Source organism: Nicotiana sylvestris, chromosome 12 (assembly GCF_000393655.2).
Source record: "Nicotiana sylvestris chromosome 12, ASM39365v2, whole genome shotgun sequence".
Classification (NCBI taxonomy): Eukaryota; Viridiplantae; Streptophyta; class Magnoliopsida; order Solanales; family Solanaceae; genus Nicotiana; species Nicotiana sylvestris.
In genome coordinates this window covers 6371198-6443286 of record NC_091068.1, presented here as the reverse complement: position 1 = coordinate 6443286, position 72089 = coordinate 6371198, and the positions used below count along the sequence as shown (strand labels likewise).

Below are 72089 nucleotides of genomic sequence, written 5' to 3'. Positions count from 1 at the left end.
CTGGCGAGATCGTCCCAAATGTGCCATCGAGATATGTCTTGATCCATATACCATTCTGAGGCTATTCCTACCAAGCTTTCTCTGAAGTATGCCATCAACAATTCTTCTTTGCCGCCAGCCCCACGCAATTGGTTGCAATATTTTTTGAGGTGAGCAATGGGATCGCCATGCCCATCATATTTCTCAAACTTCGGTGTTTTGAACCCTACGGCCAGGTGAACGTGAGGGAACATGCACAGATCAGTATAGGATACACTCTTCTGCCCGCTTAAACCTTGCATATTTTTTAAACTCTGCTCGAGGCTCCTCATTCTTTTTGCCATTTCATCTTGTTCAAAAGTTTTGGGATTTTGGTCTTGCCCAAGTGTAAGCTCGTATTGAGGCTGTTGAGGGTGAGTGCTGGTGGTAAACCGAGTTGGTTCCAGTGAGAAGGATGGTGCTTGAAATGTGAATGAGGAAGAGTCAAAATTAGGCCTGTGTGTAGCGGGTTATGCCACGGTTGGACAGGGCAGTGCGGTGAATATGTTTGTAGCCACATCTGTCGTTGACATCCGGGGATAAGAATTAGAGGGTGATCCAGCGGAGTGGGCTGAAACGGTCGGGTACCCGAATGAGATAGTTGGATAACTTATGGGGATGTTTGAAGTCCCACTTGTCCTAGAAAACAACTCAGGGAATCCAGGGATTACACTCGGCGGCTCTTTTCCATTGTTCCAGTCATCCAACATTTCCAACATGCGAAGCCGCAAGATTCTGTTTTCTTCAGCAGTTGCTGATTCGGAAGTTGGGATGGCCGAGATTGAACTCTCCTCGGAGACAGGAATTGTCGGCAAAGGAATTTCTGAAGACATCTCTACACTTCCCTTTGATCTCGTAAAGTAAGTGTGAATACTTCCTCTCGACTTAGTGACGGGCAACTGAACACTTCCTTTCGACCTCGTAAAGTATAAATGTGAGGCCAGACCTCCACCAAACCAAACCACCTTTCTAAAAACCTGGACTTAGCAGCAAGCAAACGGTTAGTTTGAAACAAATAACAGACAGGTAATCTCACGTTGGGGTGTGATGCACCTATACATTTAAGTGAATTTCTACATGTTTGCATCGATGACATGCGTCATTCCGGCTTCTCTTTATGCTCCCCTTTATTTATTATTATTATTATATTTTTTTTATTTTTTTTTATTATATTTTTTTTATTATTATTATTTGAAGTTTCAAATGTGACTGGATCCGATGAGGATTGCCTACGTATCATGATGTCACGTGAATCAGATCATTACGTAGTTCAAGACAAACAAGTGTAAAAAGAAGCATTTTTTTATTACTGAAACAATCTATTACAAACTAACATTTTTTAAAAAGGGAAAATAACAGACTTGAAATAAATACAAACTCAACAACTACTGATACGCCCTGATGCGGAAAGACAAACAGAAGATGCCAAGACGAAAAATACAGATTCGACCTATAAATACATTAAAGTTTCAAGAATTGGCGCCCGCGGGGCATCGTTCGGCCTTGCCGCGGGCTTAGGTGTGAGGTCCCTTTCAAGTTGTTCCAGCTCATACATGGTCTGCTTGACATAAATCATCACTGCCGAGAAAAAGGTAATGTTGGTCATATCTTCGCATCGTAGACACCTCATGATGATGGCATGGGCAATGGTCTTAATCTTATCCCTGGTTTGCCTCTTTTCTATGAGTAGGCGCTCTATTTGATCATTACAGACCTTCAAAACCCGAGAATCCTGGAGATGTTGATTTTGCCACTACTGAATTTCTACTTCCATCTGGGCCAGTAAATCGTAGCAACGTCTATTTTCAACTTCAAAGGTTCGGGCTTGCTCGGTTGCTCTGTCCTCAAGAGTGACCACCTTCCTCTTCAAATTGGCAATGGTTTGCTTGTGATCCCTTTTCAACTGTTGCAGGTACCAGTTACGCTCTTCTGTTCTTTTTGCCCAGTGTGCCTCGAGTCCTGCTATGGTATTCTCAAGATTTTCCGACTCACTCCAACACTCACCAATTTCCATTTTTAAACCTTTTATCAATCGCTCATCTGACCGGCTCCTTTGTTGGTTATCAGCGGCTATCCTTATCTGATGGATCTGGGCCCTGAGCGTCTCGTTTTCCTGGGTCAACCTGTTCTTTTCTCCCAGATCAGTAGCAACTTGCACGTTGTGCTCATATTTTAGACCTTCGATTTGTCATTTTAATTTGCTAATTTCAACACGATAGCCTTTTTCTTTTGCTAACCAATCCCATTGCTTTTGTGATGACTCGGCAAAATTCAGGATATGGGGTCTTTTAGCCGGCCTTTCGTGCTCAAGTTCTCTTCTGTACCACGCAAGGTAACCTGGCGCCACTTCACTTTTGGCCCGATCCTGCACCCAAGTATCTGCTTTCAAACATTGGCATTCATTCCAGATCTGGCGGACTTTTGTTTCAGGAAATTGTCCGTCAGGGCTAATCTCAATTGCTTGAGCACTAAGATCTTCCTCGTGTGGCACTATCTGGCATCTCCCGAGTTGTCTCAAAACTCGGTAGGGCACATAAGGCTGAATGCTCTTAAGTCCCATCAATAGAAAATGGGTTCTAGCCGCCGGTATATACATGACCTCATCAACAGGCAACCATCCCAGTGTCCACTGTATTTGGCTGGCGATGAGAGTCTGAAAGAATGACGTCCATGTCGTAACTCCTTCGGGTAGACTGACCTCCTTGGTTCTCGTGCAAAACTCTTCTATGCAAGTTTTCTTCGAGGAACCATGACTCAAAAGCTCGGAACGATTGCAGAGATGTTCAGTCATCCATATTTGTAGCAGTAAATTACACCCTTCGAAGAAATTCACCCCTAGCTTTGCAGGCTGTGAGAGCTCGAAAAATATCAGATACCACCATAGGCGCGAGAGTGCTTTCATTCTGAGTGAGCAAAGTACTGACGACCCCGGATATTTTCAGATCAATGTTTTCGTCTTTCCTCGGAACACCAAAAGGCCCAAAAATGTTATCATGAAAGCCACTCGTCTATGCTCATCCCACTTCTGACGGTTACCTTTGCTGCATAGCTTGTTAACCGAATTGTTGAATCCTCCTACATGACCATATATGTCGTATATGAAGCGCGAATTACAGAAACCTGCGGCCAAATCTGGGTTATGGACCGTCCTGGGTATCTTTAATGAATCTAGAAACCGATGCACAGTGACAGCTCTTGGGACAACCAGGTATTTTTGCCTTAATGGAACTTCAGCATTTCCGATGTACCCGGCTATTTCCTCCAGAGTCGGGGTGAGTTCAAAATCGGAGAAATGGAAGACATTGTGTGCCGGGTCCCAGTAGGTGACCAAAGCTCTTATGATATCTCCCCGAGGCTGGATTTTCAATAAACCCGTGAGACCTTTCAGATATTTCTTGACCTCATCTTGCCCTTCACTACCTAGATCAGTCCACCATAGCCGCAACTTGACAGAGATTTTAGTCATTATCGAAAAGCGTTCATTTTGCATTGTGCTCATCCTGCACATTTATTTAGGTGATTTAAGCAAAAATGATTTGACTCGAAAAATGATTTGACTATTTTTAGAAAAGAGGGATCCGATTTTCGAACACGGCCTTCCAGCACTTCGGGGATGAAGATTTTAAGGCTGTGCAGGTTAATCGACTCCAACTCTAAAGGATGATCGAAAGTGGCCATTTATGCAAAGTCAGCCTCCTGCCATCCCTTTCGGGAACATTTGGCTATTTTTGATGAAAACAACATCACTTGATTTATTTATGACTTTTTTTTAGAATAGTGGCCCGACATTGGGAACATGGCCTCGCAGAGCCTCGGGACGAGGATCCTAAGGTTATTGGGCAAGTTAGTCAAAATTAAAACAATGACCAAAAATGGTTGTTTATGCAAAGTCAGCCTTCCGGCGTCCCTTTCGGGAACATTCGGCTATTCTTGACAAACGGCATCACCTGACTCATTTATGATGAAATTAAAATTCTGACATTTTGGCTATTTCTGGAAAAAAAAAAAGGGAGGTTGGACCCGATGAGGGTTGCCTACGTATCCCACACCATGTGAGAATCAAACCGGCATAGTTCGGGCCGATCAGGAATAGAGAAAATAAACTAAACCCTTTTTTTTTTAATAAAACACTTATAAAGAAAAGGAGAAAATATTTTTGGATTTCGATTTTTTTTATTATTATTTTTGAAAAGAAACGACGACTAAAGAAATATTTTCCTTTGAATTTTAACTCCCTTTCAATTTTTTTTTTTGAAATTTCGAAAAATCTTCTAAGGAAGTATTTGGACTATTAGTCTGAATTTGTGAAAGAGATACTACAAAAGAAAGAATATTTTTTTTTGAATAATTTTCTTCTTTTTTGTTTTAATTTTTAAACAAAATTTTTTTTTTTTGGTTTTGAGAGCGATTAAAAAGAAATATTTTTTTTGTATTATATATATTTGTTTTTTGTTCTTTTTATAAATCAAACTAAAAGACAAATTTTGTTTTCATTTTTTTTTAAAGAAGAATTTCGGCGGGGTTTTGACACTACTTGGACATTGATTTTATTTTTTTCTAAAAATAAGTAGTTATCTCCCTACACTGCTATTTTTCTTCTCTTTTCAAAATATTCCTCGATTTCAGAAACCGGTCAGCATGCGGAACTGAAGCAAATAAATGCGCAAAACAAACGGGATGCAGCAGGATGACCTTTTCATTTCGGGTTGCTTGTCCTAGACGGACCCAACCCCTGTGTTGAGTCCCCAAAGTCAAATGCACATGATGAAAACAAGCGTTCCTACTAGGGATCCGGCATGAAGCTGAGTTATTCTAGGTTCGTAACCTGGGTATTTGTTCTAGACTGTGTACCCGAGCGGACGACTCGAGTCGAGGAGGGGGCTACGTACCAGGGACCCGCGAGATCGTCCGGCTTTGTAACTTGTCCGGCCTCTTTCTTATTTCAGGGTATGACACTAACAGAATAGGGAGTCTTGACCGGCAAGCTCCTCCCCGGAGGTAAGAAGAGAAGGGTTTCAGCACAGTTTATATACAGTTCAGATAATATCAAAGCGGTAAAAGGCAACATTTAGCACGTTATGCCCAAACATGTAATAAAAATCAGATAATAAAGCCAAATATAACAATTATTCTAAGCTCGAATTCTTGAACCCTGAACCAGAGATTCTGGGTTCGTTTCCCCAGCGGAGTCGCCAGAGCTGTCACACCTCCTTTTTGCTCGCCTACCCAGAAGGGTAAATGCGCGAGGGAGTTTTTCCAATTTAAGTGACAATATTCGAAATGAGATTATTTATTTAATTCAGAGTCGCCACTTGGGAAAGGTTTGGCTTTTGGTGTCCCAAGTCACCGGTTTATCTTGAATCCCAATTCGAGGAAAATATTCGACTTTCCAAATGAAGTCTGCGAACCAGAAATTCTAAGTAAGGAATTCTGTTGACCCGAGGGAAGGTGTTAGGCACCCCCGAATCCCGTGGTTCTAGCACGGTCGCTTAAATTGTTATAATGGCTAAATATCTGATTTAAATACATGTTGTGACTTATGTGCTTTTATTAAGTTTAAACCGCTTTTATTATTATCATTTATTTTTTATAGAATTGCAACGTCGTGAAAATGCATCTCGAACCACGTCACAATCAATGCACCCGTAGTTGTTAACACATTTCGACTCCGTTGAGATTTGAATTTGGGTCACATAAATGCGCACCCGAATTTAAGAATGTAATTTAATTAAGTCGCGCCTAAAAAGTCTAACGCGTTATTATCTTTGGGGAAGGCAGTGGAATTCACTAAACAGTCCATCCCAAATTCTAAGTATTTATTATGACCAATTATTGAGGGCCCCGCAATTTGCCTTTTTATTCGGCGAGGCTCGTCTCATTATTTTAGAAGGGTACCCTACAATGACTACGTCTTTACTACATTTATCTTTAAAGAAAAGGATGATGCCGAATTTTGCTGGTTTGGACAAATACGGACTGAATCCTTATTATGTTTGCCGAACCTAAACTTGTTTGATTACCTGATTGATTGTTCATGAGGTGAGGGTTACCGCATGCTTTGTCTTCAACAAGTGAATATGCTTATTAATTCGCTAAGTGAGATTGCAAACAAACTAACAACATATATTGAGTTATGTTTAACGACCTCCAAGTTCTATTCTTAACACTCTAAACTATTTGAAATTGATAAAAGAAATCGGCTGTTTTATTATGAAAATTACTACTAATTGAACTCAAAAAGGATTATTAGTTTTTCTCAACAATCATCAAAAGAATCTATTTATCGATGTACTAACTACTGGTGCATTCCACAAACTACATAATCATATCATATATACAACTAAACAACTATAGATCACAGTATTAAATAAACTAAGTTTCAGTTAAGTACAATCTACCTAATGTATTTTTCTATTGAATTATAACCCCAAAAAAAAAAACTACACAATCCACTAACACTTTATAAAACTACAAGTACAACACCAAATGATTAGAATCCTTCGTATCTTTCATTTCATGCTCAATTTTACTGTTACATCAGTGTGAAATTCAAGTGTGTACCTGGATATTGTACATAAAAAGGAAAAGAGGAGTGATCAGTGCAGCAACAGTGATAAAACAGCAAACAACAACAGCAGCAGTAACAAACGAATAGAATATACCCCAGTGGACAGAACCAGAATTAACTCAATGAAACAGTACTCAAATAACCAAACAAAACAGACTCCGGAGACTCAGTGGAGACCGGGCAGAAAATAAGTGGATCCGCAATAATAGTGGAACAAAAGTTTCTGATCTTCGGACACTCAAGGAATGAAAACAAAGTTTCGAATATAACAAAGCAGTTAATGCTGGTTTCAAACACAAAAAAAAAAGTGAAGGAAAGCAGAATTTTCAACTTCTTCTTTGTTCTCAACTCTCTTTTGGTTCTAACCCCCTTTTTCTATTCAGTCCACCCTCTACTCCCCTGCAGTCTACTCAGTCTCCTTCAATCTTTCCCGTCTCTTGCCTTTTTAATTTTTTGGTTCTCTTTTTATATCTATTAGAAGAGAAGAAACCCCCCCTCAAAGACAGGCTGCCCATGGCTTAAAGTAACTCCTAATGGTTGTCATTTCCACTTAGGATTGTCTAGGCATCGAGTTTTTTTTCTATTTTTAATCTTCTGAAGTTCAAAATGTAGTGCATAACCTACTGTACAGCAGGTTCCACTACCATTCTCATGTGCATTTTCAGCTTTTTATTATTAAACTCATCCTACATCTGACTTCTCATCTTTAAAGATGTTAGCCAGGGTATATTTGCACTATAGATTACTCTAATGGTTCAACCCATACTCAACTGGCAGTCTACTTAAACTTAAACTCTGAAATCTTCATTAAAAATTGCAGCTATAACCAATCTTTAAATGATTCTTGGTTCAACTAACAAACAACAAATAGCTATAATCAATTCACAGCTGATTCAAACAATGCCTTAGTAAAAAAAATTAAACAGCTTGAGTCAGATTATTACCATTCAAAACTGAAACTAATCGACGACATATATCGAATCGACTACACGAATTACAACACATACAATCAATAGCAAATGATTAGAATCGAACAGTATTAACAGGTGATTCAAGTTGTACTGACAAAAACAAAGAATTGCCCTGGAAACTAATTAATCGATGAAACTCATTCCAATCGATTATATAGTTTAAACACATACACTCATCAATGAACAGACGAAAATCTCGACCAAATAAAAGGTCCGGGCGAGGTGGACAGAATAATCGACACAAATGAAACAAACTCAAGCTGACATTTAAACACATAAACAGACATAGACAAGACATGGGACTGACAAGGAAAAGAAAAAATACCTTAAGAAATTGAAGGTTAGACGAACCCGTCTTGGATTCTGACTCGGACCTCTTTTGGGGTTGAACGGACTTTAATCGAAGTGTTCTCAACTGAGAACACCTCGATTAAGGTCTATTAGACCCCAACCCTTCGTTTAATTGGACAAACCCCCAGGTTTTGGATTTCTAGGGTTCTTGGGCCTCAGATTAGGGGTTCGAGCTTTTCTGGTTAGATTCGAACCAAACCAGGCTTGGTTTGGTCACGAGGGAGGTCAGGGGAGTAACTGGTGCAGTTGGGTGGATCAGCATAGGCTGAGGTTTGGCTCGAATCTTCAAATGAAGATTCGAGACGATGGGGGAAGATTTGAAACCAACGGTTTGCAGATTCGTGTCCAGGATCTGGTGGTCACCGGCATCGTTGTCGCCGGGTTTATGGTGAGGGGGTGGAGAGGCGGCGCTAGGGTTTTGAGGGGTGATTGGGTTCAGTCTCTGAAAGAGACGAGGATGAGGGAGGGGGGTCTGGCTTAGGGGGCGTGGGGGTAAGAGAGGAAAGTTTATATACGGGACGGGGAGTTGAATTTCGGCCGTTGGATCATTGATGATCAACGGCCTTGATCTTTTCTCTTAAAGGAACGACGTCGTTTGGTTTAGTGTTGGGAATGGGTCAATCCGGGTACCAGTGGGTCGGGTATCTGGGGAAAGCCTGGAGCTGTTGGATTGGATGGGATGAACGGCTCCGATTGGTCATGCTTAAACGACGTCGTTTGGATTAATGAGAGACCTGAACTGGACCGTTGGATCTGTTTGACCAACGGTTCAGATGGAAGGTGCCAAAATGACGTTGTTTCTTGTATCTGGGGGACGGATTGGATCAATGTGTTTGGGCATGATTTCTTTGGGTTAAAAAATGAGCCCAGGTCCGAATCTTTTCTCAATTTTTGCACTCTTTTCTTTTCCTTCTTTAATTTCTAATTAAAAATCCGAATTTACAAAAATCCTAAAAATAAATTATAAAATTAAAATTATATCACACAGACATTAATAGATTTTTTAGTAATAATTAACACACAATATCATATATTAATTAAACAAAATCAACCATTAAATGCTAAAAATGACAAAATTACCAAAAATAATATTTTTTGTGATTTTCATTCATTTAAAAACCCAATATGATTTAGTTAATTCCTAATAGTAGAATAGGATCCTAAATTTACACGCAACACATTTTTTTGTATTTTTAATTAATAAAACAAACAATCAAAAACAAAACTACAAATAGCTATCAAAAATGCCACGCAAATTCACAAAATTATACACAAAGACAATTTGTTTTATTTCTTCGATTTCTTTTGGAGTAATTGTCGTGGAAACAAAAATCACGTGCTCACAATGATGACACGTTCATACCAATTACATCGACTGATAAATCACGTTTGTATGAACCCTAGAAATATTCTGTGATAGTTAAGCTATTTGGTAGACGGATTACTCATCAAATCCTGCGCCATAACCTTCAGACTCTATGGACACCAACATAGGACCTACCTATCATTGATTTGGGCTCTGATTTCTTTCACATTAAGTTTCAAAGAGAAGAAAATATGATCAAGGCTCTACACGGAGGTCCATGGTTTATCCTTAACCATTTTCTAACTGTATGAAGGTGGGAGCCAAAATTTAAAGCCTCCTCTACACAACTCACATACTCAGCTCTTTGGGTCAGGCTACCTGAACTGTCTACAGAGTTCTATGACTTGGAAATACTAAGTAGGGTTGGTTCAAAATTAGGACGACTATTAAAGATAGATACATGTACCTCAACTGCTACACGAGGAAGGTACGCACGTATATGTATTGAAGTACCTTTGGAAAAGCTTTTAAAAACACATCTCTATATAGGGAACCGCATGCAATCACTTCTCTACGAAGGAATAAATCTTCTATGCACATACTGTGGACGATTTGGGCACCCTACTATCAGTTGCTCTGAAGTTATCCATACACCCAACGAACAAACCAAAAAGAGTCAATAGTTGGCATCTAGTCTAACCCATGATCCTAGACCATCACAGGAAAATGAATGGAAAATAGTAACATTTAACAAGAAAAATACATACCCACCCAAACATCCCAACTTCGACAAAGGGAAGGCGGCTACAATAGCGGCGCCACTAGTAGCACAATCCCTAACAGGCCAGTTCTCTAACCCTACTTCAGCTATATCGGCCCAAGTAAATTCTACAAAGCACCTTACGCTACAAAGGCCCATTATAGAGGTCAATAACAAGTTCCGTTCACTTTCTTCTATTGGGACTTCTAAATAAAGACTGACCATTTTAACTCAAGCCCAATAGCAAAAATTCCAAGTGCTGAAGCAATACACGACTTAGAGATGCTAACTCAGCAACACTCAAAAGCCCAGTCTCAAATTCCTATTAATTCACCTACCTCCTTGCCCAATACAATCTTTAATGACCCTATTCCTAGATTAACTAAACCAAAATCACAACCTTTAGTTGGCTATCACACGTTTCCTCAAGACTACAAGCCACATCATGAGTCTTTTCCATGTAACCATCAACTTATACCCTCAACCCAATCCTTTTTTGACAACTTAGTAAGGCACTCTCACATTATAGACATGTTGGTTCAAACTCAAACCACTACAATACCAACTTTGCATGCTACAGTAACCTCTACTACTCCTGAAACCAGGCTTCCTTAAATATCATGCAAACAACATGATGAATTTCTATGTAAAGATCAATCATGAATCACCCACTACCTCGTTTTCTTTAATGCTTAATATCTCCCATCACTCTATCAAAACAACCAACACCAATACTAATCTTTCATCTACTGAACCACAAAAATTACCAAGACATATACACAATGCAGACCAACCTTCTTAAGCAGCAACCAGAGTCAGTTTTTGAGGGAGAACATACAAACCAACAACCAGTTCTTCCATCTCCCTTGTTTAACTATGGTGGGTCCTCAGCTACCTCATTTCTCATCGACCCTAATCTACACATCTCGTTTGATGTCCACGGACCTCCCACTCCAATCTTGGTTGGAAATGAGATTACAGGGGTATGATCTAATATTCACTCTACAACTAACAACTAAGAGGTGGACTTGCTAGTCCAAAATCCAACTCACTTAGCAGAAATAGTGACAGAAGAAATGAGACTGGGAATGGAAGCTTACATTCAACAACAATGGTACACGTCTCAAACACCCCTTCCCCTGGAGCAACATGCATCTAGTTCCACTCATCAGTAGTGGCCCTATCCAATGACTCAGATGAGCCTGATTTGGGACCAAATAGTCAATCTCCTCCCCTTCTACACACCTCATCACATGGGTCAGGTTTATGCATATTGGTTCCAACCACTAGATACGTTCAATCCACTCTCCCCCTAATCAAGTCCACTGAGTCCTCTAGAGAGTCTCACCCCACAAGACAGTCCACCACAATCACTTCCTCAATCTTCACACGAACTAGACAGGGACACAAAAGAATAGCTAGCAGCAATACTTGCAGAGATGAGGGAGACAAGAATGGAATTTTGGTGGTTAAAGGGCATTCAATTCTACAACCTCAAAGAACAATTTGAAAAAAGTTTATTCTAAGGTGTCCATCGAAAATGGTAACATGCAGTCTCAACTTTCACCAAAACACCAATCCAGAGGTAGGGAAATATGCTACGGTGATCATTCCGACGCTTCTTCAACTTCCAATGAGTCTGGATCAGACGACATCTCAAACTGTCCATCCAATGACTCGAGTTCCTATAGTGCAGCCCAAAAACCCTAATTCATACATGAATTTCTTGGTCTGGAACTGTAAAGGCTCTCATAATCCAGAATTTAGGAGGCACTTTAGGTCTTTATTGGATAATCACAGGCCAACTCTAGCTATCTTACTTGAAACATACATACAAGATCATACAAGCTTGCGTGAAGACTTTAATTTTGGTAATATGGCACAAACCCTTGCAAATGGTCTAATAAGTAGTTTAGTAGTGTTGTGGAATGCAGATCGTATTAACGTGACGGAAATAAGGGTCTCTAATCAAGAAATACACTGCATGGTCCAGGTTTGTCCTACTAAACCTCCTTGGATATTATCTGCAGTATATGCTAGTCGTCATTATCAGTTACATGATGTTCTTTGGCAAAACTTAACTAATTTGCATGAAAATACTCCCATGCCCTGGTTAATATGGGAAAATTTTAATGAAATTTTAGAATCTAGGGAAAAATTTGGGGGACTACCTATAAACAATAATAGAGCTGATAAATTTATAAATTGCATGCATTACTGTAGACTTATTGATTTAGGTTATCAAGGTAGTTGTTTTACTTGGACTAATAAACAAAGGCATGGTCATACAATATTAGAAAGGCTTGATCGTTTTTTAGCTAATTATGACTCGTTAGCCTATATCCAGATACAACTGTAACGCATCTTCCTCGTACTCATTCAGATCATTGTCCGATCTTAATCAACTTAGAACCTCCTCAAGTTATACGACATATGATATTTAGATTTGAAACTATATGGGCATCTCACCCACAGTTTCAACAACTTGTCCATGATACTTGGTCGGATGAGCTGCCTTTTCTACCTACTATAAATAAATTTAAAGCAGTAGCCATAAGATGGAACCAAAATACTTTTGGAAATATATTCCAACAAAAAAAAAGATTTTGGCTAGACTAGCAGGGATACAATCCTCTACCCATTATCCTACTAGTATGTTTTAACAAAATTTAGAAACACAATGGACCTTGGAATACAGTCACATACTGTGTCTAGAAGAAGAATTTTGGCAACTAAAATCTCGAATAAATTGGTTAAATGACGGGGACACTAATACTAAATTCTATCACTTGTCTACACTTCACAGATGTCGAAGAAATAGAATAAATGCCTTACAAGATAATGTAGGCAACTGGATTCCAAGCCCTACTAAAATACAAAACCTAATTCTTAATTACTACAATAAGCTTTTTGGAACTGACCAGTTAATTTCGGCCAAAACTAGCAAGGATGCATATAGTTGTCAGCTCTCTTCCAATGATATACTTAGGATTGATTCACCTCTACATCAAGATGAAATTATTTCTGCATTACACATTTTTAAACCATATAAGGCTCCAGGCCCAGATGGGTTACACCCATTCTTCTACCAAAAATATTGGTCGGATGTAGGCAATAAAGTCACTTCCTTCTGTGAAGATATCTTTAACTCAAAGATCATTCCTCCGGAACTAAATAAAACTCTTATATGCCTTGTTCCTAAGGTGAAGCATCCTACTAAAATTCAATAATTTAGACCTATTAGTCTTAGTAATACAGTCTGCAAGCTTATTACAAAGATAATTGTTAATAGGCTCAAGCCAATCATTAGTAAAATTATAGGTCCTACACAAACTAGTTTCCAACAAGGCAAAAGAGCTTGCGATAATTCTATAATAGTGCAAGAAATTTTAAATTACTTTGCTAAAATGAAAGGCAAATGTCCATCAATGTTATTAAAACTTGATTTAGAAAAAGCCTTCGATAGATTGGAATGGTTTTTCATAAGACAAACCTTGTATTATTTTTATATACCTCCCTCTATGATTTCCTTAATAATGTCATGCGTTACAACTGCTTCCATTTCTATATTAATTAACGGTTCAAAAATACAGTACTTTGCACTAACATGATGTATTCGTCAAGGAGATCCACTATCATCCTACTTGTTTATAATGTGCATGGAATTTATTTTCACGGAGTATATCCCTCTCAGTAGACTATCTAAGATGGAATTCAATTCGACTGTCTAACAAAGGTCCAGATCTTTCACGCCTCTTCTTCGCACATGATATTATCCTTTTCTCCAAGATTACTATCAAAAGTTGTCATGCTATTATTGATATTTTGAATAATTTTTCACAACATTCGGGGCAAAAAATCAATTTTGAAAAGTCAAAAAAAAATTCTCTAAAAACTGTAGCTCTTCAGACAAAGCTTTCGTAATTACCTCTTTCAATATTAAAGAAGGACCCTCTTTTGGTAAATACTTGGGATTTCCTATGTTCCAAGCAAAAACCAAAAATGCTGACTTTCAATTTCTCCTTGACAATTTCAAAAATAAACTTGCGGGATGGAAATCTAAATTTTTAACATTAGCAGGAAGAGCTACACTGATAAAATCTACTCTAAACCAGTTACCAAACCATATTATGTAGTACATTCATATTCCTGCCTACATAGTTAATAAAATGGATCAATATCAACGGAATTTTTTATGGGGTACAACTTCAGAAAGGAAGAAACTACACCTTGTTAGATGGAATAAAATAACAATTTCAAAGAAAGCAGGAGGATTAGGAATTCCAAAACTACGTCAAAAGAATTTAGCTTTACTAGCAAGTCTAGCTTAGAGGATCTTTAAATCACCAAAAGCAATGTGGGCTCACATCCTTCTTAATAAATATCTTAATATATCCCCCCAATATTCTCACTCACAAATATGGACTAATATTATCAATGGATGGCATCATTCTCAACTAGGAATAAAAAGGAATATAGGAAAAGGCTCACATATTAAATTTTGGGAAGACTCATGGATTAGGCCTAGCACAACGATTAGATCACAAATTCAAGGTACACTGCATTAGGCCATCATAATATGACAATCTCTTCTTTAATAACTGATACAGGATGGGACTGTAATAGTTTCCCATTTAAATTACCCATCAATATTACTCACACAATTCTAGCTACATATATCTCCAAATATAGTAATAAGGAAGATAATATTTACTAAGGTCTAACTCCAATGGGCAACTTTACAACTAAATCTATGTATAGAGTTTTTAAAGCTCAGTTAGCTGAACCTACTAATAGCTCTACAAAATACAATTGGATTTGGAAGCTTCCTATGCAACCCAAAATCAAAGCGTTCATTTGGCTTCTATATAGGAAAAGACTACCTACCAAAGAATTCCTTAGGCAAATTAATTTAATTCAGGATTCCACTTGTCAATATTGCCACCAAGAGGATGAAACTATTAGACACTTGTTCCTTAATTGTACAAACGCTAAAGCATATTGGCAGGAATTAGGAATTCTACAATTATTAACCAAAAAATACCCTACAGAAACACAAGCAATTGGGTACATGACCTAATCTGGGAAGGATCTTCACTTTCCTTATCATATGAATCCTGCTACATACCTACCTCTAAGTCTATGGAATATATGGGTAGCTCGCAATAATAATATTTATAAGCATACTACGAAGATTGCTTCAGTTAAGCATTCCACTCAACAAGCGGCAGAATACACCTACCTAGTAGCTAATAAACACACTTGCGTTAAAAAAAGGCAACAAAATCTAAAATGGAAACCTCCAAAAGAAAATTTCTATAAACTAAATACTGATGGAGTTCATATAGCAACCAAGGCTGGCATTGGTGGAATAATTCAAAATTCAAAGGTTGACTGGATGTTGGGCTTTGCAGCAGCAGTCCCAAGAGATTCATCTACTTCAGCAGAATTGCACGCTTTGTTACAGGGTCTTAAGATGGCATACGACCACAATTTCATTCCACTGAAAGTGGAAGTGGATGCACAAGACATTATCAAACTGCTCCTCTCTAACAATGTCTCATTTGATAATTTGTTAACTGATTGCAGGTACTTCCTCGACAGGTTAGGTAAGCCAGTAGTACAACATGCATATAGAGAGCAGAATAGGGTTGCGAATCAACTAGTAAAGGTAGGCTGTAATTTTGGACATAACTCGACGGTGCGTATTTGTAACACTCCTCAAATTTATATAAATTTCAAGACTCGCTAAATATAGAATTTAATTTTTTTTATCTTTCCTTGAGTGCACAACCAAAAAAATTAATTTTTTTTGTCTTCTTTATGGAATTAAACCCTTGTGATTAATTTTTGAGTTACTTCCCTATTTATATAAATAGTTGGATATATAATTATGGGAATATTAATAGTTTAATATTTTTAATTATTAAAAGTGGGTATCATTAATTATTAATTAAGTAAAGAAAAAAATAAATAACAAAAGAAAATGGGAGGGACATTACTAAGCCCATAAAGGGTTGTTGGAATAAAAAAGGCGTAAGGCCTTAAAAGTCTAACCTTGGACGTAAAGGAGATCCAAAGAAAGAAAGCAGCATGAGTAAAAATTCGCATAAGGAACAGAACGTTGTTCTGTTACGCAGCAAACACAGGCAACAAAAAAGAAAATGGTAGGGTTATTTACAAACCAATAATTCTTGAATTCAGGTATATAAAATTTCCTATTTTTAATTATCCTACAGTGGTAATAAGTAAGAATTGAATAGTTAGTTCCCTTCTTTCTCTGTATCAATAGTAAATTTCATGTTTAGGTGAGAAATTATAAAATTGATTAAAATGCACTGGTTGTTGTAGAATCGATTGTTTGACTGGCCTCAATTGGACTGGGGTCTACGTATTCGCTCGAGTCGTTTTGAGGTGAGTTGATACAACCCTTTACTAAAGTGGTTTAACTCACAAAAGCACGCATACAAGGTGTTTGATGAATTGCTTAAAAGAGTTTATATTTACTTAATTGGAGCGAGTGAGTACCTATTAACTTAGAATTGTTCTAGCAAAAGTTTAGATGATTTATTATGATATATGTGCATAAATTTTCAGATTATTGTGTTATTCTTATATGTTATTTTCATGTTGAAAATTTATGAAAAAGCAAGAATCTTTAGAAATACTTTTATATGTTTATTTCATTCTTTTATTATGCTTTACATTTAAGGATACCAGCATGGCCATGTACATGACGTTCTATAAAGAAAAGATTTAGACTTGAAAAATCACAAGAAGAAGTTTTAGAAAGAAAAGATTTTTGGGAGTATCCTTTATTCTGAGAAGGGGTCATCGTCCAGGCCGAGGGTCCTGACCAAGACGTTGACTTCCTGAAACTACTTGTGCCAAAGTAGGGAGAACAAGAGCCGAGGGTCTTGTTGCTGAGAATTTACTTAGCCATGCTAAGGTATGATACAGAAGCGCTGAGAACCATGAAGCGAGTGGCACCTCGTGGATTGGGCCTATTCGATCAGGTTGGGATCGAACCCGTGATGATCACACGGTGAATGAGACAGAATTAAGTTAGGATAGTTGGAACTCCCAAAGTATAAAGTGAAGTATTTTTTTTATAAGAAAGAAAAAGAAAAGAATTTCTTTTAGAATATTCATAAACTGCTATTATGCAATTATTTAGAATTATTCTTATAAGCTTTATGTTTTACATGCATTTAGAACTTTTGCTCATAATGTATATGTTATTAAAGTTTCGCCCCCTGTTGTTGAGACTCACTGAGTACAATGGATGGTTCTGACGTTCTCTTTTGGGAACCTATGTTGGTCTGCGATACAACGTAGGAACCGGATTAGCAGGCGAGCAGGCTACGAGTTAGGACTTCTTTCTCTTCCAGTGCTACTGGTGAGCTCCACTTTTGTTCGTGGAGTATTCCTTAGAGTCATCTTTATTTAGTTATTTCTTTGTTACTTAGAGAACTGGACACGAAATCTCATGTCCTGAGTAGTGCATCAGTTTATCAGTAGAGGCTTCATAGACATAGTCATTGGGTTAAGATTCAGATATTTTTGATAATAACTTAGCAGTATTTTATTGGTTACTATGAATAAAGTTTTGGAGTTGATTTATTTAAATGTTTAAATTAATCAAAAATATTTGGTTAGAATATTGCCTTGTTGCATATAATGTTTGGAGTTATAATAGATTTGATAAGCAGAGATGGTTCGCTCGGTCATGTTTAGTGATTGAGTGTCGGTCCCGGCTTGTTCAGAAAATGGGTCGTGACAAACTTGGTATTAGAGCCTCAGGTTTATGGAGTCCTAAGGGTCTATGAAGCTGTGTTAGTAGAGTCTTGTTTATGTGTATGAAGCACGCCATACTTATAAACAGGAGGCTACAATCATTTAGGAAAAGTCTCATTTTTTCATACTTTAGATCGTGCAGTAGAGCCTACCTCTAAGAAATTATCTAATGTATTCTTTTCTCCAAAACTCGCAGAAATTGCTCGTACTCGCAACTCTGACACCGACACTCAGGATGCTGCTCAAAAAACTATTGCTACTATTGTGGCTCAAGGCAAAATTAATAAGGCTTCAACTCAGAAAATGAAGGGTAAATCCACAAAGGGGGTTCAAGTACCTCGGGTTGAACATGAAGAAGGGGTGGAGCATAATGATCCAGTAACTCAGGATCCAGTACCACCCCCAACAACAACTCCGGCTCAGGAAACTATGTCTCCCGAGGTGGGTCAGATGTTTAATGCTGTCAACAGTGTTATGGAGATGTTTAAAGCCTTTATGGCTAACCAAAACAAGAGAATAGATGAGATTCCACCTCAATCAAATAGACAGAACAATTTTGAGCCCTTAAGAGTGAATGAATTTTTGAAGTTGAGTCCTCCAGTGTTCCATGGTTCTATAGTTGATGAAGATCCAATGTTGTGGCTGGAGGGTGTCAAGAAAGCCCTCCGAGTGATGAAAGCATTTGATGATGAAGCTGTGGAGCTGGCTACTTACCAGCTTAGAGATGTAGTCGGCACTTGGTTTGAGATGTGGGAAAAGGAAAGAGATGAAGACGATGGCCCGCCTACTTGGGAAGAATTTAAAGAGGCCTTCATGGCTAACTTTATCCAAGAAGAGGATAAGGAAGCTAAGGCTATAGAGTTCGAACAGCTCAAGCAAGGGAATAAAATTGTGCAAGAGTACTACATGGAATTCATAGGGTTAGCTAAGCATGCTCCTCACATGGTTAAGACTAAAAAGCAAAGATTCGCAGGTTTGTTGGTAGTTTAGCTTACCACATTAAGGATACGACATCAGTTGCAGCAGTAGGGATGAAAGCCTTCTCCTTTGTTGTGGGATTTGCCAAGCACTTAAAAAAAGACAGACAACTAAGGAGAGAAGAAAAAAAGTATAACAAGAAAGCCCAGACAACAAGCAGGTTTAATGGTACATCCAGCGAAGGTGGAAGGGATTCCTCTAATAAGGAGTCATTAGCACCAGCTCAGTCTAGTCATCAGTCAGGTGGTGGGTCTTCTTTCAGACGTACTCAAAGTTATGGAAATCAGTCTCGCCAGAATTAGAATTTTAGGACATCATCCTCACATAGACAGAGTCAGGTTGAGCATCACTTACACCAACAAAGTCTTTGTGGAACATGTAAGCAACAACATTCAGGTCAGTGCAAGCTCGGGTTTCATGGTTGCTATCATTGTGGAGACATTAGTCATACAAATGCCAACTGCCCAATTTGCAACGTAATTTCAGTGGTGGATCAACTCGTCCTTCTAGTTTCTTAGCTACTGCAGATGCACCATCCCAGGCTCGTGGTTCTCATAATCAGGCCATGCATGGGGCAGGCAAAGGTGCAGATCGAGTTATTCAGGGAGGGGGACAACTCCATTTGTTTGCTACACTTGATCGTCAGAGTGCAGAGGCATCTGTAGAAGTTATTACATGTATACTTTTAGTCTGCTCACATAATGCTTATGCCATAATGGATCCAAGTTCAACGTTTTCATATGTGACTCCAACCTAAACAACTTAGTGATCCATCCCTAGTATCTACTCCAGTTGGCTAGTCAGTAAAAGTCATAAGAGTCTATAGAGGTTGTATAGTTTCAGTTCAAGGTCGCAACACCAAAGTCGATCACATAGAGTTAGAAATGGTGGATTTCGATGTGATCATGGGTATGGATTGGTTATCTTCCTGCTATGCCGTGTTAGATTGTCATGCCAAGATAGTCAAGTTCCAATTTCCAAATGAAGAAGTCTTAGAGTGGAAGGGTAGTTCAGCGTTGCTTGTAGGGAAGTTTATTTCTTACCTTAAGGCACAACGAATGATCGGTAAGGGGTGTCTCGCCTATTTGGCTCACATCATTAATCTAGAATCAGAAACACCATCTCTTTAGTCTGTGCCAGTTGTTAGAGAATTTCCAGAAGTTTTTCCATATTACCTTCTCGGACTTTCTCCCGAAAGTATCATAGATTTTGGCATTGATCTCATGCCAGGCACTCAGCCCATATCTATACCTCCTTATAGGATGGCTCCAACAAAACTTAATGAGTTGAGAGAACAGTTGAAAGACCTTCTTGACAAGGGCTTCATCAGAATGAGTGTTTCACCGTGGGGTGCTCCGGTCATGTTTGTCAAGAAGAAAGATAGGTCTCTCAGAATGTGTGTCGACTATCGGCAGTTGAATAAAGTTACCATTAAGAACAACTACCCACTGCCAAAAATTGATAATTTATTTGATCAACTTCACGTTACAAAGTACTTTTCAAAAATAGACTTGAGGTCGGGGTACCATCAGTTGAGAATCTGAAAAGAGGATATATCCAAAACAGCCTTTAGAACTCGCTACGGGCACTATGAATTTCCAGTGATGTCCTTCGGGTTGACAAATGCTCCAGCTGCATTCATGGACCTCATGAACAGGGTTTTCAAGCCATTCCTTGATACCTTTATTATTTTGTTTATAGGTGATATTTTGGTATACTCTAAGATCAAGGAAGATCATGCAGAACACCTCAGAATAACCTTGCAGACCTTGAAGGAGAATGAGCTTTATTCCAAATTTTCAAAATGTGAGTTTTGGTTGCAGTTAGTGGCATTCTTAGGCCACATGGTATCTATTGAAGGCATAAAAGTAGACCCTCAGAAGACAGAAGCAGTCAAAAACTGGCCAAGGCCGACAACGCCAACTGAAATCAGAAGTTTCTTGGGGTTAGCTAGCTACTATAGAAGGTTTGTAGAGGGGTTTTCTTCACTTGCAGCTCCGTTAACTAAGTTGACCCAGAAAGCAGTTAAGTTCCAGTGGTTAGACGCTTGTGAGCAGAGTTTTCAAGAGTTAAGGAAGAGGTTGACCACTGCACCTGTATTAACCTTGCCGACAGGTTCGGGTTGGTTCAGAGTGTATTGTGATGCTTCCAGAGTTGGTCTCGGTTGTGTTCTTATGCAAAATGGAAAAGTTATTGCTTATGCTTCCAGGCAGTTGAAGAATCATGAAAAGAACTATCCCACACACGACTTGGAACTTGCAGCAGTGGTGTTTGCATTAAAGATATGGCGACACTACCTTTATGGCGAGCATTCTGAAATGTTTACAGATCACAAGAGCCTCCAGTACATTTTCAAGCAAAAAGAATTAAATTTGAGACAGAGAAGGTGGCTCGAGCTATTGAAAGATTATGACATCAATATCCTTTATCACCCGGGCAAAGCTAATGTGGTAGCAGATGCACTTAGTAGGAAGTCAATGGGTGTCTTGGACCATCTTGTAGTACAAAGGCGATCTTTGGGCCGAGAAATTCAAAAACTAGCAAATGATGGAATTAGATTGGATGAGACCAAAGAACGAGGTATAACTGCTTATGCCTTAGCGCAATCCTCCCTTGTTGCACATGTTAAGGCTAAGCAAGACGAAGATCCGTACTTAGTGAAGTTAAAAGAAGGAGTTAGAAACAAAGAAATCACTGCTTTCGTTCTAGGAAGCGACGGAGTTTTGAAGTTGAATGATCGGTTATGTGTGCCTGATGTAGATGGTCTTAGGAAAGCCATAATGGAAGAAGCTCACAGTTCGAGGTACTCTATCCACCCAGGTGCTACCAAAATGTATCTGGACTTGAAAGAGTTGTATTAGTGGAAAGGCATAAAGAAACAAGTAGCAGATCATGTGGCTAAATGTTTGAATTGCCAGCAAGTCTAAGCCGAGCATTAACGGCCTGGTGGCCTAGCTCAAGATATAGAGATACCACATTGGAAGTGAGAGATGATTAATATGGATTTGGTAGTAGGTCTACCTCGCACGTACCGTAAGTATGATTTAATTTGGGTTATTGTAGACCGACTGACAAAGTCCGTGCATTTTCTACCAGTAAAGACGACAGATTCCGCAGAGCAGTATGCACAGTTGTACATCAAAAAAATAGTTCGAGTGCATGGTACTCCAATTTCAATCATATTTGATAGAGGCCCTCAGTTCACAGCGTATTTTTGGCAAGCATTTCAGAAAAGATTAGGTACCAAGGTTGATTTGAGCACCGCTTTCCATCCACAGACCGATGGTCAGGCAGAAAGGACCATTCAGACTCTCAAAGATATGTTGCATGCGTGTGTTATAGATTTTGGAGGTAATTGGGATGATCACTTGCCACTTATAGAATTTGCTTACAATAACAGCTATCAGGCCAACATTAGTATGGCTCCTTATGAAGCGTTGTATGGGCGAAGATGTAGGTCTCTAGTGGGTTGGTTTGAACCAGCAGAGGTGACATTGATTGGTCCAGAGTTTGTTTATGAGGCCTTAGAGAAAGTTCAGTTAATCAGAGAAAGACTGAAAGCGGCTCAGAGTCGTCAAAAGTCCTATTCTTACAAGCGGCATCGTGACTTAGAGTTCATGGTTGGTGACAAGGTGTTTTTTAAAGTTTCACCAATGAAAGGAGTTATGAGGTTTGGTAAGAAAGGGAAACTTAGCCCTAGATTTATCGGACCTTATGAAATTCTAGAAAAGAAAGGAAACGTGGCTTATAAGCTAGCGCTCCCCGTTGAGTTGTCCTTTGTTCATCCTATCTTTCATGTGTCTATGCTTATAAAGTACATTCATGATGAGTCGCATATAATACCTGTCGATACCATAGAAATTATAGAAGGTTTGACTTATGAAGAGGTACCTATAGAAATTCTCTATAGGCAAGTAAGAAAGTTGAGAACAAAAGATTTAGCATCGATAAAGTTTTGTGGAGTAATCATGATTCAAAAGAGGCTACGTGGGAGGTCAAGGAAGATATGAGAAAGAAATATCCATATTTATTTGAGGAAAAAGGTATGTGAACCTTTGTTTGGTTTGACATTTATACTTTATTTATTAAATACAAGTTAGCGAGTGTTTCTATCCTTCCTAGATTATACTTAGTTGTTGTAGTAATTTAATTTATGCCGCAGTATATTTAATTCATTGAAGTAATTTACTTGTGCTAAAGTTGTTGTACTTTAGATTCTTGTTAGTTGTTGTGGTACCTCCTTGTCGGAGTGTGAGTAATTAATTTATGAGTTGCGTATGGTGCCTATGAATGGCATGTTATGGTATATTTGGTTGTTGTTGATGTAGTTGTGGTATTTGTGACAGGGATATTTTTTTTTTTGGATAGTCCAATTTACAAAGAAAACTCTGCCGAAATTTTTGAAAATTTAGGGAATTAGCCAAAATTTTGAGTCCCTTGGAAGAATGAGTAGTGCTAGGAAAACTTAAGAGGTTCAAGGACCTAAGGGATGATTGTTAACTTAAGAATAAGGCCCTAGCAACATTCGAGGACGAATGTTTTTAAGGAGGGAAGATTGTAACACTCCTCAAATTTATATAAATTTTAAGACTCGCTAAATATAGAATTTAATTTTTTTTATCTTGCCTTGAGTGCACAACAAAAAAAATAATTTTTGTTTGTCTTCTTTATGGATTTAAACCCTTGTGATTGATTTTTAAGTTACTTCCCTATTTATATAAACAGTTGGATGTATAATTATGGGAATATTAATAGTTTAATATTTTTAATTATTAAAAGTGGGTATCATTAATTATTAATTAAGTAAAGAAAAAAATAAATAACAAAAGAAAATGGGAGGGACATTACTAAGCCCATAAAGGGCTATTGGAATAAAAAAGGCTTAAGGCCTTAAAAGCCTAACTTTGGACGTAAAGGAGATCCAAAGAAAGAAAGCAGCAGGAGTAAAAATTCGCACAAGGAACAGAACGTTGTTCTGTTACGCAGCAAACACAGGCAAAAAAAAAAAATCGTAGGGTTCTTTACAAAACACTAATTCTTGAATTCAGGTAAATAAAATTTCCTATTGTTAATTATCCTACAGTGGTAATAAGTAAGAATTGAATAGTTAGTTCCCTTCTTTCTCTGTATCAATAGCAAATTTCATGTTTAGGTGAGAAACTATAAAATTGATTAAAATGCACTGGTTGTTGTAGAATCGATTGTTTGACTGGTGTCAATTGGACTGGGGTCTAGTATTGGCTCGAGAAGTTTTGAGGTGAGTTGATACAACCCTTTACTAAAGTGATTTAACTCACAAAAGCACGCATACAAGGTGTTTGATGAATTGCTTAAAAGAGTTTATATTTACTTAATTGGAGCGAGTGAGTACCTATTAACTTAGAATTGTTCTAGCAAAAGTTTAGATGATTTATTATGATATATGTGCATAAATTTTCAGATTATTGTGTTATTCTTATATGCTATTTTCATGTTGAAATTAATGAAGAAGCAAGAATCTTTAGAAATACTTTTATATGTTTATTTCATTCTTATGCTATGCTTTACATTTAAGAATACCAGCATGGGCATGTACATGACGTTCTATAAAGAAAAGATCTAGACTTGAAAAGTCACAAGAAGAAGTTTTAGAAAGAAAAGATTTTTGGGAGTATCCTTTATTCTGAGAAGGGGTCATCGTCTCGGCCGAGGATCCTGACCAAGGCATTGACTTCCTGAAACTACTTGTGCCAAAGTAGGGAGCATACGAGCCGAGGGTCTCGTTGCTGAGAATTTACTTAGCCATGCTAAGGTATGATACAGGAGCGCTGAGAATCATGAAGCAAGTGACACTTTGTGGATTGGGCCTATTCGATCAGGTTGGGATCGAACCCGTGTCGATCACACGGTGAATGAGACAGAATTAAGTCAGCATAGTTGGAACTCCCAAAGTATAAAGTGAAGTATTTTTTTTTTATAAGAAAGAAAAAGAAAAGAATTTCTTTTAGAATCTTCATAAACTGCTATTATGCAATTATTTAGAATTATTCCTATAAGCTTTATGTTTTACATGCATTTAGTACCTTTGCTCATAATGTATATGTTATTAAAGTTTCACCCCTGTTGTTGAGACTCACTGAGTACAATGGATGGTACTGATGCTCTCATTTGGGAACCTACGTTGGTCTGCGGTACAACGTAGGAACCCGATTTGCAGGTGAGCAGGCTACTAGTTAGGACTTCCTTCTCTTCCGGTGCTACTGGTGAGCTCCGCTTTTGTTCGTGGAGTATTCCTTAGAGTCATCTTTATTTAGTTATTTCTTTGTTACTTAGAGAACTGGCCACGAAATCTCATGTCCTGAGCAGTGCGTCAGTTTATCAGTAGAGGCTTCATAGACATAGTCGTTGGGTTAAGATTCAGATATTTTTGATAATAACTTAGCAGTATTTCATTGGTTACTATGAATAAAGTTTTGAAGTTGATTTATTTAAATGTATAAATTAAATAAAAGTATTTGGTTAGAATATTGCCTTGTTGCATATAAAGTTTGAAGTTATAATAGATTTGATAAGCAGAGATGGTTTGCTCGGTCATGTTTAGTGATCGAGTGTCGGTCCCGGCTTGTTCAGAAAATGGATCGTGACAAACTTGGTATCAGAGCCTCAGGTTTATGGAGTCCTAGGGGTCTATGAAGTCGTGTTAGTAGAGTCTTCTTTATGTGTATGAAGCACGCCATACTTATAAACAGGAGGTTACAAGCATTTAGGAAAAGTCTTATTTTTTCATACTTTAGATCGTGCAGTAGAGCCTACCTCTAAGAAATTATCTAATGTATTCTTTTCTCCAAAACTCGCAGAAATGGCTCGTACTCGCAACTCTGACACCGACACTCAGGATGCTGCTCAAAAAACTATTGCTACTATTGTGGCTCAAGGCAAAATTAATAAGGCTTCAACTCAGAAAATGAAGGGTAAATCCACAAAGGGGGTTCAAGTACCTCGGGTTGAACATGAAGAAGGGGTGGAGCATAATGATCCAGTAACTCAGGATCCAGTACCACCCCCAACAACAACTCCGGCTTAGGAAACTATATCTCCCGAGGTGGGTTAGATGTTTAATGTTGCCAACAGTGCTATGGAGATGTTTAAAGCCTTTATGGCTAACCAGAACGAGAGAAAAGATGAGATTCTACCTCAATCAAATAGACAGAACAATTCAGAGTCCTCAAGAGTGAATGAAATTTTGAAGTTGAGTCCTACAGTGTTCCATGGTTCTATAGTTGATGAAGATCCAATGTTGTGGCTGGAAGGTGTCAAGAAAGCCCTCCGAGTGATAAAAGTATTTGATGATGAAGCTGTGGAGCTGGCTGCTTACGAGCTTAGAGATGTGGCCGACGTTTGGTTTGAGATATGGGAAAAGGAAAGAGATGAAGATGATGGTCCGCCTACTTGGGAAGAATTTGAAGAGGCCTTCATGGCTAACTTTATCCCATAAGAGGCTAGGGAAGCTAAGGCTACAGAGTTCGAACAGCTCAAGCAAGGGAATAAAAGTGTGTAAGAGAACTACATAGAATTCATAAGGTTAGCTAAGCATGCTCCTCACATGGTTAAGACTGAAAAAACAAAGATTTGCAGGTTTGTTGGCGGTTTAGCTTACCACATTAAGGATATGACATCAGCTGCAGCAGTAGGGATGAAACCTTCTCCTCTGTTGTGGGATTTGCCAAGCACTTAGAAAAAGATAGACAACTAAGGAGAGAAGAAAAAGAGCATAACATGAAAGTCCGGACAACGGCAGGTTTAATGGTACATCCATCGCAGGTGGAAAGGATTCCTCTAATAAGGAGTCATTAGCACCAGCTCAGTCTAGTTATCAGTCAGGTGGTGGGTCTTCTTTCAGACGTACTCAAAGTTATGGAAATCAGTCTCGCCATAATCAGAATTTTAGGACATCATCCTCACATAGCCAGAGTCAGGCTGAGCAACATTCACACCAACAAGGTCTTTGTGGAACATGTAAGCGGCAACATTCAGGTCAGTGCAAGCTCGAGTTTCATGGTTGCTATCAGTGGTGGATCAACTCGTCCTTCTAGTTCCTCAGCTACTGCAGTTGCACTATCCCAGGCTCGTGGTTCTCATAATCAGGCCAGGCATGGGGCAGGAAAAGGTGCAGATCGAGTTACTCAGGGAGGGGGACAACCCTATTTGTTTGCTACACTTGATCATCAGAGTGTAGAGGCATCTACAGAAGTTATTACAGGTATACTTTTAGTCTGCTCACATAATGCTTATGCCACAATGGATCCAGGTTCAACGTTTTCATATGTGACTCCATACTTTGCAATTAACCTCGGACTAGAACCTGAACAACTTAGTGAGTCATTCCTAGTATCTACTCCAGTTGGCGAGTCAGTGAAAGTCATAAAAGTCTATAGAGTTGTATAGTTTCAGTCCAAGGTCGCAACACCAAAGTTGATCTCGTATAGTTAGAAATGGTGGTTTTCGATGTGATCATGGGTATGGATTGGTTATCTTCTTGCTATGCCATGTTAGATTGTCATGCCAAGATAGTCAAGTTCCAATTTCCAAATGAAGAAGTCTTAGAGTGGAAGGGTAGTTCAGCATCGCTTATATGTAAGTTTATTTCTTACCTTAAGGCACAACGAATGATCGGTAAGGGGTGTCTTGCCTATTTGGCTCACATCATTAATCTAGAATCAGAACCACCAGCTCTTTAGTCTGTGCCAGTTGATAGAGAATTTCCAGAAGTTTTCCTAGATAAGCTTCCCGGACTTCCTCCCGAAAGAATCATAGATTTTGGCATTGACCTCATGCCAGGCACTTAGCCCATATCTATACCCCTTTATAGGATGGCTCTAGCAGAACTTAATGAGTTGACAGAACAGTTGAAAGACCTTCTTGACAAGGGCTTCATCAGACCGAGTGTTTTACCGTGAGGTGCCCCGGTCCTGTTTGTCAAGAAGAAAGATGGGTCTCTGAAAATGTGTGTCAACTATCGGCAATTGAATAAAGTTACCATTAAGAACAAGTACCTACTACCAAGAATTGATGATTTATTTGATCAACATCAGGGTGCAAAGTACTTTTCAAAAATAGACTTGAGGTCGGGGTACCATCAGTTGAGAATCAGAAAAGAGGATATATCCAAAATAGTCTATAGAACTCGCTACGGGCACTATAAATTTCTAGTGATGTCCTTCGGGTTGACAAATGCTCTAGCTACATTTATAGACCTTATGAACAGAGTTTTCAAGCCATTCTTTGATACCTTTATTATTGTGTTTATAGATGATATTTTGGTATACTCTAAGAGCAAGGAAGATCATGCAGAACACATCAGAATAGCCTTGCAGACCTTGAAGGAGAATGAGCTTTATGCCAAGTTTTCAAAATGTGAGTTCTGGTTGCAGTCAGTGGCATTCTAAGGCCACATGGTATCTAGTGAATGCATAAAAGTAGACCATTAGAAGATAGAAGGAGTCAAAAACTGACCAAGGCCGACAACACCAACTGAAATCAGAAGTTTCTTGGGGTAGCTACTATAGAAGGCTTGTAGAGGGGTTTTCTTCACTTGCAGCTCCATTAACTAAGTTGACCCAGAAAGCAGTTAAGTTCTAGTGGTCAGACGCTTGTGAGCAGTGTTTTCAAGAGTTAAAGAAGAGGTTGACCACTGCACCTGTATCAACCTTGCCGACAGGTTCGGGTGGGTTTACAGTGTATTGTGATGCTTCTAGAGTTGGTCTCGGTTGTTATTGCTTATGCTTCCAGGCAGTTGAAGAATCATGAAAAGAATTATCCCACACACGACTTGGAACTTGCAGTAGTGGTGTTTGCATTAAAGATATAGCGACACTACCTTTATGGCGAGCATTCTGAAGTGTTTATAGATCACAAGAGCCTCCAGTACATTTTCAAGCAAAAAGAATTAAATTTGAGACAGAGAAGGTGGCTCAAGATATTGAAAGATTATGACATCAATATCCTTTATCACCCGAGAAAAGCTAATGTTGTAGCATATGCACTTAGTAGGAAGTCAATGGGTGTCTTGGCCCATCTTGCAATACAAAGACGATCTCTGGGCCGAGAAATTCAAAATCTAGCAAATGATGGAATTAGATTGGATGAGACCGAAGAAGGAGGTATAACTGTTTATGCCTTAGCGCAATCCTCCCTAGTTGCGCATGTTAAGGCTAAGCAAGACGAAGATCCGTACTTAGTGAAGTTAAAAGAAGGAGTTAGAAACAAAGAAATCACTGCTTTCATTCTATAAAGTGATGGAGTTTTGAAGTTGAATGACCGGTTATGTGTGCCTGATGTAGATAGTCTTAGGAAAGCCATAATGGAAGAAGCTCACAGTTCGAGGTACTCTATCCACCTAGGTGCTACCAAAATGTATCTGGACTTGAAAGAGTTGTATTGGTGGAAAGGCATGAAGAAACAAGTCGGAGATTATGTGGCCAAATGTTTGAATTGCCAGCAAGTCAAAGCCGAGCATCAGAGGCCTGGTGGCCTAGCTCAAGATATAAAGATACCACAGTGGAAGTGGGAGATGATTTATATGGATTTCGTAGTAGGTCTACCTCGCACGTACCATAAGCATGATTCAATTTGGGTTATTGTAGACCGACTGACAAAGTCCGTGCATTTTCTACCAGTAAAGACGACAGATTCCGCAGAGTAGTATGCGCAGTTGTGCATCAAAGAAATAGTCCGATTGCATAGTACTCCAATTTCAATCATATCTGACAGAGGCCATCAGTTCACAACGTATTTTTGGCAAGCATTTCAGAAAAGATTAGGTACCAAGGTCAATTTGAGCACCGCTTTCCATCCACAGACCGATGGTCAGGCAGAAAGGACCATTCAAACTCTCAAAGATATGTTGCGTGCGTGTGTTACAGATTTTGGAGGTAATTAGGATGATCACTTGCCACTTATAGAATTTGCTTACAATAACAACTATCAGGACAACATTAGTATGGCTCCTTATGAAGCGTTGTATGGGCGAAGATGTAGGTCTCCAGTGGGTTGGTTTGAACCAGCAGAGGTGCCATTGATTGGTCCAGAGTTTGCTTGTGAGGCCTTAGAGAAAGTCCAGCTAATCAAAGAAAGACTGAAATCGGCTCAGAGTCGTCAAAAGTCCTATTCTGACAAGCGGCATCGTGACTTAGAGTTCATGGTTGGTGACAAGGTGTTTTTGAAAGTTTCACCAATGAAAGGAGTTATGAGGTTTGGTAAGAAAGGGAAACTTAGCCCTAGATTTATCGGACCTTATGAAATTCTAGAAAAGAAAGGAAACATGGCTTATAAGCTAGCGCTCCCCGTTGAGTTGTCCTTTGTTCATCCTGTCTTTTATATGTCTATGCTTAGAAAGTACATTCATGATGAGTCACATATAATATCTGCCGATACCATAGAAATTAAAGAAGGCTTGACTTATGAAGAGGTACCTATAAAAATTCTCAATAGGCAAGTAAGAAAGCTGAGAACAAAAGATTTAGCATCGGTAAGAGTTTTGTGGAGTAATCATGATTCAAAAGAGGCTACGTGGGAGGTCGAGGAAGATATGAGAAAGAAATATCCATATTTATTTGAGGAAAAAGGTATGTGAACCTTTGTTTGGTTTGACATTTATACTTCATTTATTAAATACAAGTTAGCAAGTGTTTCTGTTCTTCCTAGATTATACTTAGTTGTTGTAGTAATTTAGTTTATGCCGCAGTATATTTAATTCATTGAAGTAATTTACTTATGCTAAAGTTGTTGTGCTTTAGATTCTTGTTAGTTATTGTGGTACCTCATTGCCGAAGTGTGAGTAATTAATTTATGAGCTGCGTATGGTGCCTATGAATGACCTGTTATGGTATATTTGTTTGTTGTTGATGTAGTTGTGGTATTTGTGACAGGGATAATTTTTTTGGATAGTCCAATTTACTAGGAAAACTTTGCCGAAATTTTTGAAAATTTAGAGAGTTAGCCAAAATTTTGAGTCCCTTCGAAGAATGAGTAGTGCTAGGAAAACTTAAGAGGTTCAAGGACCTAAGAGATGATTGTTAGCTTAAGAATAAGGCCCTAACAACATTCAAGAACGAATGTTTTTAAGGAGGGAAGATTGTAACATTCCTTAAATTTATATAAATTTCAAGACTCGCTAAATATAGAATATAATTTTTTTTTATCTTGCCTTGAGTGCACAACAAAAAAAAAAGATTTTTTTTTGTCTTCTTGATGGATTTAAACCCTTGTGATTGATTTTTGAGTTATTTCCTATTTATATAAATAGCTGGATATATAATTATGGGAATATTAATAGTTTAATATTTCTAATTATTAAAAGTGGGTATCATTAATTATTAATTAAGTAAAGAAAAAAAAACAAATAACAAAAGAAAATGGGAGGGACATTGCTAAGCCCAAAAAAGGGCCGTTGGAATAAAAAAGGCTTAAGACCTTAAAAGCCTAACCTTGGACGTAAAGGAGATCCAAAGAAAGAAAGCAGCAGGAGTAAAAATTCGCACAAGGAACAGAACGTTGTTCTGTTACGCAGCAAACACAGGCAACAAAAAAGAAAATCGTAGGGTTCTTTACAAACCACTAATTCTTGAATTCAGGTATATAGAATTCCCTATTGTAAATTATCCTACAGTGGTAATAAGTAAGAATTGAATAGTTAGTTCCCTTCTTTCTCTGTATCAATAGTAAATTTCATGTTTAGGTGAGAAACTATAAAATTGATTAAAATGCACTGGTTGTTGTAGAATCGATTGTTTGACTTGTGTCAATTGGACTGGGGTCTACGTATTGGCTCGAAAAATTTTGAGGTGAGTTGATACAACTCTTACTAAAGTGGTTTAACTCACAAAAGCACGCATACAAGGTGTTTGATGAATTGCTTAAAGAGTTTATATTTACTTAATTGGAGCGAGTGAGTACCTATTTACTTAGAATTGTTCTAGCAAAAGTTTAGATGATTTATTATGATACATGTGCATAAATTTTCAGATTATTGTGTTATTCTTATATGCCATTTTCATGTTGAAAATTTATGAAGAAGCAAGAATCTTTAGAAATACTTTTATATGTATATTTCATTCTTATGCTATGCTTTACATTTAAGGATACCAGTATGGGCATGTACATGACGTTCTATAAAGAAAAGATTTAGACTTGAAAAGTCACACTTTACATTTAAGGATACCAACATGGGCATGTACATGACGTTCTATAAAGAAAAGATTTAGACTTGAAAAGTCACAAGAAGAAGTTTTAGAAAGAAAAGATTTTTGGGAGTATCCTTTATTCTGAGAAGGAGTCATCGTCCAGGCCGAGGGTCTTGACCAAGGCGTTGACTTCCTAAAACTACTTGTGCCAAAGTAGGGAGCAAACGAGCCGAGGGTCTCGTTGCTCAGAATTTACTTAGCCTTACTAAGGTACGATACAGGAGCGCTGAGAACCATGAAGTGAGTGACACCTCGTCGATTGGGCCTATTCGATCAGGTTGGGATCGAATCCGTGCCGATCAAACGGTGCAAATTCCTTTAATTAAGGAGTAAAAAATGTACAATTAATTATACCCTTAATTAATTATGATATAGAATTAGTAATTTGTTATACTAAGTGTAATTAAGTCAAACCTTAAACATTAAGGGTAATAAGGTTTCCTATGTGGCATAAGAATGTAAAAATTCCTTAAAATGTTAAAAATGAAAAACCCAGGCGGCCCGGCCTGGTGTCAAATTTGGGTCGGACTGAATATCTGTATAAATGGGCCTAACCCAATCCCGGTCCATAATTATCTAAAGGAAAATGATCACTTTTAGGGAGACTATAAAAACCTAAAACGATGGAGCATCTAGGGTTTCGTTTGCTAACGCCCTTCATTGACAGCTGCTCCTGCGCAGGACATCCATCAACGGTCAGCGAAAATGGTATGCGTCGTTTTTCTCTGAATTATGCATGATTTTAATTTAAATGCAATTGTATTTACACATTTCCAGCTCAATTGTTTTGCCTTTTGTTCATTAATTTGTTTAACCGGAGATTGATTTCTATTATTCTATATTAAAATTCGCATATTCAGAAGTTTTTGTATAGTTCTGCTTGCGTTAAATCTAGTCATTTCCTTTTGATGGTGATTACTTTTCAAGTGTTAAAGGATCTATCTTTCTAGTTACTTGGAATTGGAGCTGTTTTTATCTCAGATTTGTGATGTAAAGAGTTCGAAAAAATTAGTCCAAAAGCGTAGGCGGATAATGAGTTTAAGCAGATCTCCCAATGGTCCGTTCCAATATTGATTGCTACACCACACCCTTGGGTGCAACACATTGCTCTTTTCCTAGAACAAATTGCTTTAAAAGGGTGTCTTTACTAAACTAAAACATTAATTTTTGCATGCATCGTGTTCTCTAGGCTCACTTGGAAAACTTTTTTGTGAAAAAGAAAAGTATCGTGTTTGATGGATTTGGAGTGAGTGGTAGAATATTCCTAATCTAGCAATAATGTTACTTCCTTTGTCCCAATATATGTGATAGTGTTTGACTCGGCACGGAGTTTAAAAAAGAAAGAGAGACTTTTGAAACATAAAACAAGCCATTAATATTTGTGTGTGTGACTATAAATCATGTCAGTAAGGGTAGAATTGAAAGTTTATATGTAGTTATATCTTTTCCAGAAAGAGAATGGTGTCGTTCTTTTTGGGATAAACTAAAAGGGAATTTTGTCCCATAAAATGGGATAGAGGGAGTATGAGGTACTGATCCACTAAGAGGATGGTATTCCATTGGACTAGGTTGTGGGCCTAACTTTTGTTTATTTCACAATTGAAGGAATACCTAGGCGTAGATGACTTTACATGGTGGCATGGTGCAGATGCGCTGTTCATTTGATGTTTTTATTACGAGTTATAAAATAATATACTAATTTTTTTCTGCAGACTAAGAGGACCAAGAAGGCTGGAATAGTTGGGAAATATGGTGAGTTAATGGTTTCTTCTTAACACTTTTTTCCATTTTGCTTGGTCCATGTTAGCCTCTTGTAAACAGAAATGCACAGATAGAGCTATGTTTTACTATGCACGAATATGGTTGATCAGCTTGCTTCAGTATATATTTTCAAAATGACTTTTATCTTGGTGAGAATGTGCAAATAATTTCCTCGTACTATTGATTATGCTAGAAGTTGTAGCACACTTTGTGTGCATATTCTCTGTTTGTTGAAGTTGGAACTACTTTTGTGAATTCTTTAAACTTGAGCTTGGTCCACAGAACTGTACTTATTGGTAGGGCTCAGCTTCGTTTTTTTATCTATTTTGATGGAGTACCATTTTCCCCGTGTTCTGTTCCACTTGTTATTTGTTATATGTATAACATAATTCTTATGTTGACTTTGATTTTTGCATTTATATGGCTTTTTCATATTTTGGCATTGCTTAGAATGTGTTCTGTTTTGTGTCTGGCAAAGTTATGTTCCTAAATGTCTTGCTATGTGTTTAGGTACCCGTTATGGTGCCAGTTTGCGAAAGCAGATTAAGAAAATGGAGGTTAGCCAGCATAGCAAGTATTTTTGCGAGTTTTGTGGAAAGGTATGGGTTTCTTGCTGCTCTAATTTAAAGAGTTTGTATGTTAAAAGCTTGGCTCTGAATATATACTTGTTACTATGAACAGTACGCAGTGAAGAGAAAAGCAGTGGGGATTTGGGGCTGCAAAGATTGCGGCAAAGTCAAAGCAGGCGGTGCTTATACATTGAAGTAATTCCCTTCTCTATATTTGTTTTCAATTTTTCCTGTTTTGTGCGAATAACTGATTCATCTTTTTTTGTCAATAGCACTGCAAGTGCTGTGACAGTTAGGAGCACAATCCGAAGACTGAGGGAGCAAACTGAGAGTTAGAGCAATCATCAGCCTTTCCTTCTATCTGCTTATGATTTGTCTATGAAATTTTGAAATCAGATCCATTTTTCAATTTTAAGACCATTTTAATGTTTGTGAACACTTTCAACTTAGTCATTAGCTACTCTTTGGGAAACTGGTCTATTCTGATAGTGTTATTGTTTCAACATGGTCCTTGCTTTTCCAATACTCGGCCTAAATAGTGTACTGTATCTGATTACAATGCTTTGATTTAGCATATGCTTCGTGAAATTTGATGCAAAAAAAGGTAGCTTGGTGCACAAGGCATCCAGCGTTCACGTAAAGTCCCGAGAAGGACCGCACTTTAAGGGACTGATGTAGACAACTTACCTTAATGGTTGCGTTCACGACCAGAACCTATGACCTATATGTACATCTTTACTGATCTTGCGTTGTAGTTTTAAATAATTAGTAAACATCCATTGCTTAAATATATGTGTGGTTAATTGATTGGCAAGTACTTCATTTATATGTAACAAGTGAATTTTATATGTAACAAGTGAATTATCCGCGCTTCGCGCGGCTATAGTATACCCTATTAATTTATTTATTTTTATTCAAATATTTATCTCAACCAAAAATATAATTGAATATTTTTAATGTTTTCGAATATTTGGTCTTAAAACTTCTCTTTTGAGACCTTTAATTTGTCAATCTATTATTGACGTTTTCATTTTGTTTTGGTGAGAGAATTACAAAACCATTTTTTCCTTTTGTTTCTATTTTTACAATTTTGGGAACTCTTATCCTATAAATATTTGGTTACATTTTTATTTCTCACACACTAAAGTCTTTATTTCCCCCCTAATATAAGTGTAATAAGTGTGTACATATATTTATATATACGATATTTTTTTATATTAGTATGTACTAATTTGATTTCATTTCCTTGAAAAGTTAATAATTCGTACCTATATAACTGTATCCTATATAAAACATCATAAAACTCAAAAAATGAAATAAAAACTTTAAACAGATCAAAGGCCGCTAGGACTTATCTCTATACATTGTTCCACCATGTAGGATGCATCGCATTATTGGATCTTTTTGAAGTGATTATTCTCTTTTCCTTTCCTTTTTTGTTTCATTTATTTTTATTCGAAAATATATCTATATGCCGTCAATTTAATTACAAACGTACGGTAACTGCATTTCTATGATATTTCTCAGAAAGAAATATCAAACGTGATTTGGGATTCATATGCAATTTTTAGCATTTGTTGTCATGGAATATTAAATCAAAAGGCTTACTATCAAATTTTATACATACCTCGTCTTTGACATGTTTTCACATCGTTGGAATGATTAAAATTCCCAAGAAGTCTAAATAAATATAATGGATTTTATACAATTGTTGAACACTGTTTTACGACTTCATTATGTCAAATTTTACACATACCTCACGTTTGATAATGCCGGATATAGAATAGAATATCCACACACACACACACACACACACACACACACATATATATATATATATATATATATATATATATATATATATATATATATATATATATATATATATATATATATATATTATATAATTATATGTTCCAATCTAAAAGAATACGGGTGAAAGAATAACTGCAACCCTACAACAACCTAAAAGAATAACATAATGTTCCAATCCATGCCACAAATAACATTATATGCTTTTTTCTTCCCCACTCTTCCACTCTACTCCCTAATCAATAAAAATTATGCACAAATATTAGATATGAAATAATAATTGGAGCAAAATATAGAAGCTGGAAAAGAGGTAAAAAAATATTCTATATAAAGAGTTTGAATGAAAGGAGAGGAAGGATTGTTGAAGAATAATAGGTCAAAGTTATGTGGATCATGAGAAGATTTACTTTAGTATTTATAGTAGCCAATTAAATTAGTAACTTACATTGAGTATAATAGAAATAGATTGTAACGTATAATTGTAATAAAATTAGTATTAGTGTATTAATTAGTAATTAATATACATAAAATTATAATAACCAATTTGAAACGGCACTCTTTATACCTTACATCATGTATTGTTGAGTTCCAATTAAAACATATTTTTTGAATGCAATAATTGGTTATTGTATCAAAATGAGAGGAAAAAAGCCAAAAATTTGAGATAATAGATAAATAGAATCCTTGATCATAGAAATGTGCCATGCCAACATTATTTTTCCCTCCTTTATATAAATATTGATAAATGCACAATCTATTATGATATTATATCCTGAACAAAATGATGGAGCCAAATTTCAGAAATGAAGGAGACCCCCATTTGTTCCCATTATTCAACATGCAAAACTTACACTAAATTGATAAAATAATCATAATACTAATAACTTTCTTATCCAATGTATCATTCATCATCATAAGTACAAATTCTACACATCATTATGGAGATTTCTTGATTCATTCAAAATTCAAACAAAACCATAAAAAAAGTTCATGGCATTTAATTTCTTTCTCTTTTCTCTTTCAAGCGTGAGCATTATTAACAGCATCACATCTCTTCCTCACCTCTCCTTGATTACCAATCTTGACTTGATATACACTTAGTTTCTCCATTGCAACAGCAAAATCAGTAGCAAAAGCATTGCTATCTTTAGCATATAATTCAACAAATGGCCTTGTCCTGGGATCATTATAAAGTAATTGGTCTGAACCTAGGACTCCAATTCCCTTCATTAAATTCTTGAACAACACATTGTCGAAATTTCCAGGAGATATCACATCTAGGAAAGCTGCCATGTCTTTGTTATTTGTATAATTTACACACATTGTTCTTAATCTCTCAACTAATATTGGATTCATTGTTGGGTCAGGGGTGGGAAAAATTCGGTTAGCAAACTCCTTACAATGAACAAATCCAATAGTGTGTCCACCACCAATTAACACAACCATATCTTTAACACCAATGTCCATAAGTTGGAATTTCTTGATCATTAGGTCCACCGTCGCGTTCGCACGTGTCAGGTGCGCTTCGACGTTTGAAACGTTAGAAACTAGACTATCCTTTCGACCTAGTGAAACTTTATAGTGCGGTCCACCAGTCTGAACGATGAGATTTCGCGTAGCGGTCGCTAATACATCGGCACAGGATACGACGCCAGGGCAGGCAAGCTCGAGGGCAGTCTTGATGCGGGTGATGAGGTCGAACGCATCACCGGCTAGGGATTGATTGATGTCGTATTCGAGCTCGGGTTTGTTGAAGGCGGTGGGCTTGATAAGGATGGAGGCATCACAACCATCAACAGCACAGTCGTGGAAAAAGACTCGAAGGGTAGCAGCCGCGGTGGTCGGGAATTGCATTTGCTTTTGTTGGGTGATGTCCCTCACTATAGCATCAAATTGTGGACATGTTTTGGCATAATAGTCTAATGTGAGTTGTGCATGTGAAAAAGCCAGAGATGAAAACAACAGGAGAAGTAATGGCCAAGCCATTTTTTAATGGCTGGTTGAAGAGAAAAAAAAAAGAGAGAGAAGAGAACAGATCAAAAAAGACCTGTTACCTCTCACAAAAGTTGATTATGGAGTCAAATCCCAAAAAGGTTACAAAAAGGTAAACAATTTTGATAATGAAACAAGAAACAATGTAGAGAAGAAGAAAGATGAGAATTAATTTTGTGGTTAAGAGATGTCTCAGGAAAAAGAATGGTTATATTTTTATTCATCAGAATTTTGCATTGGATTCTAATTTTTGTGTGATTGAAGAATTTCAATTGAGCATAACATAAGGTTGATCGACCACTTGTTTGAAAAGAATATTACATCTCTTCTCTTTTTATTTTTGATTGCCTTAAACCATTTCTAGAATTAATCAAGTATACCAAATTGTTATTTGATATCCAAAGGTCACGGTTCGAGCCGTGGAAACAACCATTAATGCTTGTTTTAGGATAAGCTGTCTACATCCAGCAAGGCAGCTCAACGAATTTAGTGGCCTAAAGCCGAATTTTAATAAGAATCTAAATTTTATACGCCTATACAAATATATGCAAAAACTTTGATGTTAGTCTTTTTTACTTCTATACTTATCTATACTATATTAAAAGCACGAAGGCCCTTAGTGAAATGTCGTTCGTCTTTTTACCCTTTTAAAATAAAGTTCATACTAGACAAAATAATCATTTAATTATTTCCCTAATATTTAGTATTTTGAAGTCAACTAAAACTTTACTTATTAAAGTTTTCCTTATTTGAACGACTACACAAAAAAATCTAAGTATATATCAAAATCAATTACATTTACCATATACAATATTATAATATTATAATACTAAAAATATGAATGTTTACGTATTATATTTTCTAAGAGGACGTGCATATAATTAATGGAAGGAAACGGCCAAACTTATAATAGAATAGCCCGACCATAATTTGAAAACTAACAAAGGCTGCAAAATTTTGATATTAAAATAGCTATATAATTAAGTTCTTAATTAACTGATTAAAAATATTCAATTTAATTATTTTTCAACTTCATCATATTATTTTTCAAATTTACAAATAACTTTTGAAAGAAAACTTGACAATTGTTCTTGAGGTTCAAATAATCTAATATAAGAGGAGATAAAGATATATATATATATATATATATATATATATATATATATATACATATACATATACACGATCTTATCATTTCATTTATTTATATTAAGCATATGCTAATTAATTCAAACATTAAGAAGACAATTAAATAACTTCGATGGGTGGGGACAAAACGAGAAATCATAATAAAGTATATGAGAATTTATGTAGGACATGATTTTTCTTAAAACTACTAGTCTTTGGGTACGCGCCTTGCGCGTATATCATGTCTCAATGAGATAGTATTTTTAAAATATGACATAAATATTAAATATTTAATAATTTTGTGTTTACGTTATAAAATAAAAATTCATGTTTCTAAAAATAATGAATGTTCATCTTATATAGCTAAGTCGATAAAAGAAGAAATTGCCTTATATAAGTTCTCACTGATTAGTCAATTGCCTTGTAAGTTATCATTATTCCTTTTCGGTTTCAACGAGAACATATAACTTTTGAAGATTTAAGAGTTTTACTTAAACTTTTTATTAAAAAGCTATTCTCGAGCTCATTCTAAAAAACACAAACAAGATCATCCAACAAAGAAAAGGCAATCTAAGTCTAAATATCATCGAATTTTAGTATCTTTTATGTTGGCTTAGTTCTATCGTTAATCGAATTTTAAATTCTTTAAAGTATAGACCACATTGATAAATTCTAACCAAGTCATTCGTGGAACTTGTTAGTATAATTCTCCTCAACTTAAGAGTACAACTTACCAAAACTAAAGGAATATCAAAGTAAGAAAATTTATATTGAATCTTAAAGTCCTACATTTAGTTCTATCAAAAATAAATTATTAATTATAATTATAATGTACATTGACATAATTAACTATAATAAAAGCTAAATAGAATATAAAAAAGTATAATTTACCTACTTATTATGCTTTGCTCTAAAAGATCCAAAACAAAAATAATGAATGAAAAGTAAAGAAAAAACCTTCAATTTAATTATATGGCCAACAACAATCTTCCCAATAAATCATCAAGGTATTTTCTGTTTGAACTTTAAATGATTATGTTCTGTTCGAATAGTAACACATCTAAGTAATAATTTTAACTTGTAATAGACAACTTAATTCCTAGAAGTTTTAGGAAAGGGCATAATCAATTTGCTAAGTTTACATATTGTATAGGTCTTTTTGTCCAATAATTTTATTTATTAAATTAAATAAAAGAGACAGAAGAATGAATAAGTTTCATAATGTTACTTATAAATAAAAGAGTTCTTCTATTGTAATAAATAATTATGGCACACAAGCAAACGAAGAACTACTGAAAAAATATAACTCACAAGTAATTCATCTAACACATGCAAAAGAATTGTCAAAATATTTAATATATTCATGGTTTCAATTGCTTCGTTCAAAACCAAAAATAAACAGACTGGACAAATTTGTGGAGAAAGCAGACAACTGCTTCCTTCAGCTATCGATTTTTTTTAGCTATTTTATATTTAAAATCTTTCCTTATTTTTAAATTCAAATCTTCTCAGAATCTTTCTTTACGTATTTAATTAACTCATTATGTGTTGTGGTCCTTCTATTCTAAAATTCTTACCCGTATTCTTTGGGTTTTCATATCGTTTCAATATTGAGTTGAATTGATTTCGAATTCCTAAATATTAGGGAGATATAAAATAATTCTAACAATTAGGAAAATAATACAAATGATTATTTTGTCTAATGTAAAACTCATTTTTAAAGGGTAAAAAAGGCAAACGACATTTCGCTAAGGGCCTCCGTGCTTTTAATATAGTATAGATATAGATATAGATAGATATAGAAATGAGAGTACCAATCAAAAAAGCCTGAAAAGGTCAAGATACTAAAAAATATATTATCTCATATTCCTTTTGAAATAAAAACTGTCTCCTCTTCTAACAGAATTAATATCTAATAATTGATTTATTGTTCCATATAACTTTAAACTGGTCTTGGGAAAAAGGATAAATTTGAGGCATTAACAATTGTACTTAAAGCACTACTATTTTCAATTCTTACTCAAAGGAAACCAAGATGGTCATGCGGGGAAGAATGGGGAATAAGTGGCCTGTTGGTCAATGAAGTGGGTTAAAAATCACGAAGTCTTAGGTTCAAATTCAGCGAAGACAGGAATACTAGGTGATTTATTCTCATCTGTACAAGCTTTGATGGACAGTGTTACCTGGAACCTGTTGCTGGTAGAAGGTCATATGTATTTAATGGAATTAATCGAGGTACGCGAAAGCTAGCCCGAAGTCTAAGCGAATGTCTGGATCGGCTTTTAAGCTGGTCAAATTAGCTTTTAAGTTTTTTTAAAGTTTTTTTTTAGTATTTGGCAGAGTTAAAAAGTGCTTAAAATAAGTTAAAAAGCTATTTCTGCTGAAAAACCACTTTTTTTTAAGTCAATAAACATTAATGAACCATCATTCATGAATGCTGCACATTCCACGATCAATTATAGGTAGGCACTAATAGAAGATGGTGGCTGTGTGGCATACTAGGTGAATCTCACATTAACAAAACAAGGGAGAGATGTTACGTATATATGAAAATAATACTTAGAACTTTAGTGATTATTTTAAAGTTGTATGTGCCTAGACTCAAAGCGAACAGGGGTGGGTTGCTAGATACGGGTTCGGGCAAACCCAGTAGCTTTTGCGTAGACCTTGCATTTGTATTAAAAAATTTACTACATATGTATAAATATTTAATTGCGAACTCAGTACCTAAACAAGCAATGCGTTTGATGACAATATCAAAACCCATAAACTTTAAATCCTAGCTCCGCCTCTGAATGCGGAAATATCATTATCATCCCTTAAAAATAAGAAGTCATTACAATATTTAGAAAGTAATTCATAGTATTAAAGAAGTTGAAACTTGAAAATTGACAAGAATTTTGGTGGGTTGCTATTAGACTGAACACCTATGGACAAGTGCACTTAAATCTTAATACTATTAGGTTCTAATAATAGAAATCTCAACCAGTTTCTTGTTTGAATGTTTCTGTCACTCTTCATTTTATTTATTTATTTATTTTATTTTTATTTTTTGCGTTGGATGACATTATTATATATATTAAGTATTAACTAGCCATTACAAAATATGACCCTAACAAAGCAGTAGCATGAGAACTCCGCATACAAGATGTATACCAAAAAGTCGAAATTTTTACATAAAACGTGATTCTATACGTAAAAAAAAAAACATCAAAATAAAATGTGATTTCTTGTGAAAAATCAATCATCTACACAGATTTGGAACAATTATCTCTGTAAATAAAAACAAAAAGCCAATCTAAACTCACTATTAATCGGCCAAATTGGCAAAAGTATAATCACTTTACAAAAAGGGAGGCTACCAAAACCTCCTCACACAATATAGATATATCTTTCGCATTTTCCCCAACAAATTTACATACATTTAATATATTAGGGGAAAAATACAAAAGAAAATGTGGAGGAGAAAGAACTAATTTTGAACTAGCATTTCCTATTATCAAGTAGCTACTTCATCAACTTCTGAATGAAATACAAAACTTGGAAAAGTAGTTGTTACATCCCTGCATTAAAACATGTACAAATCTCATCAGCCGATATATTCCTCGTCCAATCTTTTTTAAGAGTTTAACTTATATACACCGAAGATGGGGAGCCTTGGCGTAACGGGTAAAGTTACTGTCTCTGTGACCAGAAGTCACAGGTTCGAGCCGTATAAACGGCCTCTTGTAGAAATGTAGGGTAATACTGCGTACAATAGACCCTTGTAGTTCGGCCGTTAACCTGACCCCGCGCATAGCGGGAGCTTAGTGCATCGGGCTACCCTTTTTTTTTAACTTGTATACAACGACAGTAAAAAAATTACACTATCAGGCGACCTAAAATATATTGCAATAGGTATAGGTAAATGTGACTTGTATACTGTAAAAATTCTATATATTGTCGTCTGTTGATGGACCTGAGTTAAACTCATCTTTTAATGGTGCAAACATATATGAGTGATCAAATGCTATACCTTAGATATGGAAGTGTCATTATCTTTAATAATGAAGGATTTCGAGCCACAAAACTTCGCCATTCAGATTTGTCAATCTTCCCATCCTGATTTGAATCTGCCTCTGAAAATGTCTGCATATTGAAATAAAATCACTAATTATTCAAGTTCGTTGAGACTACCATTAGGACCGCAAATTTCCAGAAAAAAAAAAAAGCAAGTGAAAAGGTTATCTTAATGCGAAGTGGACAATAACCTAGAGCGATGATGCATTTTCCCGAAAAAAGAAAAACCATCTGATCATGAAATTTGATGGGTTATCATCAGTAAAATTACCTTATCAAGTATTATCTCGATGGTTTCGTCAGCCAACTTCATATCAGACTCGCGTAGAAGCGCAATCAACATTTGTTTAACCTATGTAAAACCACAAAATAATGAAGCCTACAATAAACAAAACATAACGAGAACCACATAGGTGACTCTCAACATAACACGAAAGAGAAACAAAATATACATAAATATATCATACCTCTTGCCGTTCAATATACCCTGAGCCGTCCAGATCATAAAGCCTAAATGAAACTGCAATAGCACAAAAGATGGAGTTCCGTGTGATTGTTCGCATGCAATTAATCATTAAACTAGAAACAATTAATAAGAAGCACATAGCTATATCATTTTTTCTTTACTTACAAGTGATTTTATCTTCCTGGGGGGAATTTGGGTGGAATACATTCATTACCCTAACAAAATCCTCAAAATCGACGACTCCTCTTTGCTTTAGATCAAATAGATCAAAAATCTGCAATGGAAAGTTCCTAGAAGAAATTAATATCCCACCAAGGCAATAAAGATAAGTAAATATATAATATTAGCATGCTTGCCACGTCAATGCTATGTTTTTCTTGGACTCTCCAAAGAAGTTGCTGAGTGTGTGTCGGATCCTCCAAAAGTAGTATATTTTTGGAGGATGCAACACGAGTGCTGCATCATTTTGGAGAGTCCGCACAACATAAACTCAATGCATTCCATAAGTTAAACATCCATATTTTGGTGAACCACTTATGTGTGTTCTTTGACACATTAACCCTAATGGCATGTTTACTTGAGCAATTCTTATATAACATGTTCCAATTCTCAGCTATGTTGCACGAACTTTCCAAAATAATGTTGCACCCATATTAGATCCTCCAAAAATACACTACTTTTGGAGGATCCAATACGCACCCGACAACATTTTTGGGGAGTCTGAGCAACATAGGTTCAGAACGAACTAATAAGCATTATGTAGAACAAAACCAAATATACCAATGAAATACCATACCCGATTTGCAAGAAGGTCTTCTTTTTTTCTATTCTCGAATAATGCCAACTGGAACTCTTCCTGCACATCCAACATGAATGTTCTGTTTTAGGCCCCGGACACAGGTAACATAGTCTAGTTTTAAACTTAAACTATCCATCTGGAATTATGCAACAAGAAATCATAAGCACCACCGAATCCAATTTCACCAGTTCAATAGAGCCTACCTTGCTTATCAACCCGTCGTCAATTACTGTACTGCTAATAGTCTTGAACATCTCAAATAATGCCTGAACTTCACTTACGGTAACTGCAAAAAGAGGAGAATAACAGAAAGGAAACCAAATAAGACACGTGGAGGAGGGTTGTATACTACATAAGAATTTCAATTGTAAGAGTAAATCGAAAGATAATAAACCTCGCTACTCTTTTGAATGATTTTCAGCACAACTCAGAAAGACTACTTTCTTTTGCATAAATGATGAAAATTCACTGTTTAACTGTGTTCTAACATCAGATCAAACTCTAAAATTTCTTCCTGTTGTAAATGTATTTAGCACCTTAAAAAATAACAAGGAAATTTGTACAAGTTGTACGTTTCGTCACCACTTTTTGGAAAAACATTAGGCACGGTTATGTTAAATACAAGTGACTCGATAGTATCTCTCCACCAAAAAGGAACAAGATATCGAGGGATTTTCCATACGTAAAATCAGAATTATTGGTACAGAAAAGGCGGAATCTTGTGTTCCAGTCCAAAAAGATCATTACTTTAACCTCACCCTCACAGTTTCTCCATTTGTTCATCTCAAAATTTTCAACTTCACAAAACAAGTTCAACTTTATCAAATCAATCGTAACATACTAAAACAGTAAAACGTCATTATACCAAGATCATTATGAACTCACATGCTGTTTGGGATGCTAGGAATATAGGATCTTCGTATCCTTGAAACTGCTGTCTTGCTGTAGAACTAAAACAGCCCATCTTCCAATTAATGGAGACCGAGGAGGAAGCACACAACTAGATTCGCGTCAAACGACCAGCTTCACTACAATATATCATCAAAACCATTATAACACCTCACAAATCACAAGACACAAATTCACATAACAATATATAGTATAACTAACTTGTCAACTCTCAAATACAGAACATAAAACCACTATGGATTACTCATTTCCCATAACAACATATAGGAAACATCAAAATACATCCAAACAAATGACATGTAGTTATATTCATGATACTATACAAACTCATAGGTTATGCTTTTACCAACTAATTTCCAACCATACACACCACCACCACCAACAACAATAAATCTAGTATAATCTCACAAGTGGAGTCTAGGGAGGTAGTGTGTACGCAAACCTTACCCCTACCTAGTGAAGGTAGAGAGGCTGATTCCGATAGACCCTCGGCTCAAGAAAATATGAAAAGAAAGCAGTAGTGCCATACCTACCAAATAAAACCATAAAAACTAGGGGGAGAAAATGAAGTAAATGGAGAATTAACAATAAGAAATGACAAGCTACTTCTTTGACTAATGGCACATGTCAAGCACACGATTTTGCCATTAAAAAGTCAAAAGACAAGAAAAAAACTAGTTTTTCATTCTTCTTAACTGTCTACCAGCCTTGTCTCAAGCTCAGATAAACGAGGAGGGTTAATATAAGTTAACAATCATTAAGAATTATTTAATTTTCTAAACAATTGGAATCAAATTGAGTAATAACCCGTTTGGCTAAGCTGCAAAAATCAGCTTATTTTGAGGAGTGTTTTTTTTTTTAAAGTGTTTTTCTCAAAAGTACTATTGGTGAGAAACAATTTGTGTTTGGCTAATTAGTTTGAAAAGCATTTCTGAGCAGCAATTAGTGTTTGACCAAGCTTTAAAAAACTGCTTCTAAGTGTATTTTTTTCAAAAGTGCTTCTCAAAAAAGTGATTTTGGAGAGAAGCTAGTTTTTTCTGCTTATCTGCTTGTGTTTCTCCTCAAAAGCACTTTTTTTCCTTCCAAAAGCTTGGCCAAACACCTTAATTTTTGGCCAAAAGTGCTTTGGACAATTTTTGCCCAAAAAGAAGCTTGGCCAACCGGCCTATAAATAAATACAAATGATTCAAACACCTGGCACCTCAATTAATATGAATTGAGCCATACTATATTACATTATTGATTGTTGAATTTGTCTACTAGCCTTAATCCCCCCCACCCTACAAACCCCCTCTAAAATTTGCAGAAAGATCATTACTTGATTCTCAAAAAAGATCAAAACTTTAACATGAAAATGCATAAAAACCCAGAAAAATATAATAAAGATCAAAACTTTAACATGAAAAACCTCAAATTTCATTTCCAATTTGAAAGAAACCAAATACCATCATCTAAAAACATCATGAATTTTATAGAACATAACCCAAAAAACACAGAAACAAATACCAACAAATCTTGAAAATGAAAAAAATAAATAATATAAAACCCATAAAAAAGAAAATGGGGAACAAGAAAATTAAACATACAGATTATTGAGGTCCTCGGCAAAATTGCCCAAAGAGCTTCAAAGAGGGAAATGGAGTGTTTCAAGATTGATGTGTATGTATAATTTTACATGCACATATACATATAAAAAATGTATGTATATATAGGAGAGAGCTAAAGAGAGAGAACAGAGAGAGGAACAGTGGGAGAAGCCAAAATTTTGGAGACCCCAAAGAAGAAGAACGAACAAGGGGAAATATATTCGCATGGCGCGTGTCGTTCACGCGTGACATAAGAGCGTGGTTCTATGCTCCGCGGTTTAACCACGGTAAGATTTGAGTTACTGGAGTGGGGTTTAGTATTACCTATATTCTAGGAGGTTTCCTTTTACTTTCAAGAATTTGACTTTTGATGCTATTTTTGGATAAAAGTTTGGTCAAAATAATTTTGTTTTGTTTCATAGGAAAGAAGTAAAATTAGGAAAAGTTATTGAAATATGACCAAAAGGGTTTCTATTATTGATTAAATTTTTATGAATTACGTTTCAAATATAAAATCAACTTGTTCAATGTCTATTTTCCTTTTATAGAAAAGAGTGAAATTAGGAAAAATATTGGTAATTAGATGCATGCATACATTTCAAGTATAAAATCAACTTTTTCAACATATAAATTTATAAAATTGAATGCACAAGTTGATTCTATAACTTAAAAGGAAAATAAAATATGGACCCTTCGCGTGTTTCTCTTTTATTAGTGTACTAGTTCTTAATTTTCTATTATTATCTAATAGTTCTTTGTTTCGGTTATCTTATTTTCTTATTGTTGTTACTACTTTGTTTGTCCTTTTAATAATTGTTGGGATTATGCTTTTTTGAGCCGAGAATCTATCGGAAATAGTCTTTTTACCTTTACAAAGAAAGGGGTTAGGTTGCGTATGCGCTACCCTCCTCAGACCCGACTTGTAAAATTTTACCGAATATATTGTTATTGTTCTTGTTGTTATTACCCTTTCTTCAATAGTAACATCCAATAAATTGAAAGTATGTCATTTACTTATTGTAAACATATGCCTCAACTCTAAATAAATTGGTTTTTATATTATTAGGGTGTGAGAGAGACAGTGTGAGCAAGCTTACCCAAATAAAGCTATAATATTCCATTATTGAAATTCATAAATTATAAACTACCACAATAGGTGTTGGTATATAAGATCCTTTTTGAATTTTCTTTGCAAAAGTGAACCTTATTTAATTGCAAAGTGAACCTTAGCTAATTTAATTTAGAAATATGATATCTCCACTCGAACCAAGATATAACTTATACATAAACAAATAACAATTAAGATGAAGCAGGATCAGAAACGACGAATTTTTTTATAAAGATATCTATTTTGCAAGTTCATAATTATGGTATGCATGTGATTTTGCACCTTTAAGATACCATAGTAAAGCAACAAGTTCAATGTCCTGTGGAATATGCCCCCTAGAGAGGTACATTAGATTAACTTAATCTTGACTTAGTTTAATCTAGACTTATAGTTGGGTAATCTTCTTGATTAAATATTAACTAAACAGGTCTCAACTGATTTATGTATATGATTTTTGCACCTCCAAGGTACCCTAGTAGAGGAACAATTGCAATGTTCTGTGGAATATGCCCCCTAGAGAGGTAATTAGATTGACTTAATCTCCATTTAGTTTGTTGGTTTTGTTAATTAAATATTAAGTATTCAGGATATCCGTATTTGGCATATTAGGGTTGTCACTATTCTAAATTAAAGATGTTATCGATACATTCGACCAATCACATGTTCTTGTTTGTCACACACAATAGAGGTGGATCCAAGATTTAAAATTAATGGATTTCCACCTATGAAAAAGCATCAGGACATGGACGGTTGGTTGAATCGGACGATAGCTTCGGTGATCAATAGCTTAATGAGGTAAGCCATCTGCCCTAATTCTAATGATAGATAGAACATGTGGGAGAGGGGCTAAGGGACGAAAATCTCATTGTTGAACATGTTGTATATATATCTTCGGAATTATAAGTTCGGAATTTAATATTGTATAACAAGAAAATATTGGATTCGATCAAACCCGTAAGAAACATGCTACATTTGTTGCATCTTGAATATTGTTGTTTAACAATATTACCATTTTCTAATATTGTCACGACCCGGAATTCTCATCAACGGAACCGTAATGACGTCTAACATCACACTTGCTAGACAAGCCAACGTTGGAGTTTATATTAACCATTTTTCTTTATGTTTCATTGATTAAAAATTAACAAGCTAAAACAAGTAAAAATAAATGCGGAAGTAAGTAAATAACATTTTTGTCTATATATGATTACCAATATCATTGCTATTACAACCCAGAATTCGGTGTCACAATCCACGAACATACTATGATTTTCTACAAACATAGGTCTGGAAAAAATTACAACTATTCTGGAAATAAAGAAAAAAATATGTAGAGATATAAAAGGGGACGCAGGGCCTACGGACACCAGCAGGACTACCTTGGGTCTCCTAGTTGAAATATTTGCAACCGACCTCTCGATCAGCCACTACCAACTCTAAAATCTACACAGAGAGTGCAAAGTACAGTATTAGTACAACCGACCCCATATACTGGTAAGTGTCGAACCTAACCTCGTTGAGGAAATGACGAGGCTACAGCGGGGCAATTACAATATAACCTGCATACAATTTATAATAAAAGCAGAAAGAAGGCCAGGATAAAATAAAGCAGTAACTTGCAAGGAATGAATATAGAACTCATGTGCTTCCAGCTATAACCAATCCTTAAGTGAAATGCGAAGCTACCAAATAACTTACACCGTAGAAGAAAATACAAAAACATATAAACTGATGCGGCACGCATCCGGATTCCACCATATATCAATATCAATATAAATATTCACCCTTATTACTCCATATCAATCCACTCTTATTTCTCCTGTTGCGAAGTGCAATCCGATCCCACCGTAAAATAGCATTTCACCTTTATTCCTCCTCAATATATCACCTTTATTCCTCCTGTTGCAGCGCGCAACCCGATCCTATCATATAATAGCATTTCACCCTAATTCCTCCTCAATATATCACCCGTATTCCTCATGTTGCGGCGCATAACCTGATCCCACCATATCAGTACCAGTTACACACTAAGAACAGGAATTTCACAATTTAACTCAAAATTCTCCACAATATTTAAACCTCAAACCAAAACAAACAGAAAGCTTGTATATTATGAAACTTCACACAAATAATACTACTCAGCGAGATCAATCCAAAATACACCATAAAACACCATTAAACCCACTTAAGCCAATAATATGAGACAATGAAACTACGGGATATCTAATACCTTCAACAAAGAAAAATAATATATGACAACTAGCAATTAAACATGAAAATACCAGTAAAGCATGTAGCGATTAAGGCAAGGAAGACAATATATAATAAGAACGGGAAGAAAACAAGTAAAATAGATAAATTGGCGGCGCATAGGTACTCATCACCTCACCTATACGCCACTCACATAGATTTTTACATAGCAATTAAGTCAAGAATCCCTAATCCCTCGAGTCAAAGTTAGGCATAACACTTACCTCGATCCAACGACCAACTCAACGCTCAATTACAGTTTTTCCTCTAGATTCCATCTCCAAACCACTTATATCTAGCCACAAATAACTTAATAACATCGATTATCACTAAAAATCAATTCCTATACATAATTATAAGTTTCCCAACATTTTCCCCCAAAAGTCAAAAATCGACCCCCGTCCCGCTTGGTCAAAACTCGAAATTTGGACCAAAACTCGATTACCCATTCACCCCCGAGCCCGGATATACAATTGGTTATGGAATCCGACCTCAATTTGAGGTCTAAATTCCCAAATTTCAAAATTCCTAAGTTCTACTCAAAAATCCCCAATTCCACCATGAAAAGCCCTAGATTCTAGGATGAAATCTTGTAAAAAGAAGTAAACGATTGAAAGAAATGAGCTAAGAATCACTTACATATGATTTGGGGAAGAAGTGGTCTTTGGAAAATCGCCTCTTGAGGTTTAGGTTTTGAAAAATATGGGAATGAATGAAAAATTCTGTCCAAAATCGTTTTTGAATAGTTGCAATTATCGCATTTGCGATCAGGGGTTCATAATTGTGAACCCCGCAGATGCGAACTTTACTTCGCAAATGCGAAGAATGGTCTGGCCCTGCTATCATCGCAAATGCGAACAATTGTTCGCAAATGCGGTCACTGTTGATCGTAATTGCGATCCTAAGCTTCGCAATTGCGAAGATCTCCTCCCAGCCCATTGCTCGCAAATGCGAGGCTCGCATTTGCGAGCCAGACCTCGCATTTGCGAGACCTGCAGACCTGAAGCACACCAGTAATTTTCTTAAGTCCAAATCACTCTGTAGCCTATCTGAAACTCACTCGAGCCCTCGGGGCTCCAAACCAAACATGCACACAAGTCTTAAAACATCATACGAACTTGCTCGCGCGATCAAATCACCAAAATAACACCTAGAATTACGAATCTAACACCAAATTGAATGAAATTTTCAAGAAAGTTTTAAATTTCTATTTTCTCAACCGGACATCCGAATCACGTCAATCCAACTCTGTTTCTCACCAAATTTTACATATAAGGTATAAATATCATTTTGACCTGTACTAGACTCTGGAATCAAAATACGGGCCTGATACCAACAAGATCAAATATTAATCAAATTCTTAAAAACATTTAATTTTCAGTCTTTCAATTTTTATCAAAAATTCATTTTTCGAGCTAGAGATCTCGGAATTCGATTTTGGGCATACGCCCAGGTCCCATATTTTGATACAGACCCACTGGGACTGTCAAAATACGAGTCTGGGTCCGTTTACTCAACGTTGACCGAAGTCAGCTAAATCAACTTTTAACATAAAGGCTTTCCGGAAGCATGCACGGGCTGCACACGCAAATCAAGAAGGAATAAAAGGAGGTTTTTAAGGCCTCAGAACGCAGAATTAAATTTTAAATCATAATATGACCTTTTAGGTCATCACATTCTCCACCTCTAAAACAATCGTTCGTCCTCGAACGGACATAGAAAAATACTTGAGCTCGAAAAAAGGTGGGGATATCTACTCTGCATATCATACTCGGACTCCCAGGTAGCTGCCTCAACAGGCTAACCCATCCACTGCACACGAACTGAAGGATAACTCTTTGATCTCAACTGACGAACCTGTCGGTCTAGAATAGCCACCGGCTCCTCCTCATAACTCAAATCTTTGTCCAACTGGACAGAGCTAAAATCTAACATGTGGGATGGATCACTGTGATACTTCCAGAGTATGGATACATGAAATGTCGGATGAACTGCTGATAAACTGGGTGGCAATGCGAGCTTGTAAGCCACCTCACCCACTCTCTAGAGAATCTCAAAAGGCCTGATATACCTAGGGTTCAACTTGCCCTTGTTTCCAAATCTCATTACACCCTTCATGGGTGGCACACAGAGTAACACTCTCTCTCCGACCATGAATACAACATCACAAACCTTACGTCGGCATAACTCTTCTGCCTGGACTGAGCTGCGCGAAGTCTATCCTGAATGATCGTTGCCTTATCCAAGACATCTTGTACTAAATCTGTACCCAATAACCGAGCCTCTCCCGGCTCAAACTATCCGATCGGCGATCCACACCGTCTACCATATAATGCCTCATAGGAAGCCATATAGATGCTCGAATGATAACTGTTGTTGTCAGCAAACTCTGCTAACAGCAATAACTGATCCCAAGAGCCTCCGAAGTTAATAACAAAGCGCGGAGCATATCCTCTAAGATATGAATAGTACGCTCGGACTCTCCCTTCGTCTGAGGGTGAAATGTTGTGCTCAACTCAACTTGTGTACCTAACTCGTGATGCACCGCCCTTCAAAAATGTGAGGTGAATTGTGTACCTCGATCAGAAATGATAGACACGGGAACACCGTGAAGACGAACGATCTCAAGGATATAAATCTCTGCCAGCCACTCTGAAGAATATGAAGCTGCTACAAGAATGAAATGCGCTGACTTGGTCAGCCTGTCCATAATGACCCAAACTACATCGAATTTCCTCTAAGTCCATGGGAGTCTAACAACAAAATCCATAGTGATACGCTCCCACTTCCACTCGGGAATTTATATCCTCTAAAACAAACCACCAGGCCTCTGATGCTCGTACTTTACTTGCTGACAATTTAGACATCGAGCCATATAAGCAACTATATCCTTTTTCATCCTCCTCCACCAATAGTGATACCGCAAGTCCTGATACATCTTGGCGGCTCCCGGATGAATAGAATATCGGTAACTGTAGGCCTCCTCTAGAATCAACTCACGAAGTCCATCCACATTAAGCACAGAAACACGACCATGTATCCTCAAAACTCCATCATCTCCCACTGTAACCTGTTTGGCATCTCCGTGCTGCACTGTGTCCCTAAGGACAAGGAAATGAGGGTCATCATACTGCCACTCCCTGATGCGCTCAAATAAAGAAGACCAAGCGACTGTGCAAGCTAAAACACGACAGGGCTCAGAAACATCAAATCTCACGAACTGATTGGCCAAAGCCTGAACATCTAATGCAAGCAGTCTCTCACCTACTGAAATATACGCAAGGTTGCCCATACTAGGTGACTTCCTACTCAAAGCATAGGCCACTACATTGGCCTTTCCGGGATGATACAAAATGGTGATATCATAGTCTTTCAATAACTCCAACCACCTCGTCTGCCTCAAATTGAGCTCCTTTTGTTTGAACAAATACTGCAAACTCTTATGATCTGTGAACACCTAATATGACACGCCATATAGATTGTGCCTCCAAATCTTCAGCGCGTGAACAATGGCTGTCAACTCTAAGTCATGAACTGGATAATTCATCTCATGAATCTTTATCTGTCGCAAAGAATATGCAATAACCTTGCCATTCTGCATCAATACCGCACCAATTCCAACCCGAGATGAATCACAATATACGGTATAAGATCCTGAACTTGTGGGCAACGCTAACTCTTGCGCCGTAGTCAAAGCAGTCTTGAGCTTTTGAAAGATCACCTCACACTCGTCTGACCATCTGAACGGGGCACCCTTCTGGGTCAACTTGGTCATCGGGGCTGTTATAGATGAAAATCCCTCTATAAACCAGCAGTAATAGCCTGCCAATCCCAAGAAATTGTGGATCTCTGTAGCTGACATAGGTCTGGTCCAGTTCTTGACTGCCTCAATCTTCTTTGGATCCATCTGAATACCCTCTTTCGATACGACATGACCCAAGAAAGCAACTGAACTCAACCAAAACTCACATTTCAAAAACTTAGGATATAACTGGTTGTCGCTCAAAGTCTAAAGAACGGTCTGAAGATGCTACTCATGCTCCTCCCGGGTGCGGGAATATACCAAGATATCATCAATGAAGACAATCGCAAAGGAATCCAGATAGGGCCTGAATACTAGGTTCATCAAATCCATGAACGTTGTTGGGGGCATTTGTCAGCCCAAATGACATCACTAAGAACTCATAATGCCCACACATAGTTCGAAAAGTTGTCTTAGGGATATCAAACGCCCTAATCCTCAACTGATAGTAATCAGATCTCAAATCAATCTTCGAAAACACTTTGGCACCCTGAAGCTGATCAAATAAATCATCAATCATCGACAATGGATACTTCTTCTTGATGGTGACTTTGTTCAACTACCGATAATCTATGCACATCCTCATCGATCCATCCTTCGTCTTTACAAACAAAACTGACGCACTCCAGGGCGAGACACTAGGTCTAATAAAGCCCTTATCAAGAAAATCTTGCAACTGCTCCTTCAATTCTTTCAACTCTGGCGGGGCCATATGGTATGGCGGAATGGAAATGGGCTGAGTGCCCGGAGCCAAATCAATGCAAAAGTCGATATCCCTGTCGGGTGGCATCCACGGCAGGTCTACAGGAAATACCTCTGGAAACTCCCGAACAACTAGTACAGAATCCATGGAAGGAACATCCACACTAGAATCACGAACATAAGCCAAATAAGCCAAATACCCCTTCTCGACCATATGCTGAGCCTTCATATAAGAGATAACCCTACTGGTAGAATGACCAGGAGTCCTTCTCCACTTTAATCGAGGCAACCCCGGCAAAGCTAAGGTCACTATCTTGGCGTGACAGTCCAATATACCATGATAAGGTGACATCCAATCCATACCCAAAATGACATCAAAATCAACCATATCGAGAAGCAAAAGATCTACGCTGGTCTCAAGACCTCCAATGACAACCACACACAAATAATAGACACGATATACAATGATAGAATCTCTTAAAGGTGTGGACACATACACCGGAGCACTCAAAGAACCACGAGGTATAACCAAATAGGGAGCAAAATAGGATGACACATATAAATAAGTATAACTCGGATCAAATAAAATTGAGGCATCTCTACTACAAACGGAAACTGTACCTGTGATAACCGCATTCAATGACTCAGCCTTAGGTCTGGCTGGAATAGCATAGCATCGAGGCTAGGCCTCACCACTCTGAACCATATCCCTAGGACGACCTCTAGCTAGTGAGCCTCTACCTCTAACGGTCTGACCTCTACCTCTAATAGTCTGGCCCCTACCTCTGGCTACCTGACCCTTGCCTCTGGCTGGCTGAGCAGGTGGTGCAGCCACTAGTGCCGGAACCATGGCACGAGAACCCTGATGCAGTGGCTGAACACCCAATAATCTCGGACATGTCCTCTGTATATGCCCATAATCACCACACTCAAAACATTCATCCTGATATTGTGGCTGGGGAAACTGATACTGACCCGTACAAGCCGACTGACTATGATAATAACTCTGAAGAGGAGGTGCTCTGATAGGAGCTAGTGGTGCACTATAAGCTGGTTGCCCCGAAGAAGGTACATAGGGAACACAACTCCCTAAAGCTCCATGGGATGCATAGAGTGCTTAATAAAATAGCCTGGGAGGATGGCCTATACCAAAAGTACCACGGCCTCCAAATGAGGCCCTACTGAATCCACCAGAGTGACGAGGCCTCTTGTTAGGCCCCTGACCACTCCCTTGAGCTAAAACCATCTCAACTCGCCTGGCAACATTGGCTGCATACTGAAAAGAAATCTCGTTCACAGTCTCCTTAGCCATCTGCAATCTGATAGGCTGAGAAGTCCCTCAATAAACCTCTTTACCCTTTCTCTCGGTAGGAAGTATAAGAAGAGCATGCCGGGCTAAATCAACAAATCTAGTCTCGTACTGAGTGATAGTTATAGAACCTTGTTGAAGGCGCTCGAACTGCCTCCGATAGTCCTATCTAAAAGTGATAGGAAGATACTTCTCCAAAAATAGCTGAGAGAACTGGTCCCAAGTGAGAGCTGGTGACCCAGCCGGTCTGGCCAAACAAAAATCCCTTCACCATTTCTTGGCGGAACCTGAAAGACAAAAAGCAACAAAGTCGACTTCATTGGTCTCCACTATCCCCATGTTTTGTAACACCTCGTGACAACTATCCAGATAGTCCTGGGGATCCTCTGAATATGTACCGCCATAAGTAGTGGTGAAAAGCTTGGTAAACCTAACCAATCTCCACAAGGCCTCAAAAAACATAGTTGATCCATCACCAGTCTGTACTGCAACACCCGACAGAACTACCCTGACTGGCTGAGCTCTTAGAGTTTGAAACTGGGGAGTCATCTGCTCAGGAGTGTGGGTAGCGAGAGTTTGGGCTCCTCCCCCAGCCTGAGAAACAGCTGGTGCTACAGGAAATGTGTCGGTTTGAGCTACACTCTCCCTAAGGCCCACAAGACAGACCAAAGCATCCTAAAGCACTGGGGTGGCTATAAACCCCTGCAGGATCTGAGCTAGTCCGGCAGGAGCAGTCTGGACCGAAACCTCAGCGTCAAACTCCATTGAGGCTCTACTACTAGTGCTGCTGCTCGAGCTCTTGGCTGAGCCCTGCCCCTACCTCGGCCTCTGGCACGACCTCGACCTCGACATCTGCCCCTCATAGGAGCTTCTACTGGGGGCTCTGGGTGCTGCTCAGCTAAAGATGCGGTACGTGTTCTCGCCATCTGCGAGTGAAAAAGAATAGAAGAGCTCAATTAGTAATGAGAGAACACCATCACACGATAGAGAAGAATAGATTAGTAATTGTTCATAAACTCTATAGCCTCTAGAAGATAAGTACAGATGTCCGTACCAATCCCCAAGCTCTACTAAGCCTGTTCGTGAATCGTGAGACCAAAGTAACCTAGTGCTTTTATACCAACTTGTCACGACCCAGAATTCCCACCATCGGGACCGTGATGGTACCTAACATCACACTTGCTAGACAAGCCAATGTTAGAGTTTATATTAACCATTTTCCTTTACATTTCATTGATTAAAAATTAACAAGCTAAAACAAGCAGAAACAAATGCTGAAGTAAGTAAATAACCTTTTTGTCTATATGCGATAACCAATACCATTGCTATTACTACCCAGAATCTGGTGTCACAATCCACGAACATACTATGATTTTCTACAAACATCGGTCTGAAAGAAATGACAACTGTTCTGGAAATAAAGAAAACAGTAACGTAGAGATGTAGAAGGGGACGCCAGGGCCTACGGATGCCAGCAGGACTATCTTAGGTCTCCTAGTTGAAATATCTACAACTGACCTCTCGATCAACCACTACCAGCTCCAAAATCTGCATAGAGAGTGCAGAGTGCAGTATCAGTACAACCGACCCCATGTACTGGTAAGTGTCGATCCTAACCTCGACGAGGTAGCGACGAGGCTAAGGCGGGGCAATTACAATATAACCTGCATACAATTTATAATAAAAGTAGAAAGAATGGCAGGATAAAATAAAGAAGTAACTTGCAAGGAATGAATATAAAACTCATGTGCTTTATCAGTATCCAGCTATAACCAATCCTTAAGTGAAATGCGAAGCTAGCAAATAACTTACACTGTAGAAGAAAATACATAAACACATAAACTGATGCGGCGCGCATCCAAATTCCACCATATATCAATATCAATATAAATATTCACCCTTATTACTCCATATCAATCCACCCTTATTCCTCCTATTGCGGCGTGCAATCCGATCCTACCGTACAATAGCATTTCACCCTTATTCCTCCTTAAAATATCACCCTTATTCCTCCTGTTGCAGCGCGCAACCCGATCCTACCATATAATAGCATTTCACCCTTATTCATCCTCAATACGCACAACCCAATCCTACCATATCAGTACCAGTTACACACTAAGAACAGGAATTTCACAATTTAACTCAAAATTCTCCACGATATTTAAACCTCAAACCAAAGCAAACGGAAAGCTTGTACATTATGAAACTTCACACAAATAATACTACTCAGCGAGACCAATCGAAAATACACCATAAACACCGCTAAACCCGCTTAAGCCAATAATATGAGATAATGAAACTACAGAATAGCTAATACCTTCAACAAAGAAAAATAATATATGACAAGTAGCAATTAAACATGGAAATACCAGTAAAGCATGTAGAAAACAATGCAGGGAAGACAATATAATAAGAACAGGAAGAAAACAGGTGAAATAGATAAATTGGTGGCGCATAGGTACTCGTCACCTCACTTATACGCCACTCACATAGATTTTTACATAGCAATTAAGCCAAAGATCTCTAATTCCTCGAGTCAAAGTTAGGCACAACACTTACCTCAATCCAATGGCCAACTCAACGCTCAATTACCACTTTTCCTCTAGATTCCACCTCCAAACCACTTGTATCTAGCCATATTAACTTAATAACATCAATTATCGCTAAAGAAATCAATTCCAATACATAATTATAAGTTTCCAAACATTTCCCCGCAAAAGTCAAAAATCGACCCCCGGCCCGCTTGGTCAAGACTCGGAATTCGGACCAAAACCCGATTAGCCATTCACCCCCGAGCCCGAATATACAATTGGTTTTGGAATCTGACCTAAATTTGAGGTCTAAATCCCCAAAATTCGAAATTCCTAAGTTCTACCCAAAAATCCCCAATTCCACCATGAAAAACCCTAGATTCTAGGATGAAATCTTGTAAAAAGAAGTAAAAGATTGAAAAAATGAGCTAAGAATCACTTATATATGATTTAGGGAAGAAGTGGTCTTTGGAAAATCGCCTCTTGAGGTTTATGTTTTGAAAAATGGGAGAATGAATGAAAAATCCCGTCCAAAATTATTTTTGAACAGTTGCAAGTATCACATTTGCGATCTGAGGTTTGCAATTGCGAACCCTGCAAATGCGAACTTTACTTCGCAAATGCGAAGAATGGTCTGGCCCTGCTATCATGGCAAACGCGAACAATTGTTCGCAAATGCGGTCATTGTTGATCGCGATTGCGATCCTGAGCTTCGCAATTGCAAAGGTCCCCTCCCAATCCATTGCTCGCAAATATGAACTTTCTTCGCAAATGCAAGGCTCGCATTTGCGAGCCAGACCTCGCGTTTCCGAGACCTGCAGACCTGAAGCACACCAGCAATTTTCTTAAGTCCAAATCACTTCGTAGCCTATTCGAAACTCATCCGAGCCCTCGGGGCTCCAAACCAAACATGCGCACAAGCCTTAAAACATACGAACTTGCTTGCGCGATCAAATTGCCAAAATAACACCTAGAACTATGAATTTAACACCAAATTGAATGAAATTTTCAAGAAAGTTTTAAAACTTCTATTTTCTCAACCGGACGTCTGAATCACGTCAATCTAGATCTGTTTCTATCCAAATTTTACGGATAAGGTATAAATATCATTTTGGACCTGTACCGGGCTTCGAAATCAAAATACGGGTCAGATACCAACAAGATCAAACATTAATCAAATTCTTAAAACCATTTAATTTTTAGTATTTCAATTTTCATCAAAAATTCATTTCTCGGGCTAGGGACCTCGGAATTCAATTTCGGGCATACGTGTTGCGACCAAAAACACTCACGCAAGTGCACGTGATCGTCAAGTAATAGAGTAGTAAGTAGAGTATCATTCCCACGAAGACTTATGATTAACTGTTGATTAATTCAAACTCAATTAATTTGTCTATTCAAGAGGTTTTTTTTTCACAAAATAGAGATGTAATTGTTTTACTACCTAATTACCAAGCAATAATCTAACTAGAGTAATTAACCAAATAAGTAACAATTCCGAGTAACAAACAGTAGGAGAGGATATTCCAAGGTCACAGGCTAATTAACAATCGTGTTATGTTCTTAGCTTAAAATGACTAATCGATTTACCTGGATTGTTGATTGACAGGGTTAATGTTACTCATAAAAATCTGTCGAGTCCTTACTGGCCTATTCAAGTTAACACAATGACTATATGTCTATGGAATTAAGATTAACAAGAATGCATTTACAATTCCTGTATTTCAACCAAACAAGGCAATTGGGTATATGTCTATCCCAATTGCTAACCTGTTCCCCGAGGCTCGGGTTCAAGAACTTGCTCTATTTAATTCTATATGCAATCTAAAGTTCCCACTTTCGAGTTCAATTAAAGATTCGTAGATAGTATTTCACTGTTAGTTACTCAGCAAAATAATTAAAAGCAGAATTAAATACACAACCCAAGATGATAAACCAACTTTGTCAAATTAAACTTCAAACAATAACATTCATGTTTCACCCATGACCCTAGAACAATGGGTTTTAGCTACTCATACTAGTGTTCATCACAAATAGGTTCAATTTCATCCCAATTAGCAAAAACCAAGAGAAGAAAATAAGAACTTGATGGTCAAATCTCCTCCTTGCCTCTTGCCTCTGTATTTCTTGCACTCGACTCTCCCAAAACTTCCTTGGGCGAGCTTGACTTTATATAGGTTAAGTGGGTTTTCCTTCAGATTTCCAATTTTGCCCCTAAATAATTCTTCCCAAAATTTGGACTAGTGCGACCGTGCACCTGGTCGCGCATCTAGCCACGCTAGTTGGCTGAGGATTCTATCTTGGACGCGCTAAAAGTAGCGCGGGCGCGCATGTCCAATTTTCTATTTCATCGTTTCTTTTCCTCGTCTTCAAGCGTACTCAGCTCCGAGGAGTCTTTCTTGCTCCAAAATGGTTCCAATCACACTTTTAAGGCATCACATAGGCTCCTCAACCTGAAATGTATACAATTCACAATTAGAGCCTATTTTTCATCAATTAACCATATTATGATATTGGAATATAATCAAGTGGAAGCATAAACAATCGCCAAATTACCTAGATTTAGCCTATTATCAACACCCACACTTAATTCATTGCTAGTCCTCGAGCAATCAAACTATGCATTCTAAAGGTTTCTCCACTCAACCATCTCCCCTAACGCTTTACACCTAGAACAATTTACATACATTACGCCTAGCAGTAAACAATCCTAGCCTCAAAGGTTGACTCCCAAGTGCCATTTCATACTTCCTCAACATACTCTACACAGAAGTCAAGACTTGCTTTTCCGTCACGAATCATATGCCCTCACAATCACATCAACGCAAATTGAAATCAATCCACACATTCGAGTCATATACTCACATATATCAAAGAAATCACTCACCCTTACAAAAGAAGTCACATTCATGCAATTGGTACCATAAGCTTGCCCTTAATGTAAATCTCTACTAATGTAGGCTTGCTCGACCCAAAATCAGACTTTTTCATGGTTGTAATGTGGGCTAAGGGACGGGTAGGATATAATTAGGAATAGTGACTAACCCTCCTAAGCACTTTAACACATCACAAGAGCAATTTTCGCGCAACTTCTTCAACCCACTTCACTTTCACAAACAATATCACCCTACAAATACTCCCTTTCTTCTTTAAGCACTATATTAATTCATACCCACTAGCTGGAACAAGACACAATGTATTCATCTCTTTTCTTTTTTTAGTTTATTCTTCTTTTTCTTTTCACTTTCCGCTAAAGGTGTATTATTCTACAAAACAAGTGCACCTTTCTTCCTTTTATTGGTTCCACTCAAAAGCCACCTCACACTTTCCTTCTTACTTCTTTTAGCGCTCATTCACAATTAAAGTGCTTTAAGAGGTAAAAGGATCAAAATAATGTCAATTAAGAACAAAGGGTATAGGCTTGTAATGTGGGTGCCAAACAAAAGTCTATAGGCTCAAAAGGTTAACTAGGGATAAATTTTATTTGTGATAAGCAATTAAGCTAAAAAAAGGTCAAAGAAAGCCTAAAATCATTTTTCAAACCGAGTATCACCTAAAATTTCGCTTCAACTCACATACCGGGCAAGTTCTAGACACACGTACAATACATGGACTACACAAAAACTCACCATACATGGCATATAACTCATTCAGATCAGCTCATCAAGACGCTCTGTTACGAGCATTCAATTCAGTAACAAACATACAGATTAAGGCACTTTTAGTGAGATTCAACAAATAAGACTAAGCATTACACTCTAGGGTCTATTATGTTCAGGTGTGTCAACGCTATGGGTTTTCTTTTGATTCTCTAGCTCGTAGCCCATTAACCTAATCTACAAATCAAAAAGAAAATAAAATAAAAAACTACCTATACCCGGTTCAAGCTAAACCCTTGGAAAAGAACCGTGGCCTAAAGAAAAATCAAAGGGGAGTTGCTACACTACCTAAGAAAAAAATAAAAAATCTTTTTGGTGTTTTCTCTAGCCTAACTTCCCTCAAGAAAATCGTCTAAAAGATCCGTCATCAGGAGGAGTCTATATATTTTCCAATTTTTTTCTCTCGATTCAGTCCCTCAAGAACCCCGTCGATAGGGATCCATCGTCGGGACGAGCCATATATCTATTTTGAACTAACGATTCCTACTTAACAACATCAAAATTATCAAAGTAGAATGAAACAGAACAAAACAAACAGTCAATCGATACAACTACATACAACATACATTGAAGAAATCCCCACCCCACACTTAAAAATGAAGACATGTCCCCATGGCTTATAATTTGAAAGAGCAGTGAGGTAAAGGAACTTCCTTGAGGGTTCACTCCTGGTCGGAGACGGTTTTCGGGTTTACGTTGCACGCACGCCCCAGAGCTCGCAGCCAGCCCATGAATTTCTTTTCCGACTTCACTTGTCGGTCAGCTACTACGTCTACTCGAGTGCCCAAATCAGTCATGGAGGTGCGCAAACCAGCCATCTCCGCCTCCATCGCAGTAAAACGGGACACCCGGGCAGCTCCTGAAGATGTTGTCGTCCCAGATGGTCCTGATGCTGCCACATTTTGCTCCTGAGCCTGTGGTGTTGTCCCCATGTGCACCTCAACATCCTCTCCGTCATGAGAATCATCAGATCTACCACTTGCAGACTGTCCACCTTTCACCTCCTCCTCTACTACTTCCGGCTCCTTGCCCGTGGTCACCTTATCAACGTTTCCCTTTTTACCAACCCATCCACAACTAGATTTTCGGAATTGGCTTTTTATGAGCCTTTTCCGCAAAGCGGACCTAAGCATTTGCCTGTGCAGGTGCAGCCCCTCGTGACCTAGATGAACCAGCCTGGCTGCTCAACGAGGCTTCTGTGGCGCGTCATTTCCTAGATAGAGTCATGATGCCTGCAAAATGGGAACACATTAGCCCAGCCCAACAAAAATATTGTAACTTAATACGGTTACTCAGACTTCACATGCATAAGTGGTTACAATTACATAATCATGCTCATTGAGACCTTTCCACAACCACCTTGTGGGCATTAGGCAATCACAACACCTTTTAAGCTTTTTAGAACAAGAACCACCCACATACATTCACCAATAACACAAATCAAGTGGGATTCCACCCCACACTAATCCTCCACCAACACCAAAACACATTGCACCAATTTCTACACAAAATCTAAGTACAACTACTACAACATAAGCATAAGAATACAACAAACAAATCTGAAAAATAAAGAGAGAAAAAGAGAAGAAAGAAACTAGGGCTCATACCTGTGGTGAAGGAGAATGGGGAAGATGCTAGTGAACTCGGGGGGAGGGGGGAGTCGTGATATGGGGGAAGGGATTTTTTTGTTGGTGGGGTTCGATAGGAAGAATGGGGGAAGAGGATTTTGATTTTTTGTGTGTTTGACTGGGGGTAGACGAAGGGGGGGGGGTTTGTTTGAAGGGTTAAGAAGAGACGGGGAGAGGGTTAGTAGAGGGGGTAATTTAGTCTAAAGATTAAACAAATAAAAAAAACTAAGAAATTTACACAAAACGCCAGATTGTTGACGGGACTAGCGCGCCCAGGTGCGCGAGCGCTCTCATTTTAGCGCGGTCAACACAGAAACGTTGAGCAACAAGCGCGCCCATGTGCGCGTTCAGTAGCGCGGTTGCGCTAGTAGCGCGTTCAGATGCACGAGCGCGCTCATTTTAGCGCGGCCAAGGCAGAAATTTTGCAATTTAGCGCGCCCAGTAGCACGAGCGCGCATCTGGGCGATATTTTTCTTCAACTTCTCACCTGTTCTTACCTCGTTCATTTGCCTTAGCACCTACCCTTTGTCACCTGCATTGGTTAGCTCGTCCTAAAACAAAAAATTAACACTACTACTATCGTTGGGTTGCCTCCCAACTAGCACCTTATTTAACGTCGTGGCACGACGGTTACAACAATTCAATGGGTTGCCTCCCATCTAGCGCCTGATTTAACGTCGCGGCACGACTCAACACGTTCTCAAGCATCCGTTAAGTCCACCGAGGTCTTGTGACGTGCAAAGTCACCACCCCAGTAATGTTTTATACTTTGACCATTCACCAAGAAAGTACCAGTTGAACTCATATCCCGCAATTCCACAGCTCCATGAGGCTTCACACTTACCACAACAAAAGGGCCTGACCACCGAGATTTAAGCTTTCCCGGAAAAAGCTTCAACCTCGAATTGAACAAAAGAACTTCTTGCCCTGGCTCTAACTCTCGATGTTGAATGTGCTTGTCATGCCACCTCTTAGTCTTCTCTTTATACAATTTGGCATTCTCATATGCGTGCAAACGAAACTCATCAAGCTCGTTGAGTTGCAGCAACCATTTCTCACCAGCCAAGTCCCCATCCATACTCAGCTTTTTAATTGCCCAATAGGCCTTGTGTTCAAGTTCGACGGGCAAGTGACATGCCTTCCCATAAACTAACTTATACGGAGAAGCACCTATGGGAGTTTTGTATGCAGTTCGATATGCCCACAATGCGTCATCTAACTTCCCTGCCCAGTCTTTTCTATTTGCACTCACTGTTTTCTCAAGAATCTGCTTCACCTCTCTGTTTGATACTTCCACTTGACCACTCGTCTAGGGGTGATAGGCAGTGGAAACTTTGTGCTTGACTCCGTACTTTGCAAGAACATTATTTAGCAGTTTGTTGTCGAAATGCATTCCTCCATCACTGATCAACACTCTGGGAGTTCCAAAGCGTATGAAGATGTGCTTCTTAACAAAGCTTACCACCACCTTTGCATCATTAGTGGGAAGAGCAATGGACTCCACCCACTTAGATACATAATCGACTGCCACCAAGATGTACCTATGACCATTGGAGTACGGAAACGGTCCCATAAAGTCAATTCCCCACACATCAAAAAGTTCCACTACCAGAATATTTTGCAGTGGCATCTCGTGCTTCTTTGTGATCGTTCCGATTCTTTGGCACCTGTCACACATTTTAACAAAGGCATGTGCATCCCTAAACAATTTGGGCCAATAGAAACCTGATTGTAAAACTTTCTGGGCGGTCCTATCTCCACCATAATGACCTCCGTATGGCGAGGTGTGACAGCTATGAAGTATGACATTCATCTCCTCCTCAGGAACATATCTCCGCACCAACTGATCTGCACAGAGCCTGTATAAGAATGGCTCATCCCACATGTAAAGCCTCACATCATGCAGGAACCTTCTTCTATTATCGGGTGTCAATTCTGGTGGCGTCACCCCACTTGCAATAAAGTTCACATAATCTGCATACCACGGGGCTGTGCTTGAGGTGATTGCCAATAACTGCTCATCAGGGAATGTTTCTTTAATTACACCCCCTCCAGCTGCATGATTCCGATTTTCTAATCTGGACAAGTGATCAGCCACTTGATTCTCTGTTCCTTTACGATCTCGGATCTCTAAATCAAACTCCCGCAAGAGTATGACCCACCGAATCAGTCTTGGCTTGGCATCCTTCTTCTCAAACAGGTATCTGATAGCTAAATGATCTGTGTAGGCAATGACTTTGGTCCCCACAAGATATGACCTGAACTTGTCAAACGCTCACACTACTGCAAACAACTCTTTTGCATTGACTGTATGGTTCATTTGAGCTGGATTCAGAGTTTTGCTCGCATAGTTGATGGAGTGGAAGATTTTATTTCTCCTTTGCCCCAAGACAGCACCAACAGCCAAGTCGCTCGCATTGCACATCAACTCAAATGGCTGCTCCCAATCCAGAGCAATTATGATTGGTGCAGTCACCAACATTCCCTTCAGCTCCTCAAATGCCTTAAGACAGGCATCATCAAATTTGAAGGCGACATCTTTCTCAAGCAACCTGCACAAGGGAGAGGAAACTTTCAAGAAATCTTTAATGAAACGACGATAAAAACCTGCATGGCCCAAGAAACTGCGAATGCCTTTGACAGATATCGGTGGAGGCAATTTTTCAATCGCTTCCACCTTTGCCTTGTCCACCTGCAAACCATCTTTGGACACCTTGTGCCCCAAAACTATACCTTCACGTACCATGAAATGGCACTTTTCCCAATTTAGCACCAAATTAGTTTCTTTACACCTAGCAAGTACTTTATCAAGGTTCATCAAGCAGTTATCAAAAGAACATCCAAATACAGAAAAATCGTCCATGAACACTTCCACAAACCTCTCAACCATGTCAGTAAAAATGGCAATCATACACCTTTGAAAAGTCGCAGGTGCATTACAAAGACCAAAAGGCATTCTCTTGAACGCATACGTGCCATAAGGATACGTAAAAATGGTCTTCTCTTAGTCCCCTAGGGCTATAGCAATCTGATTATACCCCAGTAACCATCTAAAAAGTAGTAGTACTCCTAGCCAGCTAATCTATCAAGCATTTGGTCAATAAAGGGGAGGGAAAAGTGGTCCTTCTGGGTGGCATTGTTCAATTTTCTATAGTCAATGCAAATTCTCCACCCGGTGACAGTTCTTGTAGGGATTAAATCATTATTCTCATTAACTACTACAGTCATCCCCCCTTTCTTGGGTACACATTGGACGGGGCTTACCCATTTGCTGTCTGAGATAGGAAATACAATACCTACATCAAGCCACTTAATCACTTCTTTTCTTACCACCTCTTTCATGATTGGATTGAGTCGGCGTTGTTGCTCTACACTTGGCTTGTGTCCGTCCTCCATGAGTATTTGTGCATGCAAAAGGCTGGGCTAATGTCCTTAATGTCAGACATCGTCCACCCAAGTGCTCGCTTGTGCTCACGTAGCACTCTCAACAGCTTTTCTTCCTGCAATTTAGACAAGTCAGAAGAAACAATAACGGGTAAAGTGTCATAGTCACCCAAATAAGTATATTGCAGGTGAGGTGGGAGAGGTTTAAGCTCCAATTTTAGGGCTTCCTCAATTGACAGCTTTGGAGGAGGTCCCTCTGGCCTATTCAAAGGCTCAAAGGGGTGTATCCCTTGCATGCACACACAAGATGTATCAAGGATGTGCATCATCTCCTCAACCTCCTCATCAACCCCCAGGCTATCAAGTTCTCCAGAGAATCGTCTAGATATACACTCGGAGATTGAATTTGCTCATCAACCTCAACAACAGATATCATTGAGAGCTCCTCATAGTGGCGGGGAAGTTGGATTGCTTTTTAGACATTAAAAACTGCTTCCTCGTCATCTACCCTCAAAATCATCTTTCCCTCTCTCACTTTGATAATTGCATCAGCAGTAGATAAGAGAGGTCGACCCAATATTATTAGAACCAGTTCATCAGCCTCATAATCGAGGATAATGAAATCAACAGGAAATATGAACTTCCCAATCTGCAGCAACACATCTTCAATCACCCCTTCAGGGTGTGCTATCTTTCTATCAGCCAGCTGCAACATCACAGTAGTGGGCCTTGGAGCTCCCAGGCCTAATTGCTTGAACAAAGACAGGGGCATCAGATTTATGCTCACCCCCAAATCGTAAAGAGCACGACCCACATCAATATTACCAATGCGTACAGGAATCGTGAAACTGCCAGGATCCTTAAGCTTTTGAGGGAGCTTATTTTGGACCCTTGAAGTGCACTCCTCAGTAAGTGACACTGTCTCAAATTTAGTTAATCTTCTCTTGCGAGCCACTATATCTTTTATGTACTTAGCATACTTTGGAATTTCACGAAGCACATCAACAAGTGGGATATTCAATTGAACCTGGCTCAACATAGAGAGAAATTTTGTGAACATGCGATCATCATTCTTTTTCTGCAATCTCTGGGGAAAAGGTGGTGGTGGCCTTGGGGCCTCCACTGGTTCTGAAATTTCAGCATCATTCTTTGGCTCGTGAGTCACCTTAGGGATCAACTTTCCCTCAGATATGGGCTTGTCTCTCTTTTTCTTTGGCACTTCCTCTAGCTCCCTCCCGTTTCTAAGTGTAACTGTATTCACTTGAGGGTTCTTTTCTGTATCACTGGGGAGAGCGCCTGCAGGTCTAGTGTTTTGATTTGTTACTAACTGCCCCATTTGCCTTTTAAGATTTCTGAAGTCGGTCCTGAGTTGCTGATTGTCAATCAACAACTTCTTTAGCAAATCATTGGTATTTTCTTCCATTTGTTGGGGTTGTCTCTGAGGTTGATTGAAACTCCCTTGGGGTCTATGCTGATTCTGATTTTGATTCTGCTGATTTCCACCCCATGAGAAGTTGGGATGATTCCTCCAATTTGGATTGTAAGAATTCCCATATTATGCATGCTGATTCGGTAGACCTCTGTTCTGTTGCCCTACATAATAGATGGATTCCGGGTTCGTGGGGAACATATCACTCATATGACTGTCGCCACAGAGTTCGCAACAAATAGTCATTTGTTGTACATGTTGCATTGTCTGTGGTTGCTGCATTGTCATCCTAGTCATCTGATTGGCCAGCTTTGCAATATCGGCTCTCATGGCTGACACGTCGTCGAGCTCAAGTAATCCAGCTGATTTTTGCTTAACTGCCTTTCGTGAATCACCCTCACCTTGCCAGTTATTATCATTAGCAATGAATTTATTCAGCAAGATTTGGATTTTACTGTACGGTCTGGCCATGCAACTGCCCCCACAAGCTGAATCAAGATTCATCTTTGAAGCATCATCTAACCCATCTACAAAAGTGTGACCCAATACCTCGTCCGTCTGGCAATAATGAGGACAGTCTCTGAGCATCTTCTTGTACCTTTCCCATGCTTGACGAAGTGTCTCGCCAGCTCGTTGTTCGAACCCAAGAATTTGACTCCTCAATACTTTTGTTTTCTTAGTGGGGAAAAACTTGATTAAGAATTTCCTTGCCAGATCATCCCAGGTGCGGATTGAATTAGCTGGCTCTTTATTCAACCACTCCTTAGCTTCCCCAATCAGTGAAAAGGGGAAAAGTGTCAGCCTGACATAGTCCTTGGAAACGTTCGGATAATTGTAAGTATCCGTAATTTCCAAGAAATTCTGAATGTGCCTCTGCAGGTCTTCATAAGGTAAGCCCACAAATAGCGTTGTGGACTAGATCAGCTGCACCATGTATTGTTTTAGCTCAAAATGCCCAGTGATATCAGACTTCACAATAGCCTGAGTCATATTAGCCAGACTGGGCCTTGCGGCTTCGAGCACTGCGCGTTCCTCATTCCATGCCATTTCAATTGGTTGTGGTTGAACTACGATGTCCAACTCTCTTTCAATTCTGGTTCTAGCGTCCACCACCATCCTCAATCTGTGAAGTGTTCGTTCAATTTCGGGATTGAGAGGAAGGAGATTGTTTGCGCTTCTACTTCTTCGCATTCAATAGAAAATCCTGTATTAGCACAAACAAAGTGAACTGAAAGTTAAAACTCGAATAAATAAATAATAAAGGCTCAATTCAGTCAAGTAGCTAATTTCTAAGTCCCCGGCAACGGCGCCAAAAACTTGTTGCGACCAAAAACACTCACGCAAGTGCACGTGATCGTCAAGTAATAGAGTAGTGAGTAGAGTATCGTTCCCACGAAGACTTATGATTAACTGTTGACTAATCTAGTGTTTTGATTTGTTACTCTAGTGTTTTGATTTGTTACTAACTGCCCCATTTGCCTTTTAAGATTTCTGAAGTCGGTCCTGACAATCAACAACTTCTTTAGCAAATCATTGGTATTTTCTTCCATTTGTTGGGGTGGTCTCTGAGGTTGATTGAAACTCCCTTGGGGTCTATGCTGATTCTGATTCTGATTCTGCTGATTTCCACCCCATGAGAAGTTGGGATGATTCCTCCAATTTGGATTGTAAGAATTCCCATATTATGCATGCTGATTCGGTGGACCTCTGTTCTGTTGCCCTACATAATAGATGGATTCCGGGTTCGTGGGGAACATATCACTCATATGACTGTCGCCACAGAGTTCGCAACAAATAGTCATTTGTTGTACATGTTGCATTGTCTGTGGTTGCTGCATTGTCATCCTAGTCATCTGATTGGCCAGCTTTGCAATATCGACTCTCATGGATGACACGTCGTCGAGCTCAAGTAATCCAGCTGATTTTTGCTTAACTGCCTTTCGTGAATCACCCTCACCTTGCCAGTTATTATCATTAGCAATGAATTTATTCAGCAAGATTTGGATTTCACTGTACGGTCTGGCCATGCAACTGCCCCCACAAGCTGAATCAAGATTCATCTTTGAAGCATCATCTAACCCATCTACAAAAGTGTGACCCAATACCTCGTCCGTCTGGCAATAATGAGGACAGTCTCTGAGCATCTTCTTGTACCTTTCCCATGCTTGACGAAGTGTCTCGCCAGCTTGTTGTTCGAACCCAAGAATTTGACTCCTCAATACTTTTGTTTTCTTAGTGGGGAAAAACTTGATTAAGAATTTCCTTGCCAGATCATCCCAGGTGCGGATTGAATTAGCTGGCTCTTTATTCAACCACTCCTTAGCTTCCCCAATCAGTGAAAAGGGGAAAAGTGTCAGTCTGACATAGTCCTTGGAAACATTCGGATAATTGTAAGTATCTGTAATTTCCAAGAAATTCTGAATGTGCCTCTGCAGGTCTTCATGAGGTAAGCCCACAAATAGCGTTGTGGACTAGATCAGCTGCACCATGTATTGTTTTAGCTCAAAATGCCCAGTGATATCAGACTTCACAATAGCCTGAGTCATATTAGCCAGACTGGGCCTTGCGGCTTCGATCACCGCGCGTTCCTCATTCCCTGCCATTTCAATTGGTTGTGGTTGAACTACGATGTCCAACTCTCTTTCAATTCTGGTTCTAGCGTCCACCACCATCCTCAATCTGTGAAGTGTTCGTTCAATTTCGGGATCGAGAGGAAGGAGATTGTTTGCGCTTCTACTTCTTCGCATTCAATAGAAAATCCTGTATTAGCACAAACAAAGTGAACTGAAAGTTAAAACTCGAATAAATAAATAATAAAGGCTCAATTCAGTCAAGTAGCTAATTTCTAAGTCCCCGGCAACGGCGCCAAAAACTTGTTGCGACCAAAAACACTCACGCAAGTGCACGTGATCGTCAAGTAATAGAGTAGTGAGTAGAGTATCGTTCCCACGAAGACTTATGATTAACTGTTGACTAATTCAAACTCAATTAATTTGTCTATTCAAGAGTTTTTTTTCACAAAATAGAGATGTAATTGTTTTACTACCTAATTACCAAGCAATAATCTAACTAGAGCAATTAACCAAACAAATAACAGTTCCGAGTAACAAACAGTAAGAGAGGATATTCCAGGGTCACAGGCTAATTAACAATCGTGTTATGTTCTTAGCTTAAAATGACTAATCGATTTACCTGGATTGTTGATTGACAGGGTTAATGTTACTCATAAGAATCTGT

General features: G+C 38.1%; 5 protein-coding genes across 6 annotated transcripts; 2 read left to right on the top strand and 3 right to left on the bottom strand.

Annotated features, from left to right (window-relative positions):
* Positions 1 to 28785: 28785 nt before the first annotated feature.
* On the top strand, positions 28786 to 30360 carry LOC138882645 (uncharacterized). Its single transcript, XM_070163250.1, has 3 exons — positions 28786 to 28888; positions 29069 to 29316; positions 29716 to 30360. The coding sequence occupies exons 1-3, from the start codon at positions 28786 to 28788 to the stop codon at positions 30358 to 30360; spliced, it is 996 nt and encodes a 331-aa protein (XP_070019351.1).
* Positions 30361 to 32596: 2236 nt separating this feature from the next.
* Positions 32597 to 34822, top strand: LOC104239566 (large ribosomal subunit protein eL43). The gene is made up of 5 exons (XM_009794224.2): positions 32597 to 32677; positions 33682 to 33721; positions 34241 to 34329; positions 34412 to 34494; positions 34572 to 34822. Exons 1-5 carry the CDS (start codon positions 32675 to 32677, stop codon positions 34633 to 34635), a joined length of 279 nt encoding a protein of 92 aa, XP_009792526.1. The 5' UTR covers positions 32597 to 32674; the 3' UTR covers positions 34636 to 34822.
* A 2155-nt stretch (positions 34823 to 36977) lies between these two features.
* LOC104239565 (peroxidase 41-like) lies at positions 36978 to 38232 on the bottom strand. The gene has a single exon (XM_009794223.2). It carries the CDS (start codon positions 38095 to 38097, stop codon positions 37132 to 37134), a length of 966 nt encoding a protein of 321 aa, XP_009792525.1. The 5' UTR covers positions 38098 to 38232; the 3' UTR covers positions 36978 to 37131.
* A 4256-nt stretch (positions 38233 to 42488) lies between these two features.
* On the bottom strand, positions 42489 to 47240 carry LOC104239564 (calcineurin B-like protein 1). 2 transcript variants are annotated; one of them, XM_009794222.2, is made up of 9 exons: positions 47051 to 47240; positions 45441 to 45583; positions 44759 to 44841; positions 44553 to 44612; positions 43922 to 44030; positions 43758 to 43810; positions 43562 to 43642; positions 43247 to 43359; positions 42489 to 42794 (listed from the first exon to the last, which is right to left on the bottom strand). In XM_009794222.2, the coding sequence occupies exons 2-9, from the start codon at positions 45517 to 45519 to the stop codon at positions 42731 to 42733; spliced, it is 642 nt and encodes a 213-aa protein (XP_009792524.1). In that variant the 5' UTR covers positions 45520 to 45583; positions 47051 to 47240; the 3' UTR covers positions 42489 to 42730. The 2 variants fall into 2 exon arrangements, with proteins under 2 accessions (XP_009792524.1, NP_001306266.1); NM_001319337.1 differs by lacking the exon at positions 47051 to 47240 and having other exon boundaries at positions 42731 to 42794; positions 45441 to 45519.
* A 20658-nt stretch (positions 47241 to 67898) lies between these two features.
* LOC138882644 (uncharacterized) lies at positions 67899 to 68846 on the bottom strand. The gene has a single exon (XM_070163249.1). The coding sequence runs from the start codon at positions 68844 to 68846 to the stop codon at positions 67899 to 67901; it is 948 nt and encodes a 315-aa protein (XP_070019350.1).
* Between the last annotated feature and the right edge of the window lie 3243 nt (positions 68847 to 72089).

Bases quoted from the DNA above. Each gene is read 5' to 3' on its own strand.
- LOC104239566 (XM_009794224.2), top strand. The intron at 34,330-34,411 runs GTATGGGTTTCT...TACTATGAACAG, and splicing joins TTTGCGAGTTTTGTGGAAAG to TACGCAGTGAAGAGAAAAGC. The intron at 34,495-34,571 runs GTAATTCCCTTC...TTTTGTCAATAG, and splicing joins GGCGGTGCTTATACATTGAA to CACTGCAAGTGCTGTGACAG.
- LOC104239565 (XM_009794223.2), bottom strand. From the start codon at position 38,097: ATGGCTTGGCCATTACTTCTCCTGTTGTTTTCATCTCTGGCTTTTTCA.
- LOC138882644 (XM_070163249.1), bottom strand. From the start codon at position 68,846: ATGGAAGAAAATACCAATGATTTGCTAAAGAAGTTGTTGATTGACAAT.
- LOC138882645 (XM_070163250.1), top strand. From the start codon at position 28,786: ATGGGTGTCTTGGCCCATCTTGCAATACAAAGACGATCTCTGGGCCGA. The intron at 28,889-29,068 runs GTATAACTGTTT...TGCCTGATGTAG, and splicing joins GGATGAGACCGAAGAAGGAG to ATAGTCTTAGGAAAGCCATA. The intron at 29,317-29,715 runs GTAGTAGGTCTA...AACAACTATCAG, and splicing joins AGATGATTTATATGGATTTC to GACAACATTAGTATGGCTCC.
- LOC104239564 (XM_009794222.2), bottom strand. From the start codon at position 45,519: ATGGGCTGTTTTAGTTCTACAGCAAGACAGCAGTTTCAAGGATACGAA. The intron at 44,842-45,440 runs GTGAGTTCATAA...CTCTTTTTGCAG, and splicing joins CCTAGCATCCCAAACAGCAT to TTACCGTAAGTGAAGTTCAG. The intron at 44,031-44,552 runs GTATGGTATTTC...TTTCCATTGCAG, and splicing joins AAGACCTTCTTGCAAATCGG to ATTTTTGATCTATTTGATCT.